The 63,763-nt window shown below is 49.9% G+C and overlaps 5 protein-coding genes and 2 long non-coding RNA genes across 8 annotated transcripts in view; 3 read left to right on the top strand and 4 right to left on the bottom strand.

Moving 5' to 3' along the window:
* Positions 1-4,554: 4,554 nt before the first annotated feature.
* On the top strand, positions 4,555-9,772 carry LOC138839303 (uncharacterized). Its single transcript, XR_011375937.1, has 3 exons — positions 4,555-4,636; positions 8,757-8,844; positions 9,671-9,772. It is a non-coding gene; the product is annotated as an uncharacterized lncRNA (long non-coding RNA).
* Positions 9,773-10,243: 471 nt separating this feature from the next.
* On the top strand, positions 10,244-10,930 carry LOC138839439 (melanoma-associated antigen 10-like; the record flags this gene model as incomplete). The annotated part of the gene is made up of 1 exon (XM_070039006.1): positions 10,244-10,930. A coding segment is annotated over one exon (687 nt), but the record flags the coding sequence as incomplete, so codon positions are not given.
* A 2,746-nt stretch (positions 10,931-13,676) lies between these two features.
* On the top strand, positions 13,677-17,353 carry LOC138839997 (paraneoplastic antigen-like protein 6B). The gene is made up of 3 exons (XM_070039541.1): positions 13,677-14,057; positions 14,395-16,013; positions 16,473-17,353. Exons 2-3 carry the CDS (start codon positions 14,541-14,543, stop codon positions 16,479-16,481), a joined length of 1,482 nt encoding a protein of 493 aa, XP_069895642.1. The 5' UTR covers positions 13,677-14,057; positions 14,395-14,540; the 3' UTR covers positions 16,482-17,353.
* Positions 17,354-21,635: 4,282 nt separating this feature from the next.
* Positions 21,636-24,856, bottom strand: LOC138839996 (paraneoplastic antigen-like protein 6B). 2 transcript variants are annotated; one of them, XM_070039539.1, is made up of 3 exons: positions 24,480-24,856; positions 22,515-24,139; positions 21,636-22,055 (listed from the first exon to the last, which is right to left on the bottom strand). In XM_070039539.1, the coding sequence occupies exons 2-3, from the start codon at positions 23,991-23,993 to the stop codon at positions 22,047-22,049; spliced, it is 1,488 nt and encodes a 495-aa protein (XP_069895640.1). In that variant the 5' UTR covers positions 23,994-24,139; positions 24,480-24,856; the 3' UTR covers positions 21,636-22,046. The 2 variants fall into 2 exon arrangements, with proteins under 2 accessions (XP_069895640.1, XP_069895641.1); XM_070039540.1 differs by having other exon boundaries at positions 21,636-21,836.
* Positions 24,857-27,621: 2,765 nt separating this feature from the next.
* Positions 27,622-28,395, bottom strand: LOC138839419 (melanoma-associated antigen 10-like; the record flags this gene model as incomplete). The annotated part of the gene is made up of 1 exon (XM_070038987.1): positions 27,622-28,395. A coding segment is annotated over one exon (774 nt), but the record flags the coding sequence as incomplete, so codon positions are not given.
* A 308-nt stretch (positions 28,396-28,703) lies between these two features.
* LOC138839302 (uncharacterized) lies at positions 28,704-33,956 on the bottom strand. The gene is made up of 3 exons (XR_011375936.1): positions 33,875-33,956; positions 29,657-29,744; positions 28,704-28,830 (listed from the first exon to the last, which is right to left on the bottom strand). It is a non-coding gene; the product is annotated as an uncharacterized lncRNA (long non-coding RNA).
* Positions 33,957-60,039: 26,083 nt separating this feature from the next.
* LOC138839301 (paraneoplastic antigen Ma6E-like) overlaps positions 60,040-63,763 on the bottom strand; it is a 7,790-nt gene continuing 4,066 nt past the window's right edge. The window contains exons 2-3 of the mRNA XM_070038877.1: positions 61,013-63,573; positions 60,040-60,641 (exon numbers count right to left, since the gene is read on the bottom strand). Of these exons, the coding sequence (XP_069894978.1) occupies positions 60,636-60,641; positions 61,013-63,529 (2,523 nt within the window). The 5' untranslated portion in view covers positions 63,530-63,573 and the 3' untranslated portion in view covers positions 60,040-60,635. The remainder of the gene's footprint in view (positions 60,642-61,012; positions 63,574-63,763) is intronic.

Genomic DNA, 63,763 nt, shown 5'->3' with positions numbered 1-63,763 from the left:
TAAGGAAAATAATAACATTTAAAAACCAAAATACAAAACCAGTACTTTTTTCTATATCTTAATAATAAAAAGGCTAAAGAAATAAAACAGGGGGAAATTCCATTTACAATGGCCTTCAGAAATTTTAATATTTAGAAATAAACCTAATAGACGAGATGAAATACCACTACAATAACAACTATAAAACTTTTAAGGAACAAAGAGAAGATGATGTTAGGAAAAAATGAAAAGACCTCCCATGAGCATAAAAAAGGCAAAAATATTATTGTGAAAGTGGAGAACTGCCAAAAGTGGAGTACTCGCCAAAATTCTAATGTCATTTTTCACAGAAATAAAAACTTCAATCCTAAAATTCATATTTAAGCAAAAAGACCCTGAAGAACCAAACAATCCTGAGCAAAATAGTCAATGGTAACAGTATCACGATACCTGACCAAATTATAATACACCTGCATAGAAAAAAAAAACAACATCATACTGCAGGAAAAACAAACATGTAGGCCAATGGAATAGAAGAGAAAATTCAGAAATATTATTCTACACTGCTACACCCATCTGATTTTGGACAAAGATGCCCCAAACTCTTGACATAGAAAATAAGTAACAAATAGTATTGTGAAAAATGGATCTCCACTTGTAGAAGACTGAAACTAGATCCCTATATTTCACCCTGTACAAAAATTCATGCAATATGGATCAAAACTCTTAATGTAAAACCAGAAACTGAAGTTACTAGTGGAAAATATAGAAAAGAAAAGACATTGAAGATATAGGTTTACATAACGATATTCTGGATAGGAGTCCAATTGCTCAGGACATGAGAACAAGAATTGGACAGTTTTGCCTTTCACTTGCTTATGCTGGCCATGTCTCATACCTCATTTTGACTGACAATGCCTGTGAGGTGGGAAAGGAAGGTGGTCCTGCCCTTTAATAAGTGAAGAGTCCTAATTTAATGTGAACACTTTCAGCTTAGGTGCAGGTGTGCTTAATGCAGGCAGGGCCATTATCACTTGAAGTTTCCTACACCTGCTGCCCCCACTTCAGTACTTCTCAGGATTATGCCTTTCCCCACAAACCTCACCCAGAAGAAGAAGAATGCAAGACTGATGGGCTCTTGATAGTCTATTAAAAACAATGAGCTGGGCTGCCGGGCACTGGTGGCTCACGCCTGTAATCCTTGCTACTCAGAAGACTGAGATTTGAGGATTGCAGTTCAAAGCCAACCTAGGCACAAAAGTCCAGTAGACACTTATCTCCAATAAACCACCAGAACCAGAAGTGGCGCTGTGGCTCAAGTGGTAGAGCACTCACCTTGAGCTGAAGAGCTGAGGGATAGTGCGCTGGCCCACAACCGACAAAAAAAAAAAAAAAAAATGAGCTGGGCTTTCCCATCTTTGTGAAAAGATCCTTCAACTCTTAGAGAGATAATGCATTGTCCCCCTCTTTCCTAGTATATCTGTGCTGGACAAGTTTCTCCCCATGGATTTGACCCCACTATTGTATATCCCACTACAGGTTTTTCTCAACCCACAGTGATGATGCACCACATCTCTGAGACTTGCTCTGTTTCTCAAAATTTAGTATCATAACTGTAATATTAGTTCATCAGGAGACTGAGATCTGAGAACAGTGATTGAAAGCCAGCCCAAGTAGAACAGTCCTAATATTCTTATCTCTGATCAACCAGGAAGAATAAAGCTGGAAGAGGAGGAAGGGAGTAGTGGCTCAGTGTTAAAGGGCCAGCCTCAAGAGAAAAACCAAGCAAAATCTCAAGGCACTAAGTTTAAACACCAGTATCTCTGTCTCTGTCTTTGTCTCTCTCTCTCTCACACGCACACACACGTGCATGACACACCATGTTATGCCAAGTGTTCAATCAAGCACGCCCATCAAGGGACTTAGAGGGTTCTAGGTTAGAGAAAGAAGGACAAGGACAACCTGTGAGTACAAATGGTGAAATGACAAGAAACTGTCATAACAACTTTCATATCAGAAGAAAGAAATTGATATGTGAAACAACAGGTGAAACAAATGTTACATTTAAAGACTGAACAAAGCTTCACAGAACAAACGCTTCTAAAAGACATAACAGTTGGCCCAACTATGTAACTGCAGCAACTCAAGAGGCAGAGATCAGAAGGAGAACTGCTTGAGGACAGCCTGGGAAAAAATGGAGGCCAAACTTCACCTCAACCAAGAAGCCATGAAGCTTGGTGGTGGGCAGCAATGTATGCAGATATAGAACAGAATAGTCTGGGATCAGGGAGGTTCAGGCCAGCCCAAAGAAATAAAAGCTAAATCCAAGATAAATAGTAATCTAATCCAAGAAATGATGGGAGAGTTTGAAGTGACAGAATGCTTATATCAAAAACCAAAGCCATAGATAAAATTGCAGTACAACATTCATGTACAGGGATCTCATCATATGTATCTAAGACTCCCTAATTAAAACACTGTGAACCAGGTGCTGGTGGCTCATGCCTGTACTCCTAGGCACCCAGGAAACTGAGACCAAAAGAGCAGGATTTGAAGATAAAGCAGGCAGGAAAGACCATGAAATACATATTCCAATTAAGTATCAAGAAGCTCAAAGTTGATCCATGGCAAAAATGGTAGAGCATTAGTCTTGAGCAAAAAGAGCTCAGGAACAGTTTCCAGGTTCTGAGACAAAGCCCCAGGACCTGCACACACACACACACACACACACACACACACACACACACACACACACACACACACACACACACACACACACAAAGGCCCACTATGCACCTCTCATGTTAATAGACAGAATGATTAATATAAGGAAACAGAGGATTGTAAGAACATCAAAATTTCTCGCCAGGGAAAATTAATATTGATATTTTGTTGGCCGAGGGACTTGAAGTCAGGGCCTGGACACTGTCCTTGAGCTCTTCAGCACAAGGCCAGTGTTCCACCACTTGAGCAACAGTGAAATTTTCAGTTTTCTGGTAGTTTATTGGAGATAAAAGTCTCATGGACTTTTCTGCACAGGCTGGCTTTGAACCGCAATCCTCAGATCTCAGCATCATGAGTAGCTAGGATTACAGATGTGAGTCACTGGAGCCTGGCTTGATTTATGTTTTAATAAAGCTAATAATAGAAAGATATGCAACTATACTATACAACCACTGAAAATGGGACAACAGAGTTTCCACACTGCAAAAAGAAAAAAGAGGAAATTGGATGGTGACATGATACCCAAACACACCAAAACAGGATTAGGGGTAATCACAAAATACAGAATGAAAAACAAAACCTCACTGCATTTATTAGAAATTAGTGTTCTTTTTCATGATCTCAAAATTAAAAATTATTTAATAAGACCTAGGAAAACATTGCCAAAATATTAATATCACAATGTATGAAACACTATCCCAAGTAAGAAAGATACACACATTCTGGAAAAGACAATACAGTCAGACAAACACCATGAATACTTTGATGTCAACCAAAAAAAAAGAATGGTTAAAAGAGAAAGGAATAAAACAAAAAGATCAAACTTATTGCAAGGAAAATAGACACTGAAGAACTATCACATCCCTTGGAAAATAGCAACTTTATTAAATCTTCGTACACCACCTTCTGGTGAGGCTCTGTCACAAAGGGAGAGGTGACCTGCTGTTAAGGAAGGGGTACAGGGAAAGGTCGGGGCAGTATGAAATATTCTACTACCTTCTGACCGAGAAAGCCCAATTCTTGATACGAGGGACATTAGTCAGAATGAGCACAGTCCACATTATTGGCAAGCAGGAACAAAGCAGGAAAGAACGCACAGGTGCACGCATGGACAGGAAAGAGGGAGAATGAGGGCACTGTGCAGTAGCCTTGGAGGTGATTACACGGGGAGCAATGTGGTCCCCACACGAGTGCAGAGCCTGGTAGGAATCCAAAAGCAGAAGGGGCAGACAGTTCAAGCAACTTGGACCTTGGTCCCGTGGATATGGCAAAACGGACAGGACATGCAGGCAGAATGGGAGGGATCCCGGGGGCAAGGTCAAGCAGGGGCCTTGTCACATGCAAGCCCACTGGATGGTACTGTGGACACAGCAGGGCAGAACAAGGAGAGGACTGAGCCTCCGCAGGGATGGAAGGTAGCAAGAGGAGCTGGCGGGTCCTATCCGTTTGTGTTAACTGCATGGAATGGGGGGACAGAAACAGCACCCTGGGGCCTCTTATATTGGAGGCCCTGGCAGACAGAAGAGCTGAGAGGACTGAGCAACAGAGGATCAGGCGAGCTTCAAACAGCCCAGACCACAGCAGGCGCAGACTGGCAAAGCCAGGGGCTCACTAGCATCTGCTGAGGACCCAGCTTCCCAGGCTGGGGAGCGGTGGGGGGGAGGAAAGGGGCGTGGGGAGGGGGCGGCAGAGCAGGGCGGAGCAGAGGGAAATGCACCGGAAATCATGTACCACGCAGGCGCACAGTGCCTGTCAATCATGGAGACGCTCATGCCTTCTAGGGCAAATACACCAATGCAGTGTGCCCCCACGCGAGGACCCGCCCTAAGCATGCGCAGAAAGCCAGGAAGCCATTAAGGCCACTACCTCTGGCAGAGTGTTCTGCGAGGACACGCGAGCAAGTGCTGCATGCGAGAAGGTCACTGTCCTTAAGGTAACTTGATTGTATCCGCAGGTGTGGGGAGCAGGGTCAGCCTGGATGCCAGGCTCTTGGAGATTGGGGTGCTTGGCAGCCCAAGGTGGGCCGCGGCTGCTCCCTGAGGCCGTGTTCCCAGCATCCCATGGGCCTGGGCCTAGGTCCCACCCAGGCCCCTCAGGTCGGCCAGGATGTGCATCTAGGCATCCGCCTAGTCTCGGGAAAGGTCCGGGAGGGCCAGATGGGAGCTGAGAGTGCAGATTATGTCTGCCTTTTCACCGGTGCAGGCCTAGCCCTGCGATCTCCTCTCAGGCCTCCACGAGGCCCCATCCTACACATGCGCACAAAGAAAGGAAGCCATTTACGCTGAGATCGCTGGCGCAGCAGGCCACGTGGTCAGGCGGGCCGAAAGTTATAAATGTTTTCCCTCTGTAGTTATATGAGGTCCTCTGTGTATTTACGCACGTGTGTATGGTTTAGGCATAGCTTCTCCACGTGACACACAAACAAGACAGCCTTTGTCTTGCAGAACCAGCTGATGTGTCTTAGCAGGGTGATCTCCAATTCCATCCATTTTGCCTACAAGTGACATCTCTTAGGCTTTCTCTTGGTGTTGAGTTCGCCGTTGGTTCCATTATGGTCCAAAGCACACAGGCAGTGATTGCAACTATTACTATATTTGCTAAGGCATACTTGAGGTCCTCCAAGTTGATTCACCTTGCAGAAAGTATTGCGAAGTTGTTGGAGAAACTTCTTTGAAGATGTCTATGCTCACTATTTGGCTTCTAATGACATGGAATTTTCACAAGTTCTTTCTTCAAAAATGCTTTCGTAGGTATAGGTTCGTTCTGTTGGTGAGATTGGCTGCACAATGTGCCACTATGATTGTGTTGGGTGTGGGTGGGGGGGAGAAGAGTCTAGGTATACTTTTAACTTTAGTATTTGTTAACTGAAGTTGGGGGCAAGGACAATAGACACATAAATCTTGAGAATTGTTATGCATACCCAGTCTTTTGCTTTGGGTAACATGTTTGCACAGATAGGAGTACATAACAGATTTCTAAGATAACTTGTGCTTAGGAGATCTCCCTTCCAACCTTCCATACTAACCCAGTGTTGGCTTTTGTCTGTGAGATATAATTTTGGTCTGTACAGGGGTTTGGGATTCCTTTTTCCGTTCTGTTCACTAATCTATTTCTTTTGGCTAGGGCCTGAAGACAGTATTGTTCAGTGTCAATGCTGAACATATGATATGGAGTAATGCCTGCCATTTTTTGTTTCTGTGGTGTTTGCTTTTTTGCTACTTTTTGAACTTCTTTACTATTCACGATAAGCTTTATTTTCTCCCCTTGAGTACACTGTGCAGTGCTGGTTAGATGGTCCTGAAGTTGCTTTAGTTTTTGGCTGCCATGGATGTTTGTTCGTATTTTCCAGTTATGAATGTTATCTTTGCTGGCTGGGTGAAATAATGTGGGTGAGCAGTTGTTCAGGCCTCTAATACAGCAGGCCTCTAATCCTGCCTTGTTTTGAAAGATTCTGTGTAGAGTTTGCTGTTACTCTTGGGGGCCTGCATTATTTACTAACGTGGTTTTTTTTTTTTTTTTTTTTTTCTCTTGGAAGTACTATTTTACTCTGTGTGCTTTGGACTTCCTGTTTAAATAGAGCCGGCTGTGCAGTGGCTCTCATCTGGTCTTGTCTATTTGGAGCGCTAAAGGCAGCTTATACCTGGATGGTTTCCTCTATCTGAAGATTTGGCAAGTTTTCAGCTATTAATGGAAACGTTCCCTATGCTGTTAGCTGACACTTCTCCTTCTTCTATGCCCATCATTCGTACATTAGGTCTTTTAATTCTGTACTGGAGAACTTAGGCATTTCACCATTCTTTTTTATGTCTGCTTTCAAAAAGAATTGTGTACTGTCCCATTCATGTGGAAGTTCTGGTAGTCTGACTTCCACTTCATCTCCTCTGCTGGAGAGGCTTTTAAGCGCATTCTTTCCTCTCCAGGATTTTAGCTATGTCTTGTTTCCTCCAGAACTTCTGAATCTTTCTTGTGTTCCTTTTGCATGACTCCTGTTGACCTTTCTATTCATTTAGGTGTTTATTTGTATTTTCTGAGAGCACTCTTTGTTGCTCTTCTGTATTCTCCTTGAGTTTTGTCAGCTGATTTGTTCAAATTTAACTAAAAATCACCTCTGCTTGGCCCAGTGTGGCGGTTCTTCAGATACAAGGAAACATAAGCAATCAGAAGAAGACAGTAATCCCAGCTATTTAGAATCCTGAGTCTAAGGATCCGCATGTCAAAGGGAACCTCAGGCAGACAAGCGCATAACAATCTTATCTATAATTTACCAGCAAAAAGCCAGAAGCAGAGCTATGGCTCAAGTGGAACAGTACCGGCCTTGACAGCAAAAAGCAAAGTGAAACTGCAGGGCCCTGAGTTCAAGCCCCAGGATCAGCATATAAAAACAACAAAAGAAAAAAACCCAAGGAAAGAAAAAGTTGTGCTATGCTGGGTGCTGTTGCGCCTGCCTGCCATTACCCTAGCCACTCAGGAAGGGGGGATAGCTGAGAAAGAAGGTTCTAAGCCAGCCTGGGCAGACAGATTTCCTATACTTCTACCTCCACGGAACTAGCCGAAAGCCAGAAGGGGAGGAATGACTCTAGTGGTACAGTGATAGCCATGAGAGACCAGGATTTCAGCCCTTGGGAATGACCATGAGGGAAAAAAAATGTGTTTTGAAATCAGTGACTTGCTGTGTTCCTGAGAGTGGGCTCAATGGAGACCAACTGTGAGTACAACTACTTTATTTTAAAATGCCCCCTTCAAAATCAAGATTATGCGATTTGCAGGGCTGTGCGTGCATTTGGAGCTATTGAAGGAAGTAGATGCGGTGTTCTCCTGAAGTGATGTTTTGTGTTTGCAGGGTGGATATTTAGATGAACTTTGCAAAAAGTAAAAAGCTGTCTTGATTCACACCTAAATCATCATGCTTTTCCCCACGACCCTCTACTCTAGCACACCGGAGAATGTAATTTGGTATACATGGAAGTGAAACGGAATGTATAAATTGTCCTCCAAAATATCCCAAGTGGGAAATGAATGCCGTTGCCAAAATAGTTTTGAAGATCTATTAGAATTTTGAATATCGATTACAACTTTCTCTTTCGTGTAAAGGTTAAATATCCACATTAATAGCTGATGCTGTGGGAATTTAGATGTGGGCCTTCTGAGGGGTGCTTCTTGTGTTCCAGCTACAAGGAAGCTCTCTCTGGCTCCTGCTTGATGGGGCATGTCTCCTGAGACCCAGTGCTGGGAAATGCTGATGATACCATTGTGTCCCTTGGAATCGGGGGGAGGAGACCACGCTCTGTGTGGGGACCGGACCCCACACACAATATCACTGAATGCTTTTGTTTTACTGGGACACATCCTCCTAACCTCTAATGTAGGCCCTGACTTGAGTTTTCTCAGAGTCCGGCCATTTTCTTTGCAGTATCAATAGCTCATCACTCTATTTAGAGGAGGCGAACAAGGGAGCTGTGGTTTAAGGCCCTTTGCTTGAAGAGGAGCAGCATGAGAGTCCAAGGAAGAGGTGGAGAGTGGATGACACAGGGCCTGTCTCCTTTGTAATACAACAGAGGGTGCTACTAGTAGTGGCGGTGAGAAAGATTTATCGGCCTCATGATCTGGCTGCCAGCAATAGAAACCAGGGTCCAGGTTTCCCTCGCAATAGTCTGTGAGAGGAGTAGACTGGTGTGTTTGTGGTCTGTGAGATCTCTTCCACTCTGAGCAACTTCTGCAGAGCCTTCTGGAGACCATGGGGATGGGGGAGGAATCAAAAGACCCCTGTTCCAAACATGGGAAAACTGCCCTTCCTGTCAGCCCATGGTAGCTGCAGGCAGGACTGTGGGAATCAGATGCTGTGGCCAGCTTCCTGTACTAGGTGAGGGCAAGAAGCAGGGAGACGATGGCCTGAACATGCAAGCCACGTGCGTGGCTCCCTAGAGGAGAAGGACGGAGGCCTGGAGAGAAGTAAAGGTGGGAACTTTGAGGACACTTTGAGGGTTACTGGTGAAGGTCGGGAAAACCCCTGCTGAGCTTCCGGAGGGTAGTCTGTCTTTTCCTGTGTCTCCCAGGTCTGGAAAGCCAGAGGCCTTGCCGTGAGAGGAGACATCGGGAGAACCGAGGGAGCTGGCCAGCAGCATCTGCCTGCCAGGAGCCAAGGTGAGGAGCGAGGAAACCTTGTGACTGTGGGTGGACCGTCTTCCCCTCAGCAACTCTTCCGCTGTGTGTCTCGTGGTCAAGGGCTTGAGGAAAGCGTGCTCAGGGCATCAGAGGGGACAGGTCTGGCTCTTGCCGTTTTGTCAGGACGAGCAGGGAGACAGGGTCCCCATCCCCATCACGCCCCTACCTGAGTTTGGCCTGGTCTTGCTTTCGATCCCTAGACAGGTGCTGCCCCACGTGAGGCCTCTCCAGGCGATTTGTGTCCGTCTACGGGGGTGGGCCTTGTTCTCGGGGTTGGCCTCAGGCCAGCACAGGGGAGAGGTGGGGCCAGTCACTTCCAGGGGACATTTGGGAACCTAGAGTGAGCCCGGAAGGGGTGCTCAGTCCGGGACAGAGGAGACCGTTGCACAGTAGAGCCCACCCATCCCGTCGAGGGGCTGCGCAGGGGTGGGCTTGCAGACTTGGGCGTGCGGAAGGTGGGGTGGCACGGAAGGTATCTCAGTGCTTCTGCCAGGAGCTTCAGGGGCCAGGCGTTAGAAGAGCTTGCTGGGAGGAGGGGTCCTCTGGCCACAGTGGGGACGACACTCGGGCGGTGTCAGGGCCGAAGGAGACAGCGCAGCGCCAGAGCAACACGCTCAGAGCTGCTGGGACCCCGAGGCACCACCCCCACTTCCTTCCTCAGGCTTCCAGCAGACAGACAGGCGCACTGCCAACGCAGGACCGGCCGCCACCTTGTACTTGGCCTTCTTGTCATTGACCTTGTGGGAGGTGCTGGGGGCGTCCTTGTCGGCTGAGGCCGCTCACCGTCTCCTCCCCTTCTACCCAGGCTTTCCACGCTTCTTCTTGCCTGCTGTGTCCAATGAGGGCCACAATGCCCTACGTTCCCAAGAGCCAGCGCGGGAAGGGTGAGGAAGGCCCCCAGACGCCAAGGGAGGGGCAGGACCTGGTGGCTGGCCTGGTCCCTGTGGTTGCTACGGCGGACGTGCTCCAGGCCCCGTGCAAGGAGGCCCAGCGGGGGGAGCAGGAGGAGGCCAGAGCCACCGCCTCTTTCTCCCTCCCCACTGCAGTGCTGCCCCCCACCCCAAGGGAGGAGCCTGTTGCTTGGGCACCACCGTGCCTTGGTCTTCAGAGCGCTTGCCTTCCCCGCACCGGCTTGGCACCATCCTGCCTTGGTCCCCAGAGCGCTTGCCTTCCCCGCACCGGCTTGGCACCATCCTGCCTTGGTCCTCAGAGCGCTTGTCTTCCCCGCACCGGCTTGGCACCATCCTGCCTTGGTCCTCAGAGCGCTTGTCTTCCCCGCACTGGCTTGGCACCATCCTGCCTTGGTCCTCAGAGCGCTTGTCTTCCCCGCACCGGCTTGGTCTGTGCTCCGTGGAACCAAGTCAATCAGGGCACCAGAAGCTTCGTGGCGATTCCTCGTCTGTTCCCCTGGGCCGACCGGGTAGACCCCAAATCCTTGCTGGAAGATGGCCTGGCCCTGGTGCCCTTCCTGCTCCGCAAGTACCACCTGAAGGAGCCAACCAGCAGAGGGGAGCTTCTGAACCTTGTCAGCAGAGAGCGCCAGGAGTTCTTCCCTATGATCTTCAAGACGGCCTGTGAGTGCATGCTGCTGGTCTTTGGCATTGAGCTGAAGGAAGTGGCGCCCGGCGAAGACGCCTACGTGCTGGCCACGTCCCTGGGGCTCACATATGATGGGCTGCTGAGTGATGTCCAGGGCGTGCCCAAGACTGGCTTCCTGATCATGGTCCTGTGCATTGTCTTCAGGGAGGGCAACCACGTCTCTGACGAGGTGCTCTGGGAGGCGCTGAGTAAGATGGGGGTGTGTCCGGGCAGGGAGCACTACACCTACGGGGACCCCAGGAAGCTTGTGGAAGATTTTGTGCAGGAGCAGTACCTGGAGTACCGGCACGTGCCCAACAGCGATCCCGCTCGCTATGTGTACCAGTGGGGCCCGAGGGCCCTGGCAGAAACCAGCAAGATGAAGGTGCTGGAGCAGTGGGTGAATTTCAGCGGGCGCGATCCCAGCTCCTTCTCATCCCTGTACAAAGAGGCTCTGAGGAAGGAGAGAGAGGCCACCCAGCAATGAATGGTGGCCAGGGCTAGGTGACCTTCCGTGGAGGGGGGGGGTACGGGACCAGTGGGACAGGGGGGTGCCAGGGGTCAGGGCCACAGGCAGTAGTCTGTCCCTGCCTGGTGTCACATGAGGCCCATTGTTTGCTTTTCAGTTTGGACAGAGGAGTCCACCTTGTCTGTTGTGTGGCTCCAGTCTGGGTTTGGGAATTCATGGGGTACACCTATTGGGGTGATGTTCAAGTTGACCTTTTGTTTCAGCTGTCCTTTTCAATGGCAGCGCTATCCAGCTTCCTCCTTGGAGGTCACGGACGGCAGTAGTCTCCTGTTGATTGCTGTGGCTGTACTTTGAGGGCAGAGTGAGTCTTGCTCACTGTTCAGCCCATTGGGAATCTGTGTACTCTCGTGGTGTGGAACAAAAGCAGCACAGTAGCTTATCTCCCTTGCAGATGGAAGGGACCCGGCCGAGAAGAGATCGTGGCATAAAGAAATGGGGGACAGAAGCGTTCGTTCTTGCCTCCCATTATTGTTGTCTTGCTTGCCCATAACATTAAAACATTGCATGTGAGCGTGTAGACCTGGTTTGCCTTGCCTGTGTTCTGGGAATGCGGGTATCATTACATCATAGAACATGAGGGTAGTACTCACACTTTATTCTTCAAACCTCAACGGGCATCCGCTCCTGGGAAGGTTTACATGTGTGGTGGGGATAGTAGGGAGCTGGGGGGTCAGTTGAGCCGACGTCTTCCCCACGGACAGGTCGGCTGGTTCTGGCCACAAGCTGGTGCCTTAAGCCTGTTGGCTGCTCAGGAGGCTGAGACCTGAGGATTGCAGTTCAGTCGACCTGGGCAGGAAAGACTGACTGTGAGACTCTTTTTTTTTTTGGTTGTGGGGCTTGAACTGTGGGCTTGGGAGCTGTGCCTGCTCTCTTCAGCTCAAGGCGAGCGCTCTACCGCTTGAGTCACAGCACCACTTCTATTTTTCTAGTGGTTTATTGGAGATCAGAGTCTCACGGACTTTCCTGCCCGGGTTGGCTGTGAACCGCGATCCTCAGGTCTCAGCCTTCTGAATAGCTAGGATTACAGGCGTGAGCCACTGGTGCCCGGCGACCATGAGACTCTTTCTCTCCAAGGAACCATCAGAAAACCAGAAGTGCGGTTGCCGCCCAAAGTGGTAGAGGACTGTTCTTGAGTGAAAGAGCTCAGCGATGCGCCCAGGCCTGGAATTCAAGCTCCACAGTCGCGAAAAATGAAAACTGAGAATGGCTGGGAGTGGAAGGCGCAAGGAGTTCTACCGGGGCGAGGTTAAGTTGTCCTCTTAAGAAATCAGGGAGAAACAAAAAGAGAGTCAAGGAGGCAGGGCTCCAAGGGAGAGCAGTCCAGTGTGAATCTCCTGAGCCAAGCCAGTATGGGGGCTCAGAGAAGCTGAAATGACTTCTGGAGGAGTTGATTGTTAGGAAGCCGCATGGTGGCTGGGGCCAGGTCCTTGGCAGATGGGAAAGTGCCCAAAGAGCGTGCCGTGCCAGGCGAGGAAGGAGAGGGCTGCAGCAGGCAGGCCACCACACCCAGAGGTGTGAGTGACCTGGCTCCCCTTCTCCCTCACCCCCCCCCAGGCCGGTAGAGGGGCTGCACACATGGCGCAGGCCTACTGGAAGATATCCGAGTCAGGGTAGTGTGACTCGTGGGGACCCAAGGCCCCTTTCAGCCTAGGGGGCACTGGCACTCTGTTGCTGCCGTGCCTACTAGCCCAGGCAGCTAGGCAAAGGCTAGGGACCAGGCTAGGGTGGCTGAGGAGGCCAGACAGATGGAGACTGGTGGGGAGGCTGGACCCCCACACTATCGTCAGGGAGAAGAGGGCAGTGTATGTACCAAGCCTGGTTGAGCTGCAGGGGCCCAAGAGCAGTGGAAATTGAGGCCCTGTGCTTCCTGCAGTTTGCCTCTTGCTCCACACGTGCAGGCAGAGAGAGGTCCCAGAGATCCGACCTGACCCTGTGTGTCACAAAAAGATACAGGCTGCAGGGGGCCAGTGGAAAGTCACTTGGGACCCAGGGTAGAGTTGGGGAGGCCCCTGCAGAGCCCAGCGCTGGGTTGTGATCCTGTCCCTTGGTCCCTGGCCCCAGGGCAGCAAAGCCCTTGGAGCCCAGGTGGGATGGTGGCGCCAGTGCAGGCCCAGACCCGCAAGGAGTCCCGATTTTCCAGCCAGACTGCTAGCACCCACATGGCCGGCTGTGCAGCAGCAGCCCACGGGAGCACAAGTGCAACCCCTTCCAGGGGACACCGCCCCTGTCCCCCATTTTTGGGCGGGGAAGGTAGGCACTGCTCCCCCTAGGTCACGGACTGGAGCAGTGCCTGGGATGGGACCAAGTTGAGGGAGAGCCTGGAAAGCCCCCGAGTCCCTGCTGCCAGCCCTGGGCCATTTTCTGGAGGTCCTGAGTAGAAGTCCCGCGATCCCTGGCCCTGCAGGGACTGCAACAAGTGCACATCCTATGTCCCGAGGGGCGGGGTCGGGCGGCTGATCCCAGATAGGAGGGCCGGGCTGGGGGGAGCCCTGGGGTCCTGGAAATCAGGTTCTTGCTGCCCAGGACGTGGGCGGGCGGGTGGGCGGGGGTCCCCCGGGACTGGGCGGGAGGGGTCGTGGAGCGGTGCGGCTGACGTCACCCGCGGCCCCCAGTGCCTGCGGCGGCAGTGGCGGTGGACACAGCGGCCCGGTCCCGTGACCCGCGAGCGCCAATGGCCCGGCGGTCTCCAGGGCGACGCGGAGGGTCCGGGCTCAGCCGCCGCCGCCGCCAACGCCGCCGCCGCCGCCACCGCACCCCCGCCCCGAGTCCGCACTGCAGAGAGCGGTGGCGAGCAGGCGCGGACGCACCGGCCCACGTGCCGGAACCAGACAGCCACAGGCACAGCCACAGCCAGACGCGCTGAGCGAGCCGGAGAGCGCGCAGCAGCGCACGGGCGCACGCACGCACGCGCCGGGGAACCGGGAACCGGGAACGGGGAGCCCGGCCACCGGGGAACCGGGAACCGGGAACCGGGGCCGCCCACCGCCCACGCCGCCGCGCGCAGCCCGCCGGAGAGCCCCGTGCGTGCGCAGCCCGCCTGCCACGGACCCGGGCCACGGCCACGAAGCCCCGGCCCCACGAGAAGGTACCCGCCAGAGCCGCGCGCGGCGGGCAGGAGGAGGGGAGGGAGGGGTGGAGGCGGCCGTCCCCGCGGAACCCCGGCGCCCTCCCTGCGTCGCGCCCTGACCCACTGCGGCAGCCTGGGGCGCGGGGGCCGGTGCGGGGACGGACGCCCACCCGACCCGACCCGACCCGAGCCACGGGGATCGGCCCACGGGCGGGGGAGGGCGCGGATGGGGTCCCCCCGGACAGGAAACACGGGCGCCTCCGGGGGCGGTGGCACGGGGCTGGGGCGGGCTGGGGGCGGGCCTTCACCTCGCTCTCCCCGCCCCCTCCCGCCCCCCCCCTCCCCGCCTTCGCAGGCACTGGAGACCTGGGCGGCTCTGTCCCAGGCCTAGGCTCCAGCCACAGCTCATTGCCCACCGGGGACCAGGGAGCCCGCCTGGTCTGCTGCAGCGGCGGCTCCCTGCTCCTAGCGTCAGCGCAGCCCGGGCTGGAATCCGGAGCGATGGCGGTGACGATGCTGCAGGACTGGTGCAGGTGGATGGGCGTCAGCGCGCGCAGGGGCCTGCTCATCCTGGGCATCCCTGAGGACTGTGACGAGGGCGAATTCCAAGAGTGCCTGGAGGCCGCCCTGTGGCCCGTGGGCCACTTTACCGTGCTGGGCAAAGTGTTCCGCGAGGAGGATAACGCCACCGCGGCCCTGGTGGAGCTGGACCGTGAAGTCGATGGTGCCTTGGTCCCCAGGGAAATCCCAGGCACCGGGGGCCCCTGGAACGTGGTGTTCGTGCCAGGTTGTCCGGGCGAGGAGGAGTTTCTGGGCCACGTGTTCCACTACCTGGAGCAACAGGAGGAGGCGGTGGAGAGTGCGGCGGGGGCCCTGGGCCTGGAGCTGCCCACGGACTGCTGGCTGCACTCGGTCAGCCAGGCCGTGCAGCCCTGGGTGGAAATGGTGAGGTACCAGCGGCTGGGCGTGTTTTCCGGGCGGGATCAGCCAGACCCCGGGGAGGAGTCCTTTGAGGCCTGGCTAGACCACACCAGCGACATGCTTCGTGCGTGGCAGGGGGTCTCAGAGAGGGAGAGGAGGAGGAGGCTGATGGAAGGCTTGCGGGGGACTGCCCTGCAGCTGGTACATGGGCTCCTGGCCGAGAACCCAGCCAGGACTGCCCAGGAGTGCCTGGCAGCCCTGATCCAGGTGTTTGGAGACAACGGGTCCCAGGCCACCATCCGCGTGAAGTGTCTCTCTGCCCAGCAACAGCCCGGGGAACCTCTGTCGGCCTTCGTGCTGCGCCTGGAAGTGCTGCTGCAGAAGGCCATCAAGAAGGGCGCCCTCGCCAGGGCCTCTGTGGACGATGTCCGCCTGAGGCAGCTGCTCACCAGGGCCAACCTGACCGAGCCTCTGGATGAAGCCCTGAGGAAGCTGCGGATGGTCGGCCGGCCGCCCACGTTCCTGGAGATGCTGGGGCTCATTCGGGAGTCCGAGGCGTGGGAAGCCAATCTCGCCAGAAGCGTGGCAGTTCAGGCAGAGGACGAGGCAGCCGCCCAGCCTGGTGCCCAGGCCTCGGACGCCCTGGCTGCGGCCAGAGCCGCTGCTGAGGCGGAGGATGACAAGCTGCTCGAGGAGGAGGAGGACAGGGAAGAGGAGGAGGAAGAGGAGGAGGAGGAGGAGGGAGAGAGGGCAGAGGAGGAGGAGGAGGAGCAGGAGGTGGGAGAAGAGGAGGAGGAAGAGGGGGAAGGGCAGGGCCATGCCCCACCAGGTCTCAGCCACGCAGGACCCTATGAGGCCCCCGGGGCCCCCACCGCAGCGCAGATGGGCAGTGTTTTGGGGGAGGCCCCAGGAGGGCCTGGCTGGCGGCCAGAGAACTTCACGCGGGCAGGAGAGCAAGAGGCGGAGGCAGCATCCGAGGCGCCCCGCGAAGCGCCCTCCGAGGGACTCAAGGACGCCTTGGAGGAGCCCGAGAATGAGGATGGGCCAGGGGAGGTGAGTCGCCCCGAGTCCTCCCCAGGCAAATAGGCTCAGAAAGCCCAGGACCCTCCTCTCCTCTCCTCTGCTCTCAAGCAGCACAGCCCTAGAGCCAGAGGGAGCCAAGGCCAGGGCTGCCTGCCTCACCCCACCGCGGGAGCAGGGTGTGGGGAAGGGGTCTCCCCTAGACCCAAACAACCCCACGGCCCGCCCCCCCATCTCCCTACACTGCCCTGGACACCACCACCAGCCCTTCAAAGTGAACCACGTGGCCACGTTTGACACCAAATGGGGCAAGGGAGTGGCACCCCTCCTCCTCCCCTCCCCCTCTCAGTCTGGAGCTCAAAGCTCTCTGGGTCAGGTGGCCAACAGGCCACTGGCTGCCCCCTGTCCCAAGAGGGGGACCCCTCCCCAGTTCCTTTCCCCATCCCTGGACAGGCTACACCCTATCCCATAACAGCCCGCTCTTATCCGTAGGGCCCCTAGGAACCCCTGCTGTCAAGCAAGCGCCCACCCCCACGCTAGCCATCCTTCCTATGCAGAGGTGTGAAGTGTGCATCAAACCAGGGCAGGAGTCCTGGCCCACCAGGCCGGCCACGTGCTCGGGCACGTGCCATGAGCTTCCTCCCGCGCCGGCCAAGGCTCCGCTTGCTCCTGTCCAGTGTCATGAGCTCAACCTCTGCTTTCTCGGTGTAGATCTAGGCCGGCTGCCTGCCGCCAGTTCTCGTGGACCTGTGTGCACGCGTGTGGGTTATGTTCTTCTCTGAGCACTTCCTCCCCAGAGGCCCTGAGCCCAGTCCCAGCAGTCATCAGGAGGGATGGACGATGAAGGACTGCTCGCCTCTGGTCTGGAATTCAACCTTGAGCAAGAAGATCCGAACCGGGGGTGGGGCTGGGGCTGGGGCTGGGGCTGGGGGTGGGATCTGTGCCTTCAAGCTCCACTTCTGTTGCTACTTCTGCTTCGTGGCTGTGTTCTCTGCTGTGGTTTTCCACACCCTGGGACTGTCCTGTGCCAACCTCGGGTGACCCCTCGGAAGGATCTCCTGAATGCACTGGGCATTGCCAGAGGCCCTTGTCCTGGATAGAGGCAGACCTGGGGCCCTCAGCAAGGGAGAATACAGCCAGACTGCTGACTGGCACCTGTGTGTGTGTGTGTGTGTGTGTGTGTGTGTGTGTGTGTGTGTGTGTGTGTGTGTAGGGTGTACAAATGTGGCAACTCATCAGGAGCCCCAGGAGGAGCAGGCCTGGGATCTGTGTCCTCCCCTGGCAGTGGAAAATTCCTGTGTGCATTTGTCAACCCCTTCTTTTCCTCAATGGCTTTCAGCAAACGTTTCTCTTCAATAAATTTTGTGGGTGTTCTTGCTGAGTTCTGTCTCTGTTGGGATGAGTGCATAGTGGGGTAATGGCTTCTGGGCTAACACTGGGGGAGGTCCAGGACAAGACTGCCCAGGGGCTGTGGGGGCCACTCAGTGAGCCGAAGTCAGGCAATAGCATGCTGGTGGTTTTCCGAGCCGGTGGCTGCCTGGCTTCTCAGGGCACTCGGGGAACCCCCAGGCACAAGTGGATCAGGTGTTGAAGGGGTGTAGGGAGACAGCAGGCCCCAAGATCCCAAGTCCCATGGGTGCTCAGGGGCGAGGGGAGACAAGGGCCTGCACCCCTTGAAGCCACAGTAACAAAGTGGGAAAATCAGGCCGCCTGTGGGCACAGTAGTGGCATGAAAGGGCAGTCTCATTCCAGAAGAGACTTGGGCACAACTGGCTCTGTCACCAATATTGAGCCTTAACTAAGCGTACCAAGGAGCACCCATTGGCCTCTACGGGGAGGTGGTTTAAGGAATTCTATGCAACCACAGACCCCATGGGCCCTGCAGGAACTGGGGCGGGGGGTGGGGGGGATGAGGGAAGGGAATTTGCCTTTCTGTGAAGCCTAATAAATCCCACATTTCCTACTCGCTCAGCCTCCTCTTCCAGGTGAAAATCGTCAGTTCCCCTTAATCCTCCTTGCATGGTCTCCCTTGGAGTTAGTCTATGTGGCGTGTTCTTCTGACACTCATGGCACATGAACTAAATATCATAATTTGAGGCATGTCAGGTAAAAGAACACACATCCCCAGTCTTTCAAGCTGCCTGAATTTTCATACAGAAGCTTGGGCAGTCAGAGCCTGACCTTCAGTTGGACAGGCATGTTTAAGTTTCCCTTAGCTCTTTTTCTTTGTCTTCCTCCATGGTCAGCAAAAATAAGCATGGTGATTATCACCTAAATTGACTATGGTTTCACCTGTCCTGAGCTAGCATAATGACCCAGACATATGGCATCCTCAGGTGTGAGTATGGTGTAACTCTCCAGAACCTAGAAACAAGCTACAAGTTTGACTTAGCAGTTCCCTGGCCACAGGGCAGTTTGGGAGGTAGTACCAGGGTACCTCGAGCTAGGACTAGGGAGAAGGTTAGCTGAGTAACTAAACCATCACAGTGTGTTTTGGAAAAGGGACAGAGAAACTTCTGATCAGGGAAGATCTCTCCTGACAAGACTCCTGTAGATGGATTTGCCCACCCATGTCCATCAGCACGGTTCTACAAAGATCTAAATGGAGGCTGATCTCTCTTTGCTATGTGGGCTATGGCTCACATAGAGCTGCTGGGGATATAAGGGCCTGTGCTTTGCTTTGGTGAGATGTGTGAGCCCAGGCAGGCTTCTGGGGTCCAGTGCCAGGCAGGCAGATGTTGGCACCCACAGACAAAGTACTCTTGGGACTGACTCTCAAGGGGACACATTTTGCCCAGGTTCCATGATGATGGATGAGGTTCTGAAGGTAGGAGGTGCCCCAACCCCCACCATTGGGAAGGGCTATGCTCCAAATGACCAGAGCTTCTAGTGAGGAAAATCTTATAAGAAAAATATGTACCTGCACATGACCTGGGCAGGGAGAACCTGGGAGGACACATAGCAAGGGCTCCTGCACCAGAGCACCTTGGCACAACTTCTGAGGCCTAGCAAAGTGGCTGGCAGGTGCCTCAGCTTTTTCCTGACCTTGCTACTCTGAGATGAGGGTGTCAGGGTTTTGAGTGCACGTGATTCCCTATCAATGGGCCAAGAGTGAGGGGAGAGATACAAGCCCAGTCTTTCTGCTCAGGAGTGGACTGACACTTGGGAATGGGGTGACCTCTAGGGACCTGTGTCTTCTGGACCAGATCCTAGGCCTGCTGATGGCCAGGGCTGTGGAGGGTCAGGCTGCCTGGGGGAGGTCCTGTCACCCCTTCTGTGCAGGATGAGGACAGAAAGCGACCACGAGGGGCTCAAGAGTGGGCAATCTGAAGAGAGCAGTAGGTGGAGGCCAGGAATACACAAAGTCCACTGTGGAGGCTGCAGCTGGACACAGGAAACTCAGAAGGTCCAGGGCTGACTCCCAAACCAGAAAAAACCCAAACCTGCTGTCCCCCATCAGACCTGGAGGTGGATATTGATGGAAGCTCAGGAGACAGCCTTGCCAGTGCAACCCCTCCTTGTCCCCTTTGAGCTCTGCCTCACACACCAGGAGTGACCCAATCGGGCTCCTCTGCCACCAGCTACAAGAGCCCCCTCTCATGACAGGATGCTCTTGATTGTGAATTAGGCTCTCTTCAGCCTAATTCACAGCCTTCTCATTTTCAGACACACCCACTCCCCCACATTCTCAGTGACCCACACTCTCAACAACACATAGGCATCGACAACCACATACACTCACTCTCATTTAGTTTCACATACTTGGAAATTCACATGAACACATCTGCTCCCGTGAATGTCCACATCATATATACCTTCGCTTACTCCCTCACACCACTCCAGTCACACCTACTTAGCCATCACAGCACAGCATCCACAAGCCCTCTGTCCCTGGGAAAGACAAAGAGCTACCAAGGACTGGTGTTATTCCCTTGCCAGCCCTTACCCTTGTCCTGCCTCTCAAATGTAGAGAGGCTCTTGGCAAGTTGCCATGGAAACTGTGTGGCTCCTGATGGGGATTATGACCAACAACCTGTGCACTCCCTCCTGACATACCTCAATATGGAGGATGGAGTTGGCCACAGGTCCATATGCAAGGTCAGTTCTACTGTTTGTCTAGGCAAGAATATTTAAGTGCTCTGAGCCCCCAAAAGGCTCTGCAGGCAAGGGCATCATAGACTTATTCCCAGGCCATTGTGACACATTGTCTTTTGTTGGTCATGGGGCTTGAACTCTGGGCCTGAGTGCTGTCCCTTAGCTCTTCAGCTCAAGGCTAGTGCTCTACCACTTGAGCTAAAGCACCACTTCTGCTTTTCTGAGTGGTTTCTTGGAGATAAGAGTATCAAGTACTTTCCTGCCCAGGCTGGCGTGGAACCAAGATCCTCAGATCTCAGCCTCCTGAGTAGCAAGGATTACAGGTGTGAGTCACCAACCTGGCTGACACATTTCTTTAACCAGAATTGCCTACATGTGTTTGCATCGGAGGTCTCTCTGTACATGCTGAGCACATACAGGCTAATATTACCAGATATCCAAGAGCTTTAGAACCTGTCTCATGTACACACATCTCATTTAACTTCTGATCCAATTATTCCTTGGCAGCCAGAGTGAATAGGAAATGTGGGATTTATTAGGCTTCACAGAAAGGCAAATTCCCTTCCCTCATCCCCCCCACCCCCCGCCCCAGTTCCTGCAGGGCCCATGGGGTCTGTGGTTGCATAGAATTCCTTAAACCACCTCCCCGTAGAGGCCAATGGGTGCTCCTTGGTACGCTTAGTTAAGGCTCAATATTGGTGACAGAGCCAGTTGTGCCCAAGTCTCTTCTGGAATGAGACTGCCCTTTCATGCCACTACTGTGCCCACAGGCGGCCTGATTTTCCCACTTTGTTACTGTGGCTTCAAGGGGTGCAGGCCCTTGTCTCCCCTCGCCCCTGAGCACCCATGGGACTTGGGATCTTGGGGCCTGCTGTCTCCCTACACCCCTTCAACACCTGATCCACTTGTGCCTGGGGGTTCCCCGAGTGCCCTGAGAAGCCAGGCAGCCACCGGCTCGGAAAACCACCAGCATGCTATTGCCTGACTTCGGCTCACTGAGTGGCCCCCACAGCCCCTGGGCAGTCTTGTCCTGGACCTCCCCCAGTGTTAGCCCAGAAGCCATTACCCCACTATGCACTCATCCCAACAGAGACAGAACTCAGCAAGAACACCCACAAAATTTATTGAAGAGAAACGTTTGCTGAAAGCCATTGAGGAAAAGAAGGGGTTGACAAATGCACACAGGAATTTTCCACTGCCAGGGGAGGACACAGATCCCAGGCCTGCTCCTCCTGGGGCTCCTGATGAGTTGCCACATTTGTACACCCTACACACACACACACACACACACACACACACACACACACACACACACAGGTGCCAGTCAGCAGTCTGGCTGTATTCTCCCTTGCTGAGGGCCCCAGGTCTGCCTCTATCCAGGACAAGGGCCTCTGGCAATGCCCAGTGCATTCAGGAGATCCTTCCGAGGGGTCACCCGAGGTTGGCACAGGACAGTCCCAGGGTGTGGAAAACCACAGCAGAGAACACAGCCACGAAGCAGAAGTAGCAACAGAAGTGGAGCTTGAAGGCACAGATCCCACCCCCAGCCCCAGCCCCAGCCCCAGCCCCACCCCCGGTTCGGATCTTCTTGCTCAAGGTTGAATTCCAGACCAGAGGCGAGCAGTCCTTCATCGTCCATCCCTCCTGATGACTGCTGGGACTGGGCTCAGGGCCTCTGGGGAGGAAGTGCTCAGAGAAGAACATAACCCACACGCGTGCACACAGGTCCACGAGAACTGGCGGCAGGCAGCCGGCCTAGATCTACACCGAGAAAGCAGAGGTTGAGCTCATGACACTGGACAGGAGCAAGCGGAGCCTTGGCCGGCGCGGGAGGAAGCTCATGGCACGTGCCCGAGCACGTGGCCGGCCTGGTGGGCCAGGACTCCTGCCCTGGTTTGATGCACACTTCACACCTCTGCATAGGAAGGATGGCTAGCGTGGGGGTGGGCGCTTGCTTGACAGCAGGGGTTCCTAGGGGCCCTACGGATAAGAGCGGGCTGTTATGGGATAGGGTGTAGCCTGTCCAGGGATGGGGAAAGGAACTGGGGAGGGGTCCCCCTCTTGGGACAGGGGGCAGCCAGTGGCCTGTTGGCCACCTGACCCAGAGAGCTTTGAGCTCCAGACTGAGAGGGGGAGGGGAGGAGGAGGGGTGCCACTCCCTTGCCCCATTTGGTGTCAAACGTGGCCACGTGGTTCACTTTGAAGGGCTGGTGGTGGTGTCCAGGGCAGTGTAGGGAGATGGGGGGGCGGGCCGTGGGGTTGTTTGGGTCTAGGGGAGACCCCTTCCCCACACCCTGCTCCCGCGGTGGGGTGAGGCAGGCAGCCCTGGCCTTGGCTCCCTCTGGCTCTAGGGCTGTGCTGCTTGAGAGCAGAGGAGAGGAGAGGAGGGTCCTGGGCTTTCTGAGCCTATTTGCCTGGGGAGGACTCGGGGCGACTCACCTCCCCTGGCCCATCCTCATTCTCGGGCTCCTCCAAGGCGTCCTTGAGTCCCTCGGAGGGCGCTTCGCGGGGCGCCTCGGATGCTGCCTCCGCCTCTTGCTCTCCTGCCCGCGTGAAGTTCTCTGGCCGCCAGCCAGGCCCTCCTGGGGCCTCCCCCAAAACACTGCCCATCTGCGCTGCGGTGGGGGCCCCGGGGGCCTCATAGGGTCCTGCGTGGCTGAGACCTGGTGGGGCATGGCCCTGCCCTTCCCCCTCTTCCTCCTCCTCTTCTCCCACCTCCTGCTCCTCCTCCTCCTCCTCCTCCTCTGCCCTCTCTCCCTCCTCCTCCTCCTCCTCTTCCTCCTCCTCTTCCCTGTCCTCCTCCTCCTCGAGCAGCTTGTCATCCTCCGCCTCAGCAGCGGCTCTGGCCGCAGCCAGGGCGTCCGAGGCCTGGGCACCAGGCTGGGCGGCTGCCTCGTCCTCTGCCTGAACTGCCACGCTTCTGGCGAGATTGGCTTCCCACGCCTCGGACTCCCGAATGAGCCCCAGCATCTCCAGGAACGTGGGCGGCCGGCCGACCATCCGCAGCTTCCTCAGGGCTTCATCCAGAGGCTCGGTCAGGTTGGCCCTGGTGAGCAGCTGCCTCAGGCGGACATCGTCCACAGAGGCCCTGGCGAGGGCGCCCTTCTTGATGGCCTTCTGCAGCAGCACTTCCAGGCGCAGCACGAAGGCCGACAGAGGTTCCCCGGGCTGTTGCTGGGCAGAGAGACACTTCACGCGGATGGTGGCCTGGGACCCGTTGTCTCCAAACACCTGGATCAGGGCTGCCAGGCACTCCTGGGCAGTCCTGGCTGGGTTCTCGGCCAGGAGCCCATGTACCAGCTGCAGGGCAGTCCCCCGCAAGCCTTCCATCAGCCTCCTCCTCCTCTCCCTCTCTGAGACCCCCTGCCACGCACGAAGCATGTCGCTGGTGTGGTCTAGCCAGGCCTCAAAGGACTCCTCCCCGGGGTCTGGCTGATCCCGCCCGGAAAACACGCCCAGCCGCTGGTACCTCACCATTTCCACCCAGGGCTGCACGGCCTGGCTGACCGAGTGCAGCCAGCAGTCCGTGGGCAGCTCCAGGCCCAGGGCCCCCGCCGCACTCTCCACCGCCTCCTCCTGTTGCTCCAGGTAGTGGAACACGTGGCCCAGAAACTCCTCCTCGCCCGGACAACCTGGCACGAACACCACGTTCCAGGGGCCCCCGGTGCCTGGGATTTCCCTGGGGACCAAGGCACCATCGACTTCACGGTCCAGCTCCACCAGGGCCGCGGTGGCGTTATCCTCCTCGCGGAACACTTTGCCCAGCACGGTAAAGTGGCCCACGGGCCACAGGGCGGCCTCCAGGCACTCTTGGAATTCGCCCTCGTCACAGTCCTCAGGGATGCCCAGGATGAGCAGGCCCCTGCGCGCGCTGACGCCCATCCACCTGCACCAGTCCTGCAGCATCGTCACCGCCATCGCTCCGGATTCCAGCCCGGGCTGCGCTGACGCTAGGAGCAGGGAGCCGCCGCTGCAGCAGACCAGGCGGGCTCCCTGGTCCCCGGTGGGCAATGAGCTGTGGCTGGAGCCTAGGCCTGGGACAGAGCCGCCCAGGTCTCCAGTGCCTGCGAAGGCGGGGAGGGGGGGGGGGCGGGAGGGGGCGGGGAGAGCGAGGTGAAGGCCCGCCCCCCAGCCCGCCCCAGCCCCGTGCCACCGCCCCCGGAGGCGCCCGTGTTTCCTGTCCGGGGGGACCCCATCCGCGCCCTCCCCCGCCCGTGGGCCGATCCCCGTGGCTCGGGTCGGGTCGGGTCGGGTGGGCGTCCGTCCCCGCACCGGCCCCCGCGCCCCAGGCTGCCGCAGTGGGTCAGGGCGCGACGCAGGGAGGGCGCCGGGGTTCCGCGGGGACGGCCGCCTCCACCCCTCCCTCCCCTCCTCCTGCCCGCCGCGCGCGGCTCTGGCGGGTACCTTCTCGTGGGGCCGGGGCTTCGTGGCCGTGGCCCGGGTCCGTGGCAGGCGGGCTGCGCACGCACGGGGCTCTCCGGCGGGCTGCGCGCGGCGGCGTGGGCGGTGGGCGGCCCCGGTTCCCGGTTCCCGGTTCCCCGGTGGCCGGGCTCCCCGTTCCCGGTTCCCGGTTCCCCGGCGCGTGCGTGCGTGCGCCCGTGCGCTGCTGCGCGCTCTCCGGCTCGCTCAGCGCGTCTGGCTGTGGCTGTGCCTGTGGCTGTCTGGTTCCGGCACGTGGGCCGGTGCGTCCGCGCCTGCTCGCCACCGCTCTCTGCAGTGCGGACTCGGGGCGGGGGTGCGGTGGCGGCGGCGGCGGCGTTGGCGGCGGCGGCGGCTGAGCCCGGACCCTCCGCGTCGCCCTGGAGACCGCCGGGCCATTGGCGCTCGCGGGTCACGGGACCGGGCCGCTGTGTCCACCGCCACTGCCGCCGCAGGCACTGGGGGCCGCGGGTGACGTCAGCCGCACCGCTCCACGACCCCTCCCGCCCAGTCCCGGGGGACCCCCGCCCACCCGCCCGCCCACGTCCTGGGCAGCAAGAACCTGATTTCCAGGACCCCAGGGCTCCCCCCAGCCCGGCCCTCCTATCTGGGATCAGCCGCCCGACCCCGCCCCTCGGGACATAGGATGTGCACTTGTTGCAGTCCCTGCAGGGCCAGGGATCGCGGGACTTCTACTCAGGACCTCCAGAAAATGGCCCAGGGCTGGCAGCAGGGACTCGGGGGCTTTCCAGGCTCTCCCTCAACTTGGTCCCATCCCAGGCACTGCTCCAGTCCGTGACCTAGGGGGAGCAGTGCCTACCTTCCCCGCCCAAAAATGGGGGACAGGGGCGGTGTCCCCTGGAAGGGGTTGCACTTGTGCTCCCGTGGGCTGCTGCTGCACAGCCGGCCATGTGGGTGCTAGCAGTCTGGCTGGAAAATCGGGACTCCTTGCGGGTCTGGGCCTGCACTGGCGCCACCATCCCACCTGGGCTCCAAGGGCTTTGCTGCCCTGGGGCCAGGGACCAAGGGACAGGATCACAACCCAGCGCTGGGCTCTGCAGGGGCCTCCCCAACTCTACCCTGGGTCCCAAGTGACTTTCCACTGGCCCCCTGCAGCCTGTATCTTTTTGTGACACACAGGGTCAGGTCGGATCTCTGGGACCTCTCTCTGCCTGCACGTGTGGAGCAAGAGGCAAACTGCAGGAAGCACAGGGCCTCAATTTCCACTGCTCTTGGGCCCCTGCAGCTCAACCAGGCTTGGTACATACACTGCCCTCTTCTCCCTGACGATAGTGTGGGGGTCCAGCCTCCCCACCAGTCTCCATCTGTCTGGCCTCCTCAGCCACCCTAGCCTGGTCCCTAGCCTTTGCCTAGCTGCCTGGGCTAGTAGGCACGGCAGCAACAGAGTGCCAGTGCCCCCTAGGCTGAAAGGGGCCTTGGGTCCCCACGAGTCACACTACCCTGACTCGGATATCTTCCAGTAGGCCTGCGCCATGTGTGCAGCCCCTCTACCGGCCTGGGGGGGGGGTGAGGGAGAAGGGGAGCCAGGTCACTCACACCTCTGGGTGTGGTGGCCTGCCTGCTGCAGCCCTCTCCTTCCTCGCCTGGCACGGCACGCTCTTTGGGCACTTTCCCATCTGCCAAGGACCTGGCCCCAGCCACCATGCGGCTTCCTAACAATCAACTCCTCCAGAAGTCATTTCAGCTTCTCTGAGCCCCCATACTGGCTTGGCTCAGGAGATTCACACTGGACTGCTCTCCCTTGGAGCCCTGCCTCCTTGACTCTCTTTTTGTTTCTCCCTGATTTCTTAAGAGGACAACTTAACCTCGCCCCGGTAGAACTCCTTGCGCCTTCCACTCCCAGCCATTCTCAGTTTTCATTTTTCGCGACTGTGGAGCTTGAATTCCAGGCCTGGGCGCATCGCTGAGCTCTTTCACTCAAGAACAGTCCTCTACCACTTTGGGCGGCAACCGCACTTCTGGTTTTCTGATGGTTCCTTGGAGAGAAAGAGTCTCATGGTCGCCGGGCACCAGTGGCTCACGCCTGTAATCCTAGCTATTCAGAAGGCTGAGACCTGAGGATCGCGGTTCACAGCCAACCCGGGCAGGAAAGTCCGTGAGACTCTGATCTCCAATAAACCACTAGAAAAATAGAAGTGGTGCTGTGACTCAAGCGGTAGAGCGCTCGCCTTGAGCTGAAGAGAGCAGGCACAGCTCCCAAGCCCACAGTTCAAGCCCCACAACCAAAAAAAAAAAAAAAAAAAAAAAAAGAGTCTCACAGTCAGTCTTTCCTGCCCAGGTCGACTGAACTGCAATCCTCAGGTCTCAGCCTCCTGAGCAGCCAACAGGCTTAAGGCACCAGCTTGTGGCCAGAACCAGCCGACCTGTCCGTGGGGAAGACGTCGGCTCAACTGACCCCCCAGCTCCCTACTATCCCCACCACACATGTAAACCTTCCCAGGAGCGGATGCCCGTTGAGGTTTGAAGAATAAAGTGTGAGTACTACCCTCATGTTCTATGATGTAATGATACCCGCATTCCCAGAACACAGGCAAGGCAAACCAGGTCTACACGCTCACATGCAATGTTTTAATGTTATGGGCAAGCAAGACAACAATAATGGGAGGCAAGAACGAACGCTTCTGTCCCCCATTTCTTTATGCCACGATCTCTTCTCGGCCGGGTCCCTTCCATCTGCAAGGGAGATAAGCTACTGTGCTGCTTTTGTTCCACACCACGAGAGTACACAGATTCCCAATGGGCTGAACAGTGAGCAAGACTCACTCTGCCCTCAAAGTACAGCCACAGCAATCAACAGGAGACTACTGCCGTCCGTGACCTCCAAGGAGGAAGCTGGATAGCGCTGCCATTGAAAAGGACAGCTGAAACAAAAGGTCAACTTGAACATCACCCCAATAGGTGTACCCCATGAATTCCCAAACCCAGACTGGAGCCACACAACAGACAAGGTGGACTCCTCTGTCCAAACTGAAAAGCAAACAATGGGCCTCATGTGACACCAGGCAGGGACAGACTACTGCCTGTGGCCCTGACCCCTGGCACCCCCCTGTCCCACTGGTCCCGTACCCCCCCCCTCCACGGAAGGTCACCTAGCCCTGGCCACCATTCATTGCTGGGTGGCCTCTCTCTCCTTCCTCAGAGCCTCTTTGTACAGGGATGAGAAGGAGCTGGGATCGCGCCCGCTGAAATTCACCCACTGCTCCAGCACCTTCATCTTGCTGGTTTCTGCCAGGGCCCTCGGGCCCCACTGGTACACATAGCGAGCGGGATTGCTGTTGGGCACGTGCCGGTACTCCAGGTACTGCTCCTGCACAAAATCTTCCACAAGCTTCCTGGGGTCCCCGTAGGTGTAGTGCTCCCTGCCCGGACACACCCCCATCTTACTCAGCGCCTCCCAGAGCACCTCGTCAGAGACGTGGTTGCCCTCCCTGAAGACAATGCACAGGACCATGATCAGGAAGCCAGTCTTGGGCACGCCCTGGACATCACTCAGCAGCCCATCATATGTGAGCCCCAGGGACGTGGCCAGCACGTAGGCGTCTTCGCCGGGCGCCACTTCCTTCAGCTCAATGCCAAAGACCAGCAGCATGCACTCACAGGCCGTCTTGAAGATCATAGGGAAGAACTCCTGGCGCTCTCTGCTGACAAGGTTCAGAAGCTCCCCTCTGCTGGTTGGCTCCTTCAGGTGGTACTTGCGGAGCAGGAAGGGCACCAGGGCCAGGCCATCTTCCAGCAAGGATTTGGGGTCTACCCGGTCGGCCCAGGGGAACAGACGAGGAATCGCCACGAAGCTTCTGGTGCCCTGATTGACTTGGTTCCACGGAGCACAGACCAAGCCGGTGCGGGGAAGGCAAGCGCTCTGAGGACCAAGGCAGGATGGTGCCAAGCCAGTGCGGGGAAGACAAGCGCTCTGAGGACCAAGGCAGGATGGTGCCAAGCCGGTGCGGGGAAGGCAAGCGCTCTGGGGACCAAGGCAGGATGGTGCCAAGCCGGTGCGGGGAAGGCAAGCGCTCTGAGGACCAAGGCACGGTGGTGCCCAAGCAACAGGCTCCTCCCTTGGGGTGGGGGGCAGCACTGCAGTGGGGAGGGAGAAAGAGGCGGTGGCTCTGGCCTCCTCCTGCTCCCCCCGCTGGGCCTCCTTGCACGGGGCCTGGAGCACGTCCGCCGTAGCAACCACAGGGACCAGGCCAGCCACCAGGTCCTGCCCCTCCCTTGGCGTCTGGGGGCCTTCCTCACCCTTCCCGCGCTGGCTCTTGGGAACGTAGGGCATTGTGGCCCTCATTGGACACAGCAGGCAAGAAGAAGCGTGGAAAGCCTGGGTAGAAGGGGAGGAGACGGTGAGCGGCCTCAGCCGACAAGGACGCCCCCAGCACCTCCCACAAGGTCAATGACAAGAAGGCCAAGTACAAGGTGGCGGCCGGTCCTGCGTTGGCAGTGCGCCTGTCTGTCTGCTGGAAGCCTGAGGAAGGAAGTGGGGGTGGTGCCTCGGGGTCCCAGCAGCTCTGAGCGTGTTGCTCTGGCGCTGCGCTGTCTCCTTCGGCCCTGACACCGCCCGAGTGTCGGCCCCACTGTGGCCAGAGGACCCCTCCTCCCAGCAAGCTCTTCTAACGCCTGGCCCCTGAAGCTCCTGGCAGAAGCACTGAGATACCTTCCGTGCCACCCCACCTTCCGCACGCCCAAGTCTGCAAGCCCACCCCTGCGCAGCCCCTCGACGGGATGGGTGGGCTCTACTGTGCAACGGTCTCCTCTGTCCCGGACTGAGCACCCCTTCCGGGCTCACTCTAGGTTCCCAAATGTCCCCTGGAAGTGACTGGCCCCACCTCTCCCCTGTGCTGGCCTGAGGCCAACCCCGAGAACAAGGCCCACCCCCGTAGACAGACACAAATCGCCTGGAGAGGCCTCACGTGGGGCAGCACCTGTCTAGGGATCGAAAGCAAGACCAGGCCAAACTCAGGTAGGGGCGTGATGGGGATGGGGACCCTGTCTCCCTGCTCGTCCTGACAAAACGGCAAGAGCCAGACCTGTCCCCTCTGATGCCCTGAGCACGCTTTCCTCAAGCCCTTGACCACGAGACACACAGCGGAAGAGTTGCTGAGGGGAAGACGGTCCACCCACAGTCACAAGGTTTCCTCGCTCCTCACCTTGGCTCCTGGCAGGCAGATGCTGCTGGCCAGCTCCCTCGGTTCTCCCGATGTCTCCTCTCACGGCAAGGCCTCTGGCTTTCCAGACCTGGGAGACACAGGAAAAGACAGACTACCCTCCGGAAGCTCAGCAGGGGTTTTCCCGACCTTCACCAGTAACCCTCAAAGTGTCCTCAAAGTTCCCACCTTTACTTCTCTCCAGGCCTCCGTCCTTCTCCTCTAGGGAGCCACGCACGTGGCTTGCATGTTCAGGCCATCGTCTCCCTGCTTCTTGCCCTCACCTAGTACAGGAAGCTGGCCACAGCATCTGATTCCCACAGTCCTGCCTGCAGCTACCATGGGCTGACAGGAAGGGCAGTTTTCCCATGTTTGGAACAGGGGTCTTTTGATTCCTCCCCCATCCCCATGGTCTCCAGAAGGCTCTGCAGAAGTTTCTCAGAGTGGAAGAGATCTCACAGACCACCAACACACCAGTCTACTCCTCTCACAGACTATTGCGAGGGAAACCTGGACCCTGGTTTCTATTGCTGGCAGCCAGATCATGAGGCCGATAAATCTTTCTCACCGCCACTACTAGTAGCACCCTCTGTTGTATTACAAAGGAGACAGGCCCTGTGTCATCCACTCTCCACCTCTTCCTTGGACTCTCATGCTGCTCCTCTTCAAGCAAAGGGCCTTAAACCACAGCTCCCTTGTTCGCCTCCTCTAAATAGAGTGATGAGCTATTGATACTGCAAAGAAAATGGCCGGACTCTGAGAAAACTCAAGTCAGGGCCTACATTAGAGGGAAGGAGGGAAGGAGGATGTGTCCCAGTAAAACAAAAGCATTCAGTGATATTGTGTGGGGGGTCCGGTCCCCACACAGAGCGTGGTCTCCTCCCCCCGATTCCAAGGGACACAATGGTATCATCAGCATTTCCCAGCACTGGGTCTCAGGAGACATGCCCCATCAAACAGGAGCCAGAGAGAGCTTCCTTGTAGCTGGAACACAAGAAGCACCCCTCAGATGGCCCACATCTAAATTCCCACAGCATCAGCTATTAATGTGGATATTTAACCTTTACACAAAAGAGAAAGTTGTAATCGATATTCAAAATTCTAATAGATCTTCAAAACTATTTTGGCAACGGCATTCATTTCCCACTTGGGATATTTTGGAGGACAATTTATACATTCCGTTTCACTTCCATGTATACCAAATTACATTCTCCGGTGTGCTAGAGTAGAGGGTCGTGGGGAAAAGCATGATGATTTAGGTGTGAATCAAGACAGCTTTTTACTTTTTGCAAAGTTCATCTAAATATCCACCCTGCAAACACAAAACATCACTTCAGGAGAACACCACATCTACTTCCTTCAATAGCTCCAAATGCACGCACAGCCCTGCAAATCGCATAATCTTGATTTTGAAGGGGGCATTTTAAAATAAAGTAGTTGTACTCACAGTTGGTCTCCATTGAGCCCACTCTCAGGAACACAGCAAGTCACTGATTTCAAAACACATTTTTTTTCCCTCATGGTCATTCCCAGGGGCTGAAATCCTGGTCTCTCATGGCTATCACTGTACCACTAGAGTCATTCCTCCCCTTCTGGCTTTCGGCTAGTTCCGTGGAGGTAGAAGTATAGGAAATCTGTCTGCCCAGGCTGGCTTAGAACCTTCTTTCTCAGCTATCCCCCCTTCCTGAGTGGCTAGGGTAATGGCAGGCAGGCGCAACAGCACCCAGCATAGCACAACTTTTTCTTTCCTTGGGTTTTTTTCTTTTGTTGTTTTTATATGCTGATCCTGGGGCTTGAACTCAGGGCCCTGCAGTTTCACTTTGCTTTTTGCTGTCAAGGCCGGTACTGTTCCACTTGAGCCATAGCTCTGCTTCTGGCTTTTTGCTGGTAAATTATAGATAAGATTGTTATGCGCTTGTCTGCCTGAGGTTCCCTTTGAAATGCAGATCCTTAGACTCAGGATTCTAAATAGCTGGGATTACTGTCTTCTTCTGATTGCTTATGTTTCCTTGTATCTGAAGAACCGCCACACTGGGCCAAGCAGAGGTGATTTTTAGTTAAATTTGAACAAATCAGCTGACAAAACTCAAGGAGAATACAGAAGAGCAACAAAGAGTGCTCTCAGAAAATACAAATAAACACCTAAATGAATAGAAAGGTCAACAGGAGTCATGCAAAAGGAACACAAGAAAGATTCAGAAGTTCTGGAGGAAACAAGACATAGCTAAAATCCTGGAGAGGAAAGAATGCGCTTAAAAGCCTCTCCAGCAGAGGAGATGAAGTGGAAGTCAGACTACCAGAACTTCCACATGAATGGGACAGTACACAATTCTTTTTGAAAGCAGACATAAAAAAGAATGGTGAAATGCCTAAGTTCTCCAGTACAGAATTAAAAGACCTAATGTACGAATGATGGGCATAGAAGAAGGAGAAGTGTCAGCTAACAGCATAGGGAACGTTTCCATTAATAGCTGAAAACTTGCCAAATCTTCAGATAGAGGAAACCATCCAGGTATAAGCTGCCTTTAGCGCTCCAAATAGACAAGACCAGATGAGAGCCACTGCACAGCCGGCTCTATTTAAACAGGAAGTCCAAAGCACACAGAGTAAAATAGTACTTCCAAGAGAAAAAAAAAAAAAAAAAAAAAAAACCACGTTAGTAAATAATGCAGGCCCCCAAGAGTAACAGCAAACTCTACACAGAATCTTTCAAAACAAGGCAGGATTAGAGGCCTGCTGTATTAGAGGCCTGAACAACTGCTCACCCACATTATTTCACCCAGCCAGCAAAGATAACATTCATAACTGGAAAATACGAACAAACATCCATGGCAGCCAAAAACTAAAGCAACTTCAGGACCATCTAACCAGCACTGCACAGTGTACTCAAGGGGAGAAAATAAAGCTTATCGTGAATAGTAAAGAAGTTCAAAAAGTAGCAAAAAAGCAAACACCACAGAAACAAAAAATGGCAGGCATTACTCCATATCATATGTTCAGCATTGACACTGAACAATACTGTCTTCAGGCCCTAGCCAAAAGAAATAGATTAGTGAACAGAACGGAAAAAGGAATCCCAAACCCCTGTACAGACCAAAATTATATCTCACAGACAAAAGCCAACACTGGGTTAGTATGGAAGGTTGGAAGGGAGATCTCCTAAGCACAAGTTATCTTAGAAATCTGTTATGTACTCCTATCTGTGCAAACATGTTACCCAAAGCAAAAGACTGGGTATGCATAACAATTCTCAAGATTTATGTGTCTATTGTCCTTGCCCCCAACTTCAGTTAACAAATACTAAAGTTAAAAGTATACCTAGACTCTTCTCCCCCCCACCCACACCCAACACAATCATAGTGGCACATTGTGCAGCCAATCTCACCAACAGAACGAACCTATACCTACGAAAGCATTTTTGAAGAAAGAACTTGTGAAAATTCCATGTCATTAGAAGCCAAATAGTGAGCATAGACATCTTCAAAGAAGTTTCTCCAGCAACTTCGCAATACTTTCTGCAAGGTGAATCAACTTGGAGGACCTCAAGTATGCCTTAGCAAATATAGTAATAGTTGCAATCACTGCCTGTGTGCTTTGGACCATAATGGAACCAACGGCGAACTCAACACCAAGAGAAAGCCTAAGAGATGTCACTTGTAGGCAAAATGGATGGAATTGGAGATCACCCTGCTAAGACACATCAGCTGGTTCTGCAAGACAAAGGCTGTCTTGTTTGTGTGTCACGTGGAGAAGCTATGCCTAAACCATACACACGTGCCTAAATACACAGAGGACCTCATATAACTACAGAGGGAAAACATTTATAACTTTCGGCCCGCCTGACCACGTGGCCTGCTGCGCCAGCGATCTCAGCGTAAATGGCTTCCTTTCTTTGTGCGCATGTGTAGGATGGGGCCTCGTGGAGGCCTGAGAGGAGATCGCAGGGCTAGGCCTGCACCGGCGAAAAGGCAGACATAATCTGCACTCTCAGCTCCCATCTGGCCCTCCCGGACCTTTCCCGAGACTAGGCGGATGCCTAGATGCACATCCTGGCCGACCTGAGGGGCCTGGGTGGGACCTAGGCCCAGGCCCATGGGATGCTGGGAACACGGCCTCAGGGAGCAGCCGCGGCCCACCTTGGGCTGCCAAGCACCCCAATCTCCAAGAGCCTGGCATCCAGGCTGACCCTGCTCCCCACACCTGCGGATACAATCAAGTTACCTTAAGGACAGTGACCTTCTCGCATGCAGCACTTGCTCGCGTGTCCTCGCAGAACACTCTGCCAGAGGTAGTGGCCTTAATGGCTTCCTGGCTTTCTGCGCATGCTTAGGGCGGGTCCTCGCGTGGGGGCACACTGCATTGGTGTATTTGCCCTAGAAGGCATGAGCGTCTCCATGATTGACAGGCACTGTGCGCCTGCGTGGTACATGATTTCCGGTGCATTTCCCTCTGCTCTGCCCTGCTCTGCCGCCCCCTCCCCACGCCCCTTTCCCCCCCCCCACCGCTCCCCAGCCTGGGAAGCTGGGTCCTCAGCAGATGCTAGTGAGCCCCTGGCTTTGCCAGTCTGCGCCTGCTGTGGTCTGGGCTGTTTGAAGCTCGCCTGATCCTCTGTTGCTCAGTCCTCTCAGCTCTTCTGTCTGCCAGGGCCTCCAATATAAGAGGCCCCAGGGTGCTGTTTCTGTCCCCCCATTCCATGCAGTTAACACAAACGGATAGGACCCGCCAGCTCCTCTTGCTACCTTCCATCCCTGCGGAGGCTCAGTCCTCTCCTTGTTCTGCCCTGCTGTGTCCACAGTACCATCCAGTGGGCTTGCATGTGACAAGGCCCCTGCTTGACCTTGCCCCCGGGATCCCTCCCATTCTGCCTGTCTGTCCTGTCCGTTTAGCCATATCCACGGGACCAAGGTCCAAGTTGCTTGAACTGTCTGCCCCTTCTGCTTTTGGATTCCTACCAGGCTCTGCACTCGTGTGGGGACCACATTGCTCCCCGTGTAATCACCTCCAAGGCTACTGCACAGTGCCCTCATTCTCCCTCTTTCCTGTCCATGCGTGCACCTGTGCGTTCTTTCCTGCTTTGTTCCTGCTTGCCAATAATGTGGACTGTGCTCATTCTGACTAATGTCCCTCGTATCAAGAATTGGGCTTTCTCGGTCAGAAGGTAGTAGAATATTTCATACTGCCCCGACCTTTCCCTGTACCCCTTCCTTAACAGCAGGTCACCTCTCCCTTTGTGACAGAGCCTCACCAGAAGGTGGTGTACGAAGATTTAATAAAGTTCCTATTTTCTTTTTAAAAAATTTAAATTCTTATTTTAATGGTGATATGCCGATATGTTACAGTTATAAAAACTAGCAATGAGTATATTTCTTTTTTGACATTATCATGCATTATGGTAACTGTCTCCTAGGTTTTCCCTCCCATCCCACCCACAAGTAATATAATTCATTTTGAACTTAGTGTCCAATCAGTATCATAGCTGTATCTCGTCACAATTTGTCCCTCCATTTCTGTGTCTTCCCTCACGTTCCCAATGACATAGAAATGAACATAGAGAACATTAATATATTCTAAGTGATACAGTTTGATACTTCTTCAATGTGTATCTATTTTCCCTTCATCTCAGTCTGAGCTGTTTTGTCTTAATGCTTGCTATTATGATCATTTGTGTTTCTGTTGACATTAAAACATTCATGTTATTTCAGCACTTTTATGTTCTACAATATGTGTTCCTTTTTCATTTAGGAAATTGTTTCATATATTTTGATATTAATCTTTTAGGCCTTATTAAGTTAATGTGTATGATTTTGACTTTATTCAAAAAATCTCCAATTTTCAATAAATGATTCTTACTCTGAACTCTTCATCATCCCATCACCACTCCCCATTAGACAATTTTGAGTTTGATGGTCCTCTTCTTTTTGACAACCTTTCTTTGTCTATTATTTAATAATCCTGATATTCATATATCTACATGGCCTCATTCTTTATTATTTTTCCTACTATTAGAATGTCTCCAAACATCCTTCCCTTAAAATCACTTGGGTCTGTTCACATCCAGTGTGATTCTACCCATTTCCTTCTTATACAGCTTTATCTATTCCTCCTCACCTTGATTTTTTTTCGACTTCACCAATGTCTTGTTTAGTCTAAACTCTTTAAGACCAGACACTAGAAATTCATTGGACAAAAGTGGCGATTGTGGGACATACACTTCAGGGTGAATTAAAGAGGTGATAGGTAGCAGAAATGAGAGGCAACCTCATATATGACTTTCACGTCTCTCTTATTTAAGAAAATATATCAGGAAATGCAGGAAGTGTGTGCCGTTCCTCTCCCCACCCCCACCCCCGTTAGGAGACATTTTTGGAGCTAATTAGCCATAATCCCTGGGATTTCAGGATTGCATGCCAAATAGATCCCACATATGAGAAGCTCAGTACAACTCCATTGAGGTAAGTGATAAAATCATTGTACAGTCCCTTCCCTTCACACCAATCATGGTAGAGAGGAAATTGTAAATATTTGGGTCCAAACTAGACCCAGGGTCCTTTGGGATCTACCAGAGCTTGAGTTTTGCCTTCACTTTTTTCTGCTTTACAAGTTCTTTTCAATCACATGATTTCTCCTCTACAAGTAATTTTTCATTATTTATTCATGCTTTTTAATATATATATTTTGTGTCATTTATTAGTTGCATATGGGGGTTCATTGTGACCCTTTTATCCATGCATATAATGTCCTCTGACCAAGGTCAATCTTTTTATCTCTTTCCTTTGCTTCCTGCATCTTAAAACAGTTTCAACAGACTAATTTGTTCTATGCTTATAGATGCATACACAGTACTTCTACCACATTCACCATCCTTCAACCTGTCTATTGGGCCTTCATCCTCCTGTTAATACTCCATTAATAAAGCCTGCTTTATGTTTGTATCATTCATTTTTGAGTGTACATTAATTGAATCTTGGGCTTTCATTATGTTTGGGGGGGGCATATATTATTATAGATTAATCCAATTATTGCCCTCTAGTGTTCTCTCGTTACTTGTTCCTCCAACCTTCCACTAAACGTATTTTAGTGACATTCCAAATTCAGATATAAAACATTAGATTTCATTATTATCCACCCTATATCATATTCTAAGCTGGGTCTTGCCATGTAGCCCAGGCTGTCCTTAAACTTAAAAGTCCTTCTTGCCTTAGCATTCTGAATACAAGAATTACAGCTGTGCACTTCCATACTCAGCCAGAAGATATGTAGGTTGTTTGTTTGTTTATTTATCAGGATTGAAGTTTATACCCAGGGTCTCACCTTTAATTGGCTTATTTGCTAAGGTGCCACTCTAGTACTTTAGCCATGCCTCCAGCTTTGTGCTGATTAATTGGAAATGACATCTTATGGAATTTTCTTTCCAGGCTAGCTTCAAACTGAGATCCTCTGGGTTTTAGTTTCCTGAGTAGCTAGGATTACATGTGTGAGCCACTGACATCTCTCTCTGAAGGTCATTTTAAAGTGACTAAATTTCCTTGATCCCTTCTTTTCTAATATATCTGACTTCTTGTCTTTTAAGAGACGAAAAGGTCTCCTTCTGCAGACCTGGATCCTGACTTGTCTCTCCAGGGATAATAAAACTATTTACTTTTGACTTTTCTTATCCCTAAATCTATTTTGTGACAAATCCCCATCCATATGCTCATTCCATGCAGAATTTGCAGGCATAGCTCTGATAAACCATTACTTCATTTATTCATTCATTAGATTAGGCCAGGTGTAATTAAGATAGAAAGCAAAGCTCTGCCTCTGCGTGCATTGGCACCTCCTGGTTTCCATAGAAACCTGACATGACGTGGATAATTTTGAGGACCTTCTGGTTTCTATGGCAACAGAGAATGCTTTTTTGGTGCTATTAGGATATTACAGACTGGAGGGAGGGAATAACTGGAAAACTGAAGACTAGTAGGTGTCTACTGTCAGTGTGAGTGTGAGTGCATGTGTGAGCAGGGAGTATATGTTCTTCAATGGATATTAGGAGGTCTCCTCCTCCTGTTTGTTAGAGAGACTGGGGGCCCCAAGCTGAGACTGAGTAATGTTTCATCACACAACTCAGTCTCATTACCCTTAGGCAATACTTGTTGTGTGAGAGCTCTGTCACCCCAGATTTCTTTAAAGCAAAGGTCTCCAGTTTTTTTTTCAATATAAGCCTATGTTTGGAACAGTTTTGTGTACAATTAGTAATGGCTCCTTTCCTCATTTCGCAGCTCCCCATTGTAGAAAGTGATTCCATGTGCATGTGATGTGAGTGAGAATCTCGAAGGCAATGAATGACAAGTGGGTAGATCTGGAATCTCATGTGACATCTATAATACAAACCATGGTACTATACTGATTGTGTACCTGTCACATTAAGAACTATTTTCTCTAAAAGATATCTTAACCTGTTATCATTAATTGTACTTCGGTAAACCTAAGCTGAAATCAGTATTGTGTAAACCCCTTCATTGCAGGGTCTGAGTTTTGTTGGCACTTTGTGAGAGTAAGGGCCATGGTATGAATTTTTTCTGTGCTCATCTAGATGTTGATGAAAAGCTTAGATTTCACAGGATAGGACGATCTCTCTCAGGATCTCTGCACTAGATTGAGCAGATTCTAGGATAGGACATCAAATTCTCACTCTACTCCTATGTGATATTCCCATTCTAAGACTGGAAACTGCTAGCCCCACTTGTATCTCAACCAACCAACCAACCAACCAACCAACCAACCAACCAACCAACCAATCAATCCTTATATCTCTCAATTGGTCCTCCTCCTCCTCTTCTTCCTCTTCTCTCTCCATATATTTTCTTCTGCCTGCCCACCTATTTGTCCATCCATCTATCCCTGCATGCATCTATCTATCCATCTACTCACCTACATGCTTATGTGCCTACCTTTTTAGAGGGAGATTAAATAGCTGTTTCTCCATATTAGAAAAGATGATATGGATATGGGCGATGGGCCACAGCGTGCTAGAAGAACATTTTTAACTATGTGATCCCGGGCATTTCCTCTGTCTTTGTCTCTCTAGAAAGCATTGCTGCTGTTTGCAGAAAAATAACTACCAAAGACATTTTTGATTGCCTTTGGAAAGCGATATATTACAGTGTTTCATATAAAAATGCAGACAAGTGGGAATACTGATTCATATTTAAATAGGATGGAAAAAGTTTAAGTACTTTTGAAATACCTTATGAAAATATACATGCAGAAATAGGATAAAAATTCTGTACCCTGTGGACTTGTACTTGTAGAGAACATTCTATGCGATTGAAATATGGATGCTCAGTGCTTATTGTTTAGTAATTTTAAACATCACATTAGTTCTTTGTACGTATGTTTTCAAAACCAGGTGAAAATAAGATGCATGCTAGAAGCAGAAACATGTACAGGGATGTGAAGAGGGAGTGATCATGTATTGTACACATTCTCTCCAGATGTTTTACTTTTCTACCATCAATGTGCATGGTAAGTGTATGTATGTGTGTGTACCTATGCCTGCACTTTGAAGGAGTGGTTAAGTTTGCAGGTGCTCAAGCATGTGGGGTAGGGTGGCTGAGGGAGGATGAAGTGGCTGTGTCACATGTTATTCTTTCTCTCTTTCTCTGGGTCCTCAGGTGACAGCTGAGCTTAGCAGAGTACTCTAGTTCTATTTTATCAGAGAACTCCAAGCCTTTTTGGCCACTCACTCTCATCTGAGGAAGATTTTTGTGCAGCTTACCCCCGCCTCCCAAGCAGGTCTATTTCCTGCTCATTAGATAGTTCATATTGCATTTGACCAGCATATAGAGGTACTGAAAAGATGTATGCATGGAATTGCATAGCAAATCCAGAGACTTCACTGGGAGTCATTCCTGCACTAAAATATAGCAATGAATTATAATGCACCTGTGTACAGTGAAGGAATCGAAAAAAAGTAGAAACCATCCAGGCAAGTGCTTGGAGTAAGAAGTGTGGGTAGAGAAGGACTGACGGAATGATGCCAAGCTCTGCCTTGCACATTTCCATCGCACTACAAATTTCAGTAGGTAAAACTTTTGTAATTTTAGGGGAAAACTAGTATCAAAGACACAACACAAGGAGATACACCCCCAAATGCTTTTGCACTAGGAACTCAGCCCTCATGTCCCTGCATGAGACGCACAGGGAGTGTATGGGAAGCAATATATCCTCAAATTAAGAGGGACCCACTGTGGCACGCAGACCACTGTAGTTCTCTTTGTGTGCATTCCATATTCTCTGAAAGCCTCAATGAGGTTATGTGGGAATCTCCAAATAATTTTGTTTCCCGATAGCACACTGAATGCTATCAAAAATATTCTGAGTCCAAGGTACATGCTCTCCCAAGAAGAGAAGGTTTCCTGATCTGAGACAGAAGAGACTTCCATAATGCAGCAGAAGTTGGAATTACTGTGATATGGAAACGGTGGATGAAATTATGCAGGATATATATGCTATTGGTGAGATTAGCAAGTGACTTCTGTATCAAAAGAAATGTGCTTTGAAGGGTGAGGAAAAGAAAAATAATTACCCAGTTCTCACACAATTTGCTTGATTTTCCTTATCTGCTTTGAGACTTCCAGCTTAACATTAGAGAGCCTAAGTTATAGACATCTTCATCAGGTACCTTGGGATCTCCAGAATATTCATGCAAATCATTGGCTCAAGATAGGGTAGAGGGTCTTCAGACAAGCAGTTGGAGCTCAAAAATCAGATCAGCCACTCTCCCTATAGCCTAGGTAATACCTGAGCCACTGGTGCTTGGCTGAAAAAGTAAATTCTTGATTCCTGATCTAGAGCCTGCTAAATCAGACCTCCCAAGCTTTAACGAGCCCTTTCTCTGGTTCTGATGCAGCCTCAAGTTTGAAAACTGAGTCACAAAGTCATCTCAGCCAATTCCAGGACTTTAAATATCATCTGTTTTATTCAGAGCTACACTTGACTGCCATCATCAGCAAAGCCAACAAGAAAGTATCTTTGAAAACTCTGCCTAAAGAACTCAATTAATTCAACACTTAAACACATTATCTTCTATTCTTGTCAGAGCATCTATCCTCATTGAAGTCAGAGAAAGTGTGAATTCCCTTACTTGTTTATTGGTGGTCTGTTCTGTGGCAGAACAGGGACCCTGTACATCTGGGTCTTCATCCTGGGCACATGCAAGGGGCTCAGTCCATAAATGTTGCTTGGTGGAATGCAGAGTTAATGATGTGTGCAGAACGTACATCCCCATTGTCTTCAGAAGCCTCAAATAGCCTTTAAGTGAAGATGACAGAAGCAGGCTGCTGGGCTTTCTCATCACTATGGCAAATTTGAGCCCTTCTTGGCATTCATCTCATGGACAATGCCTCTAAACGTTGGCTACCTTATATAGCAATCACATGCTTTTGAAAGAACTCATGCTGCACAGAATTTAAAATGCAGGAAATGAGCTTGACCAGGCCATGGAATTTATAACTAAAAAACTTTCTTAGTTTATAATGAGTAATAAGGCCATTTGCTTTTATACACTGAATAACAAATGAGAAAGGAAGTCTAAAAAGGAAATAACTCATGTTTCCTCTTCTCTGTATAAAAATTATACTCTCTTCACTTCATAGTCTAGTTACAGGGCTAAGGGAGAAAATGCACACAAAATTCTTAGCCCCATAACGGGTCTGGGTCCACCATGGAAATACAAAATACCTCCTTAATATGACGCAGGTTGATTGGCTCCAGGCTGAGGAAAGCAAACATGTGGCCTGAGAGGTTTTGTACATCCTAGTTAGAGAGAAGAGTTATTCTCTGATCTAATGAAGTAAATATTACAGAATGGGTGCTCAAAAGTACAAGGGATACTCTGACCAACTGGCAGTTTCCAATCAGTTTCTAAAGCTGAGTCTATACAGCAGAGAGGTGCAGGACCCGATGTGAAGGGGGAGATGTCTGCACCTTTTCACATGGAGGGTGACTGGAGGCTGCAAAACTGACACACAGATAAAGAAGAAGAAGAAAACGAAGAAGTTTAAGGAATTGGTCCCTGAGAACCACTAATCTGCTTCCTAATCAGATGAGACTACAAAACTCAAGCTTGAATGAACCAATTTTTCCGAGTAAGACTGGGAGCCCACAGAGTGAAAAGCCCACACTTGCACAATAACAAGAACTCCTGCAGAATCTCCAGAGGCCTCAAGGAATGGGCACACACAAAGGAAACAGCTAATCTTCCATACTCCAAGAGCTATATGGGCTTGCTATCATGCTGATGATCAAAAGGGGCTTCACAGTTTTGGTCCAATGAACTCTCAAGACTTCCTTCCATGGTAAAGATTTTCATTGACAAGAAAGAATGGAGTTAAATCAAGAGAGGGAATATAAAAGCAAAGCAAAGATCTAGATAACTGGGAGGAAAACAAATTGAGAACACAGAAAGTAAACTGAGGACTTTCCATGGTTCTGAAAATTTCCAGAAGAGGGCGCTCCTCATATATGAAACTAGAAAAATTTAACCTATACTTTATTTTTCATCTATCAGGACAGAAAAAAATAATTTCACATAGAAATAAGTTAACAGAAGAGAATCAAAAATATCATGCAAAGTCACTAAAAGGGGGAGATATTAATAAGAAGAGTAATATCCTGGAAGGTAATAAAAGCTGAAAGATCTGCCCAAATAAGCTAATTAATTTTAAAGGATGATAGAGGCATAAAGGAAATGGTCCAAGATGTGAAAGAACAACATAAATTACAGATATAAAGTCTCATTAATGAGGCAATACATTCACAAACTAATTATAAATAAAAGATAAAAGATTGAAGTGATGGCTCACACCTATGATCTCAACTTTTCAGGAGGCAGAAATCAGGAGGATTGTGGTTTGAAGCAAGCCTTGGCAACAAGCTATTGAGACCACAGCTCAATCAATAAAATGAGCATGATGGTAAACATCTGTAATCCCAGTCACTCAGACCATAGGCTGGAGGATTGAAATCTGAGGGTGGCTCCAGGGAAAGTGGGGAGACCTGAGAATAACTAAAAAAAAAAAAAAAAAAAAAAAAAAAAAAACCAAAGCTGAGGTATGGCTCAAAAAGTAGAGTACCTGCCTAGAAAGCATGAATCCCTGAGTTCAAAATTCCAGTAACCTTTAAAATAGTTAAAGATGTAAAAGGTTTTTTAAATTTTCAGATAGGACTACATAAAAAAACAAAAACCCAAGACAGACACCAGTGGCTCATGCCTATAATCCTAGCTACTCAGGAGGCTGGGTTCTGAAGATTGTGTTTTGAAGCCAGCCTAGGCAGGAAAGTCAATCATACTCTTCTCTCCATTTAACCACCAAAAAATCTACAATTGGAGCTGTGGTTCAAGTAGTAGAGCATTAGTCTTTTTTTGAGGGGGGGGGTCCAGTTGTGGGGCCTGAACTCTGGGCCTGGGCGCTGTCCCTCAGCATTTCAGCTCAAGGCTAGTGCTCTACCACTTGAGCCACAGGGCTACTTCCAGCTTTTTTCTGTTTGCTTATGTGATGCTGAGGAATTGAACCCAGGGCCTCATGCATGCAAGGCAAGCGCTCTACCACTGAGCCACCTTCCCAGCCCCGAGCATTAGTCTTGAGCACAAAAGATTGAGAAAAGTGCCCAGGCCCTGAAGACCCCAAGAATGATTAAATGCAGCATCTACTATTATCACCAAGGAAATGGATGAAGAAAATAAAGGTGTATTTTAAAATAAGTAAGAGAAATTGAGAGATGAAGAGGTTTTAAAAGAAAATAGAATTTTTAGAAGACAACAAATAAGAAAATCTCATATACATGCACTATGAATCCCCCAAAACAAAAAGCAAAGGAAACAAAATGGGTAAAACCTTCTGTGGGCATGAAAATCCAAAACCACAGACTGAAAGAGCATGCCAAGTACCTGGGGACACCAACCCAGAACCAGTGAAACCAAGATGTATTTGAGTAAAATGGTTCAACGTTAAAAAAAGTAAGTCTTAGGCTGTCCAGTCAAAGAGATTAAGTATATAATAGAAACTGATTAAATTGTCCTTAAAATATTCAACAGTGATCCTCTCTGACAGAAGAAAATGTGGGAAATAGGCGGAAAGATGTCTGAGCAGAAGAATTTAGAATTCAGTCCATCCCACTTTTGAAGTGTAAATGCAGCAAACTCTCACCAGTGTGAAAAATCTTGCAGAAAGGTGTTTCCATGAATTCTTTCTTAGGAATCTACTCAAGAATAAGCTTCAGGAAATCCACATGACTGGAAGGACATTGGAAAGTCTGGTGTTTCCATGAGGAACCAAGAATTAATGAGGGCCCTTCTGCAATATAGAGCTCATAATAGCTCCATAAAATGTCTCATAGAATGAATGAGGGTGGTGGAAAGACCAGGTGTATAAATGTTTTTCAGACTCTTCTCTTTAGATCACATTGGTAGAAGGCTGCTTTTATTATTCTGAGTGTTTTATGTATAGTGTGGGATTTAACCTATGGAAAAGGACTCTATTTTAATTCATATGTATGTATGAATGTATGTACGTATTATATATTTTGTGATCTTGAATATAAACTGGATTAACTCTAAATATGAGCTATTTCATCTTTAAAGCTGTGTATAATTAATAGCACTGATCATAAATCAATGATCAACATGGCAGTAATGGATTTCCACAGCACCTAGATTGTTCTTGAAATTGCACTCCCAACTTCAACCTCCTAGCTACTTAGGAGACTGAGATCTGAGGAACAGGGTTCAAACTCAGCTTATATAGGAAAGGCCATGAGATTCTGATCTCCAGTTAACACAAGAAAGCCAGAAATAGAAGTGTGACTCAAGTGGTAAGGTGCCAGCCTTGAGTGCTAAAGTGAAGGAACAGCACCCTGGCTCTGAGTCCAAGCTCCAGTTCCAGCATACAAAAAATGATCATTAAAAATCTCTTGAGCTGGGGGCTGGGAAAGTGGCTCAGTGGTAGAGCGCTTGCCTTGCATGCCTGAGGCCCTGGGTTCGATTCCTCAGCACCACATAAGAAAAAAGAAAAAAAGCCGGAAGTGGTGATGTGGCTCAAGTGGTAGAGCGCTAGCCTTGAGCTGAAGAGCTGAGGGACAGCACCCAGGACCAGAGTTCAGGCCCCAAACCGGACCCCCCCCCCAAAAAAAGAAAAGACAAATCTTTAAGGAAATACATGTTTAACCTTGTTTAAATGTTGTGCAATGTAGATGTGCACTGAATATCATGCAGTACTCCATTAATATATACAACATTCATATGTTTATGTATTAGTTAAAATTAATTTAAATTTTAAAAATTACCTTTCTTGTTTTTAGATGGAAAAACTAATTGTGTTTGTGTGCTGATGTTGAGAGGAAAAGGAAGAAATCTATAAGAATCTGTCTGTGTAGGTAATAAGGAATGGGACCCAGCATCTAGGAGGCAGCACTAACTTCCAAGATGAGTGTGATCATTTGTGTCAGTGGCTGAAGAGGCAGAATGCATAGCAGGTGTGAATCGATGAGTGAGAAGCAAAATTAATGATGGATAGAAACTATGAAAGTAGGCAGTCATAAATGGGACATGACGAGAGAAGAAATAATAAAAAGATGGTGAGGTCAGTGTATTGTGGTGGTAGGTTCACAGGATTGCTTCAGCTTGGAAAGCGCTATAGTAATGTGTAGTGAAGTGACTGACTGAGACGAGGGAAAGAGGGTGATCATAACACATAGTCACTGTGTATGGTAAATAAAGAGAATCAAAATAGGAGTGGCACAGAGAAAGCAAGAGTGAGCAGCAGCTAAAACCATGAAGAAATGTTTGTTAGCTACATAAAACATTTCTCTGTGCTTTGTCTTCAGAGAGAAGAGAGATTCAATGAGGAGAATAGATGGGATCTACCCTACCTATCTTCAGGACTTTTTCAGAATAAGTTACATGGAAAGTTTTCACTTGGTCTATACATTCAACATGATAGCAAATTTGAAACTATTTTGCTAAGTTTCACAAAGCATCAGTTGACAGTCACCTTTTCTTTCAGTGTGGTCATGAACTCAGCACTGTTCTTTCAATGTGTCCTTGTCTTGCCCAGCCTTAGGTTAGAAAGTTGGACACTTTCTTAGTGTCTTTATCTGGTTTTATTCCTATCCAGCTTGCAGAGACTTTGAACTTTACCTTACAAAGCTAGAGAGTCATGTTTGGTACAAGATCAGAGCAGTTTTCCCTTGCCAACATTACTGAGGTTTTATTTCACTTAAATTGAGAAACCATAACTTTTACCCAAAAGTTGTCCACAATAATGAACATGCATTGGCTCACACCTGTGATTCTAACTACTTGGGAGGATTACAGTTTGAGGCCTTCCCAGGCAAAAAACAAGAATCTATCTCAACCAGTAGACCAAGCATTGTGGTGCATGCCTGGGTCCCATTTATGTAGGAGGTATACATAAGGGGATTGTGGGGTCCAAGACTGGTCTGAACAAAAAATGTGAAATCCTATCTGAAAAGAGAAAACATAAACTGATGGGTATGGGTCAATTGGGAGAAGGCCAGGCTAGAAGATGTGGCATATGCGCACGTACACACACATGCACACACACACACACACAACACACAAAGGGATTTTACTCATCCATTAGAAAGAATGATAATGTACCATTTGTAAAGAAATGGAAATACTTGGAAAAATATGTTAAGTGAAACAAGTCAGGTCCAGAGAGAAAAAGGATGCATGTTTTCCCTCATATGTGAAAGCTAGATTTAGCTTACAAACTCATAAGTAAATACATTGGGTGGCATGCAAGTATATACAAATGTATTAACTGAAATAAGGTAGATTCAAGGGCGATCTCAAAATAAAAAAGTTCATCAAAATAAAACACCAGAAAGTGGGCACTCAAAAAGGATGGGGTGGGGTCAAATGAAAGAAGAGGAAAAGAGGGAAGAAAATGCAGTCAAGAATCCAATATATATGTTATAATATTAAGAAGAATGAAGGAAGGCATTGGAAGGGGAGGGATGGGTGAGAATGTTGGAAGGGGTGACATTGATCAAATATATTGTATTCATAAACTTTTGTTAAATGGCAACTACTCTGTACAACTACTTTCAATAATAATAATAATAATAATAATAATAATAATAATAATAATAATAATAATAATAATAATAGATGCCTTCCTAGAAAATGTGAGACCCTAAATTCATTCCCAAGTATGGAGGAGGGGGAGGAGCTATCCTTGGTGCTGCTGTCTAAATCTTCACCCTTCTGGTTTGTTACAGGAAGTGTTTTGGGAATGTGTGATACCTAGAACAATGTTCTCCATCTTGCCTTCAAAGATATCTATCTCCCAAATCTTGAAACTTGTCAGCATGTCACCATATGTGGCAGAAAGGGTGTTGTATGTGTACTTAAGGGTTTTGATATGGGAGATTACCTTGTAGCATATAGGTAGTCCTATGTCATCACACAGACCCTTAAATGGGGAAAGAAAGGCAGAAAAATCAGAGCAGGAGATGTGATTTTGGCTTATAAGCCAAAAAAAGGCAGCAGGACTGTAGAAGCTGGAAGAGGCAAGGAAAATGTTGTACACTATAGGGCATCAGAAAGAACTCAGACCTACCTGTACCCTCACTTTAACCCAGTGGCATGATTTTGGCTCTGAGCTCAAGAACTAGAATATTATTCATTTGTGCCATGTTAATACATGGTGTTTATTCTTTTTTGGGGGGGGAGGGTCCAGTCATGGGGCCTGAACTCTGGGCCTGGGCACTGTCCCTCAGCTCTTCAGCTCAAGGCTAGCACTCTACCACTTGAGTCACAGCGCCACTTCCAGCTTTTTTCTTTTTGCTTATGTGGTGCTGAGGAATCGAACCCAGGGCCTCATACATGCAAGGCAAGCACTCTACCACGGACCCACCTTCCCAGCCCCCTGTTTATTCTTATTTATTGCATAGCAACAAGAAACTAACATGAGGTGTGTTCAGAGAAGTGATTATTGGTCTTCTATTTATGTTAAGATGCCCTTGATAAGTGCCTGAGAGCAGAATTAAATTGATCATCTTTATTTTCTTGGCTCCTGGTTCATGTAAGGCACTTACATGTTCCAAACATTTAACTGAGTTCTGAGGATATTCTCATTAAAGTATATGGCGATTACATGGGAAAAAGTAACCATTTTCTATCAGTGAGAAATATTTCTGTTTTCACTAAAATTCACTTTAATTATTACTGTTATACTTTGCTCTGTAAATTATTGTGTTGTATTCCCATTTAAAGTTGACAAAACAATTCAATTTTCTTTGTGTTCATCTTACATCCCAGATTCATTTCTTCTTGGGGTTAGAATTCCCATCCCTTTCCAACATCATATAGGTGGTGCTGCAAACATTGCACAGTCTGCCCTATCAAAGTATCACAGACTCAGAGTTCAACAGAAGTAATCTGAGATTTATGTATAAGTTGGTGTCTTCTGAGGCTGGGGAAAAGGATGTGCATATAGCTAACTTTTGGGACGCAGGCTAAACCTGAAGCCTCTGACTGCCTTTCCAGAGGTTTCTCTATACGTACTTGTTTACTGGGGAATCCCATCTTTGGTTTCTGTACACTACCCACCCACCCAAAGGGCACAGCCTCTTCCTCTTCCTTTCTGTTCTGGTCCTACCCATGTGTTAGAACCACAGCTGTTTGTCTTGAGCTGAATATTTCAATAAGCTTCTTATATTCCAATCTGTCAGTAACTTTGGATGTCCAATCATACTGTTTGAAAATGGAAAACTTTATTTGTTTACCTGCCATCCATGTCCTGAGTTCCTGCACAATGAAAAGAAGATGTAAACCTTTTTTGTTTTCATCATGGGCCAAATCCTGGAGAAAGGAAATGTAATGGTTCGGAATTGGCCTTTGATTTTCAATATGGGAGGAAGTAACTGTATCACTACACTACTCGTAGTAATTATAGTTGTGTGTGTTTGAAACTGTTGTAGATAGAACTGTGTTCCCCTCAGAAACATTATGTTGGAGTCCTAGTCACCCAGCACCTCTGGATGTGGCCTTATGTGGGAATAGGGCCTTTATGAAATGATCATGAAGATGAAGTCATGGGGGTAGACTGGTGTCCTTACAAAAAGGGGAAATTTGGACCCAGAGACACATAGACAGAGACACACCCAGGGGGAAGACAGCGACCCCCCCCCCCCCACACACACATGCCAAGGAAGGGGCCTGGCTGGGCTCAGGAGGGTGATCTGAGCAAGCAGGTGAGCCGGGTGGAGTGTCAGGAAGGTTGAGCAAGCAGGTGAGCGGGGAGCGGGGTGGAGTGTCAGGATGGTTGGCGGAAGAGGCGTCTCCGTTGCAGTCATCCACTGTGCCTGCCTGTGGAACTAGAAGGTTTCTCCGGACACAGGGCGGCTGAGCACCAGGACGACACTCTCTAGCTTGCCCACAGTGAAGTGTGTAACCATGTGACTGGCCCATGGTAGATGACTGTGTGTCACCCATGTGGCAGTCTATGCAATCATCCCTGGAAGACACAGGCAAGCACATTTTGCCTCTTCCTCCTACTCAGAAGGCTGAGATCTGAGAATCATTATTCAAAGCAGCTTAGGAAGAAAATCCATGAGACTCTTATTTCCAATTAAACCACCAAAAAAGTGGCAGAGCATTAATCTTGAACAAAAACTCCGACAGAGCAAGAGGCTCTGAGTTCAAGTCCCAGTACTTGAACAAAAAATGTTCATGAGAGCAAATTCTATGACATGTCTATAAGCACAATATAAGTTTTGAAAAGGAAAAGAAGAGTCTTTAATTCCTATTTCCAGCATGGAGAACAGGAAACATTTCTCTCTTTTTCTCTTTCTTCCTACTTTTACTCTGTTATACTAAAATAAATCCTTGCTAAGTTAAAAAAGATAAAAGAAAATGAGACACTTACTAAACATTTTAATTTTGGCACACTGACATTCCACATCACACATAATGGTAAGAGATTTCAACCACAAAGATTTGAGAAACTGAGATTTCTGACACCACTTAGTTTCAGATATGCAGCCCATAGAAGAGGCAAGGCTCTTGGCCTCCAGTGCTACCTCAGTGCTCCTACTGCCTGCCTTCAAAATCCAGGGTGAGAATAACCAGAAAACAGAAAGATCCTCTCAGGGACTGTGATTTCATAACCAAGACCATTACTGGCCTGATGGAAGTTACAAACAGATTCCTTAGGAATTACTGAAAGGAAAGCATTTCCTTCCAGCATACCCAGAATTCTTAGCTGAGCAATCTGACCTGATCTGGCTGGGTCCAAGGCTCATTATGGGAATGTGGGGCCTGCAGACCAACTGGCTTCCCAGACAGCCTGCTTTGTCCTTTCAGCTTGGCTGGCCACTGTGAGTAGCTGCCTGGATTCCTCTCTGCTCTTCAGTGAGCCAGAGCAGAAATAGTTTCATCGTCTAAACAGTGCTCTGGGCTGAGTAGAAATATATACACACATGTGGGGTGGGAAAACAGTCTGGTCCTTCGGATTGACTCATTCTAGATTGGAAAAAGAAAGAGGGAGCGTTGCTATTTCTCTCCTCATCTATGGAGAAGCAGGAATGTAAATTGAGTTATTCCAGTCAGCCACAAAGTCAAGTTCGGGTGTTTATCTAACTGAAAGCCTATTTAGCTTGAACACAGAGGCACATTCATTCATTCATTCATTCAACAAACACATGGGGAACACCATGCCCTCTGCCAATAACTAGGCTAAAGGCTGAGCTTCTGAAAGGCGTGCCTACTGGAGATATTGAAGCAAGCAATCAGGAACAAGTGGGATATATGCTAAGATCCAGGGGACTGCAGCATGCCACAGTGAGAGTTCCTCAGTGGATAAAAAAGTGAGATCTGTGTGAGAAAGACAAAATGAGTACGAGTTACCTCCATTTCCAAAGGCAAAACAGTGGGTAAGAAATACCAGCAGGATCAGCACTTACAAACAGAAGGAACACAAAGGCAGGGATGGCAAACTTTTCTTCCAAAAGGCCAGAAGATAAATATTTTTAGTTTTGCAGCCTTAACTCTACCATGGAAGCACTAAGGCAGCGTCAGACTACACGTAACTAAAATGGATATGGCTATATACCATCACACCTTAATTTAGGGACACTGGAATTTGAATTTCATACCATTTTTTTACATAATGAGATATTATTCTTGCTTTGATTTTTTAAACCATTTAAAAATGTTCTTAGCTCATAGGCTGTAGAGAATCAAATAGTGTGCTACATTTGGGTCACCTTTGATCTAAGAAGCTAAAGTTGTTCAGGAAGTCTAGGATATCCTGGCAGGGGAGTTCAGAGCATGTAACTGCAGTTCCTGGGAGGGGTAGAGGCAAGTCAAATGCTGAGCTTGGAGCCAGTGGCTGTGAAGACAGGGCATGGACTGTTGGGTAAAAGCTTTGGTTCGAAGAGGGGCAGGAGAGATGGGGTGATACTAGATGGAGATGGGGAAAAGAAGAAAAACTTCATGGTATTTGTTCATTATTTATTTTTACTGTATCGGAAGCTTTGGGCAGGGGAAGGGCATTTTAATCTATGGAGAGCTAGTGTCAGGAGGCCATAGGCTTTAACTTCATAAATTCGAGTTGAATAATTTCTCCTCCAAAAGACTGAATTTGAATGTCTGAAGAAGGGCTGGCAAAGAGATGGTGATGGTCACCTGTCTGTGGGCATGGATGCTTTCACTTTCACATTTGTCTTTCTTGGGACATAAAGGACATTCATTTCTAAGGACATTCATTCATTTCGAATTGTATCTCTCAGTTGTAACTCATCAGACTTCCAAGGATGCAGTAGGCCATCGGCCTTGGAGCTAGAAGGTTTCATAAACAGGATGGAGGCTGAGACCCTGATATTTTTCTCCTTCTATTATCAGTGTTCAAAATGCAAGGGTTTTCATTGCCAATATCCTCGGGCAGTACGTTGTGAGTAGTTACATGGAGGTTACTGTGCTGATACAGTGCCACAGGCCTCCCCAGCTCTTGATTCTGTTCATCCTGTCTCATTGCATCATCAAAATGCATTGAGCTCCTTTGACCTGTCTGGCACCAAAGGTCTAGTAATGAACAAAATGGAAGAAGACCCTGAAGGAGACAAATACTAATCTCAAATAAAGGCATTGGATGGGAATAGTGCTAGGAGGTGGCAACAAAGCAGAGGGAGCACAGGGAGGGAGTGCTATTTTGTTTCATAAAGAGTGACCTTGGAAAGGCCCTGAAAATGTGGCATTTGAACAAAGAGCCGAAGAAGATGGGGGAAGCTGTGAAGATATTGGGAGAAGCATGGTCTAGCCAAGAGAGATAGCACATGGGAAGGCCCTGTGACAGGAGCTGAGTCAGTTGAATCCTCAACTAATGTATTTGATTCTCGTCTCTTAGTAGCAGTGTACAGTTCAGATATGTGTATGTATACATATGTGCTGATCCTAGGGCTTGAATTCAGGGCCTGAGTACTGTCCCTGAGCTATTTTTCTCAAGGTTAGTGCTCTACTGAGCCATAGCTCTACTTCTGGTTTTTGATAGTTAATTGGGAGTTAAGAGTCTGATGACTTTCCTGCCTGGGCTGGCTTTGCATCTTGAGATCCTCAGCCCTCAGCCCTCTGAGGATCACAGGCTAGGATTTCAGGCATGAGCAACTGGCACTTGGCAACTCTGATGGTTTTAACCCTAATCTCTATCTTGAATCCATGGGAACAGATGAACCTGGATTCAATTCCCATTTTGTCCATTTGCACTCACACTGCCAACTGGGTTGCCCACTGGGAGAAGCTCAGACAGATAAGAAGGATATAGATTCTTGAGCAAGGGTCCTGGGATGAAGACACCTTTTTAGAACAATGATTGAGAAATCAGAGACTACCTTTTCCAGTTGTTGATACAACTGTCATCTTAGCACACTTCTGGAATCTGCTCTACAGAGAATCCAAAGTTAACCTATGTTCTTGAATACATGGCAGGCTAACATAGAATCCAAGGAGACAAAAAAATAATCTCTTCTAAATATGACAATTTCCTCAAGCTGGAGAGATCATGAAGGAGCTGATTAAGATACCTCACTTCTGAACACAACGAAACAGAAAATGTGTTATTTGGCCAGCATGTGTGATCTCAGAGTTGGTTCTTGTCCTGACAGGTAACCCATCCCTCTTCTTCACACACCTTTCATCAATGTTCATTCACACAAATGTTGCCTGGGTTGGTTAATCTTACTTATCAACCTTGACTGGATTGAAAAATCCCTAGGAGATAGGTAAAGCACACCTGTCTGTGAGGGCATTTCTAATTACCATATATCCTAAGGACTCTGATCAGTGGATTAATCCTTGATGAGTTTATAATATGGCCATATCAGTGGGAGGAGATGGAAAGTAGGAGGTATGGCCTGACTGGAGGAAGTAGATCTTTGGGGGTTATACTTTGTCCTGGTCCTTTTATGTTACCACCTCTTTGCTTCTGGCTGCCATAAGGTCTGCCATTATGGTCTAATACCTTTGAACCGATAAGTCAAAATAATTCTTCCAAATGGAAGCCCTAGCACCTAAATTGTCCTATTTTTCCTTAAGGACCTAGTTGCACTTCTACCCACATGGAGTCCAGGTCTGAGGTTCATCAGTTTCCATGACCAGAAGGTACAGGGAGCTCGTCAGCCTTCAAACACGCTGCCTATCACTGCTCAACATCTCCAGATCCTACTTTCTGGCCTATGTTCACACTGTCCTTTGGATCCTTGGTATCTCTACTGACTATACTCTGATGATGTCCCACAGTCTCAGCAGGTGAAACCAGCCACCTGCTTCTCTCCACAGTTGCAGTGAAAAAAATGTAGATATAATACTGAGGATGGGTGGGAATGGTGCCCTGTGTTCAGGGGCAGCCCTGCGGGGTGATGCTGAGAACACACAGAAGGACCATCCTAGCAGTTAAGAAGAGGAAGGAGGGAAAGATGGTCACCCATTATTTATAATCATCCTATAATCTTGCTTCATTTTTGCTCCTTACTTGGAGCATATTTTATAATCCCATCCCACAGATGAGGAAAGAGGTTCTGAAAAGGGAGGGCAATGGCATATGAACAGAAATGCACACAACCAAGAAGCAAGGGGGATACTTGAGTCCCCCAGTTCCATGTCAAGGGCAGACATGGAAGAAAGACAGTGCTCACAGAAGTAGCCAGCCAGTACCTCTAAGGGTAGAGTATGAGATGAGCTTCTGTATTTTATGCGCACTGTAATATACTAACAGTCCTGACATTCCTAGAAGATATCATTATAGTCATTCTACAGTTGAGGAAATGGGGGTCCACAAAAGTTTAAAGAGCATATACAATTTCAACAGGTTAATATATGTATATATATGCATTAATTATGTATACATATTCACTGTCCTTCAACCTATTTGGCTTTCACCCTTCTGCTGATACCCTTCCCCCAACAGAGCTTGCTTTACTTTCCTGTCACTCAATTTTTAGTGTATATAGGGTCACACGTCTTAGAATCCAGGTAATCACATCAAGCTTTGCACTCTTTCTGGACTTCAGCAATTCTAACGCTTTCCTCCCCCAAAGCACAACACAGAGAGAGACTGTATTTCTGAATATTGAAAGGAGAGGCTGGCACAGTTGTGCCCAGGTCTGTCTTCTCTACCATCCCAACTTGGCCCAGTGGGGTCCCAATCCTGGGGACCTTCCCTGCATGCATGCTTTGGAAGATGGAACGTCTTCCAGATGTTCCCACAAGAGATGCCTTTCTCTGTGGCCTATCATCCTCAGCAATAATCCACTCTGACAGTCTGTTACTACTCCTGCACCAATGATCCCGTTTCTTGTGTATATCTTCTTTTATCTTTATCTGCCTCTGTTCTGAGTGCTTATTGTATAAGGAAAGTGACCTTGCCTTGTCTAGCTTTGAATTCCCAGTAGCAAAGAGTCTTAAAATGTTTGTTCATGAATATGAGACCCCATGCCCAGTCTTCAGGTTTCTCTATAGCACTGGTCTAACTACTATTTTTGTCTGAGTTTTCAGAATTACTATAGTTCTCCATGAAGAAATAGTATCAGACAGGATAGCTAAACAGCAAGCATCCACAAACACAAAATACACTATTAATGTGAAGAGTCACTGGGGTCAGTACAATATGCATGTCCACAGAACCCAGAAAGCATGGTGTAGCACTACAGTTCTCCAGGGGTTCTAAAGGATCCCAAGAATATGTAGACCCTTTGAGACCAGGTCCACAAGATCAAAGTTTTTTGTTCCCTCCTTCATTCCTAAGTGTACAGGTGAATTTCCTGGAGGTTACGTGTCCAACTATCTTCTTAGACATCAAAAACAAGTTGTAAAAATATATAAGGTCATGTCTATACATTATAAGATTTATGGGCACCATTTGAAAATTATGCTGCATGAGGAATGAGCTTCTGTAACAGAATACCACAGCTGAGTGAATTAAAGAGCCATTGATTGTCTCCTAATTCTAGAGGTTAGACGTCTAAGAGGCAGATATTGGCAGGCTCTGATCCCTTTGAAGGCTCTTATAGAAATATCTGTTCTAGACTTCTTTCCTAGACTTCAGTGGTTTTGTGGCTTGTGACAATATTATTCCAATCTTTTGACTTTGTGTGTGCAGACTTTCCCCACGCTCCAAACGAGCAATGGTGTGCTGAGTCTGTCTTAGCAAAGAATCTTTCTGATTCCCCTTCTGCCCCGGCAAGGAGAAAGTTCTGCCTATAAAGGTACATGTGAGTAACCAATACCCTAGCAGAGAACCAAGATAATATCTACAACTAGTTTGAAAGACAACTGAATAATTAATACAACCTTAATTAGGTCGGAAAAGTCACCTTTGCCACAAAACGTTACCAAGTTGTGGCTGTGACCGCAGGAGATAGCCCATGTTTCTAATATGGCTATATTTGGAAACCATACTCTATTAAGCAGAGGATTCTTCTCAGCTCTCACGGATTCTCAGTCCTTCTACTATGCTTTCTAGCCACTCTTGATGATGGTTCCCTTAGTAACAGCTGGAGCTGGTGACCTCTTTCTTGATACAGACCACTCATGTACTTTTCCACAGCATATTTAAAGATAATCCTCTCTACCTGTTGTGTTAAAATCCTTCACTCCTAGTTTGACATGTGCATTTCTATCTAGCCTCATGCCTCATTACTACCTTCCTTGTTTCTGGTACTCAAGGACCCCCTACTTTCTGCCACTGGGGATCCTTTCATCCTGGGCTCTCCACCAACTATGGCTCACCTGGCCCTTTAAGACCAAGATCAGAACTGTTGTTTCTGCCCATAGATTCCCTTAGACTGAGTTCTATAGCTTCCAAGTTGCTTCCAGTCCAGTCTAGTGCTCCCTTACCCATCACAGGCAGATACATACAGCCCAAGTGTCTTGTGCCTGACTCACCAAAGGGCACAGGCCTCTGTCAACAAAGCGAGCGCAGATTTATGCAAAGGCCTAAGGAAGTCCCTTGGAAGAAGATAGTGCTCCACAAGGGTCAATTTTGCACATCACCTCTACCTATAAAAGAATGAGAGAAATCCCTGTATGGCCTCTTTTCTGGAAGACTTCAGTCTCCTGCAGTGTACAACATCAAATGATTTTTCTCTGTGCTGCCACAGAATCTGGCCCTCAGTAGCCACCCTGAGAAGTGGCTGGCCTTCTATAGGAAGAATATTTCAAACCTGAGAACTCTCTTTGGTAACAAAAGAGCTCATCCTCACCAGGAGCCAGTGGCTCATGCTTATAATCCTAGCTATTCAGGAGGCTGAGATCTGAGGATCACAATTCAAAGCAACCCCGGGCAGGAAAGTCCGTGAGACTCTGATCTCCAATAAACCACCAGAAAACCAGAAGTAGCGCTGTGGCTCAAGTGGTAAAGCGCTCGCCTTGAGCTGAAGAGCGCAAGAACAGTGCCCAAGCCCAGAGTTCAAGCCCCATGACTGACAAAAAAAAATCTCATCCTTAAGGCTGTCTGATCCCTCCTGGGAGCAGGTTTATCCAGTAGGCTAAAGGCATTTCCTTACTAGCCTCGTCAGGACCCTGAGCCATGTGGACCTATGGCAGGTAAGTTTGGATGGTACTAAACTCTCATTCCCTCTCCCTCTCTCCCTCTTTCTCCCCAGGATGTTGGCCTTCGTACCCTCTGAACATGCCTCTTTTCTTTCGTAGTAACAAATAAGCAGCAATAAGGCTGTCCTCATATCCAGGGCCTGGGCCTCAAGGTCTACAAGACTTACTTCTGTCCCATATCTCCAGGGATTCTTGTCTATGACCAGGTCGAGCCTTCTTGGCACTTCCATCTATCCATTCCCAATCTTTCAAAAGCCACTTAAGCCATTATACCCATTAGAAGGCCTCTTGTATTTCAGGTTGGATGAGGTATTTTTTAGACAGGATAGATAGCAACAAGGGTATGGGAAAAGAAAGAAGAGAGGGGTACAACCACTCTACTTCTCTTAGAGATCCTTTCCCACAAAGCTAAACTAATTTTGCATTCTTGTCCCCAAGGCCCTGCCTCCCAGTTTAGTTTATTAATCAGGCTGCCTGATACCTTTTTCCTTATGGCTGCCCTGCTTGTGTGCTTAGGACACCCAGCCACTGCCATCTCCTTTGGACAGCTGGGTTGGATCATCCATTAGGGTCTTGTGGCTAAACAAGATAGCATGTAGTCCCCCATTTACCATAGAACTGGATCACTCTGAGTGCTCTCCAAACAAGTCATAACAAAGAATGCTTTAACACAAAGGAATAAACTGGTACAGCCACCCAACACTGCCAGGGCAAGAGTCAGTCACAGTAGAGAATGAGTGGCCTGGCCTCCTCACAGTAAGGAGATAGACTCTAAAGTGGAGAGGTATGTACTTCTAAAATGCACACAGACAGTGGTCCAGGACATGAGGGAATTTCCACAATGTCAGCCATGCTAGGGACTAGAACACACATCTCCAGACTTTCAGACTACTTGGATTTGCAGATAGGGGTTGGGGCAATAGTCAGGCTTTGAGCTAGACAGGTATGCTCAAGTTCTGCCTTAGTCCTTCCCATCTCGCTTCACCTCCATGTTCAGCCAAAAAAATAATGCCCATCCTGAGTGTCACCTGAATTGACTATTAATCCTGAAAGACAGTCTTGCCTGAGAGCTGTCCAGAAGACAGCGGACACCCTCAAGAGGGAGTGAAGTGGGAATACTTAGAATCAAGAGACATGGCATAAGCTTAGGCTGGTAGAGCATTGGCCAGGCCCTGGTGGGAGCCTGTACCAGGGCACCTGGAGCTAGGGCTAAAGGAGAAAGTCAACAGGGTCTAGTCTAAACTATTATAGTGTGTCCTGGAACAGGGACACAGGAACCACTGGGGTGGATCTGTCACGCCCTCTCAGCCCTGATGCAGAGGAATCTGGCCACCATCACCCATAGGCAGATCATGGCTGATCTCCTTACTTTGCTATGTAGGCTATGGCTCACATAGAGCTGCTGGGGATATAAGGGCCTGTGCTTTGCTTTGGTGAGATGTGTGAGCCCAGGCAGGCTTCTGGGGTCCAGTGCCAGGCAGGCAGATGTTGGCACCCACAGACAAAGTACTCTTGGGACTGACTCTCAAGGGGACACATTTTGCCCAGGTTCCATGATGATGGATGAGGTTCTGAAGGTAGGAGGTGCCCCAACCCCCACCATTGGGAAGGGCTATGCTCCAAATGACCAGAGCTTCTAGTGAGGAAAATCTTATAAGAAAAATATGTACCTGCACATGACCTGGGCAGGGAGAACCTGGGAGGACACATAGCAAGGGCTCCTGCACCAGGGCACCTTGGCACAACTTCTGAGGCCTAGCAAAGTGGCTGGCAGGTGCCTCAGCTTTTTCCTGACCTTGCTACTCTGAGATGAGGGTGTCAGGGTTTTGAGTGCACGTGATTCCCTATCAATGGGCCAAGAGTGAGGGGAGAGATACAAGCCCAGTCATTCTGCTCAGGAATGGACTGACGCTTGGGAATGGGGTGACCTCTAGGGACCTGTGTCTTCTGGACCAGATCCTAGGCCTGCTGATGGCCAGGGCTGTGGAGGGTCAGGCTGCCTGGGGGAGGTCCTGTCACCCCTTCTGTGCAGGATGAGGACAGAAAGCGACCACGAGGGGCTCAAGAGTGGGCAATCTGAAGAGAGCAGTAGGTGGAGGCCAGGAATACACAAAGTCCACTGTGGAGGCTGCAGCTGGACACAGGAAACTCAGAAGGTCCAGGGCTGACTCCCAAACCAGAAAAAACCCAAACCTGCTGTCCCCCATCAGACCTGGAGGTGGATATTGATGGAAGCTCAGGAGACAGCCTTGCCAGTGCAACCCCTCCTTGTCCCCTTTGAGCTCTGCCTCACACACCAGGAGTGACCCAATCGGGCTCCTCTGCCACCAGCTACAAGAGCCCCCTCTCATGACAGGATGCTCTTGATTGTGAATTAGGCTCTCTTCAGCCTAATTCACAGCCTTCTCATTTTCAGACACACCCACTCCCCCACATTCTCAGTGACCCACACTCTCAACAACACATAGGCATCGACAACCACATACACTCACTCTCATTTAGTTTCACATACTTGGAAATTCACATGAACACATCTGCTCCCGTGAATGTCCACATCATATATACCTTCGCTTACTCCCTCACACCACTCCAGTCACATCTACTTAGCCATCACAGCACAGCATCCACAAGCCCTCTGTCCCTGGGAAAGACAAAGAGCTACCAATGACTGGTGTTATTCCCTTGCCAGCCCTTACCCTTATCCTGCCATGGAAACTGTGTGGCTCCTGATGGGGATTATGACCAACAACCTGTGCACTCCCTCCTTAGACACTTCAATGGGGAGGATGCAATTAGAATTAGCCATGTCTTCTGGGAGGGTCAGCTGTGTGAGGGGATGGGTAAGCCACACCTCTCTCCAGAATTCCCAAAAGTAGCTGAAGAGGCAGAATTCCAGGACCCAAGCCAGTTTGAGGCCTTCCTCTAACCTACTTTGCCAGCTTGGAATTGCACACATGACTTATCTGGAGGCCCTAAGCACCCCTTAACCCAATACTGCTATAGATCATGAGGCCCTGTGACCTGCCTGCTATCTCCTGAGCCCCCTCAATATCTGATTCCCTTATTCCTGGGGTCTCTCTAAGTGCCCTGGGAAGCCAGGCAGCCACCTACCCTGAAAACCATCAGTCTGCTGTTGCCTGGCTTTTGCTCACGCAGGTGCTCTCACAGCCCCTCACAGATCTTTTCCTGGACATCCCCAATTTTAGCCAAGAAGCCCTTACTTCCATACCCACTCATATCCAAACAGAGATGAAACTTAGTAGTAACACACATAAACACTTTATTGACGAAAAACATTCCCTGAAAACCACTGAGATGACAAGGCAGATAGGAACTGCCCGTGGTCTCTAGTGGCCACAGGCCTTCACTTCCTCTCCTCCAGGGCTACTGAGGCCAACTCCCAGAGCTGGGGATCTCCCACTACAATTTTCTTTCTGAGAGCCCCAAGATCAGCCTCTTGTCAGGACGGCCTTCTGCAATGCCCATCCATCCTCTTCAAGAGACCCTCTGTGGAGATAAACCACTGGGTGGTGGCCCTGCCCCAGAGCAGCCAGACACAGGGCAGTGCCTGGCACGGTGAAGCCAAGAGGAAAACATCTTATCTAGACCAGTAATGGCAACTAAATAAACAGAACAAAGAGAAGCAGAACACCAAAACACCATATTCACAACACCACCCCACCAACCACCCCTAGTCCAGTTCTTCCTGTCCGATGTTGAAATCCTGGGTCACGGGGTGAGCATCAACCACTCGCTTGCCGTCCACTCTTTTTGCTGGCACCTGGATTTGGGTTGTAGGCCTCTGAAGAAACAGCTGAGAGCACGCACGCACACACACACATCCAGGAGATCCAGCGGCAGGCAACAGGGCTAAATCTACACCAAGAAAGCAGAGGTTGAGCTCACAACAGTGCACAGGAGCAAACAGAGCTCTGAATGGGATGGCAAGCAGCACATGCCCATGTGGGCCAGGACCTGCCCTAGGCTGGACACTGGTGACATCTTTACCCTAACATCTCCCAGTCTAGTCTTCAGGCACCCCCATCACTGTCAGAACTCGTCCCTCACTGGGAGCTTCCAGGGTGCCTGGAAGGGCAAGTTATGGAGGCCTGGGGGTTGCTTTGGGGCTTTTCAAGCCAATTTCTGGCCTCACCTCCATGAGTCTAGGATGCCGCTGCCTGATACAAGAGGAAAACCCTGTGTCTTCTAACCCCATGTACCCAGGGAGGAGACTCATGGTGACTTACCTGCCCTTTCTTATCCTCGTTTTCAGACGCCTTTCCGATGTCCTTGAGCTTCTCTGGCTGGGACTCCTCGGCTTCCTGCTCTCGTGCCTGGGTGAGGCTCTTTGGCCCACAGCTAGGCCCTCGTGGGCCCTCTCCAGAAGCAACACCCATCTGGGCTGGGTTGTCACCCCCTAGTGCCTCAGTGGCTTCTGCCTGGCTTTGGCCTGCAGGAATAGAAGCACTTTCTCCTTCCTGAGTGGCAGAGAGGACTTTAGCCTCAGTGCCAGTGGCAGCACCTGCCTTTGTGGCATCTTTCATATCAGGAATGACGTTAGCACCATGGACAGGGTCAGGAGCTGCCTTGTGGGCACCTTTCTTGTCTGTGGAGCCCTTTTTAATGGCACAGGCAGGCTCAGCAGTAGCTCTGTATTCACGCACAGACTGGACAGCAGCCTGGGCAGCAGCCTGATCAGCTCTCTGCCTTCTGGCTCCTCCTTCTAGGCGGGGCCACTCATTACTAGCCTGAGCTAGACGGAATGTCTCAGTCTCCTGAATGAGCCTCAGCAGAGGCACTAAACCCGGTGGCTTCCTCTCCTCCCACATCTTCCTCAGGCTGCCGTGCAAGAACTGGTTTAGACGGCCCCGCATCAGCACCTGCCGGGCTCGCACCTGGTCAATGAGACCTGGATGGATCGCTCCCTTCTCTAAGGCCATCTGCAGCAGGCCTTCTAGGCGCATCACATAGGAAAAGAGAGTCTCCTGAGGCCACTGGGAGCAATTCAGGATTTTCAACCTCAAAGACATCTTTACATCTTTGTTCCCAAACACCTGCCTAAGAGCAACCAGACACTCCTGCACAGGGGTGTCTGGATGTTCCTCCAAAATTCCAGACAACAGATCCAGGGCAGGACCACTCAAACTATGAATCAGCCTCCTCCTCCTCTCCCCCTCTGATACCTGATACCATAGGCTTAGAATTTCATTGACATGATCCATCCAGCTTTCAAAGGATTCTTCCTCATTGTTTGGGTCTTCCAACCCAGAAAAATGTCTCAGCTCCTGGTAGGTGGTGTCTTCCAATGGAGGAGGAAGGGACCACGCTCCTGCCCCATTTGTCCCTACTAGTTTTCCTTCCTCACTGGAAGCTGCTGATCCTGCTACACGCACAGCCCCAATAGCACCTGTATATCTCATGTCACCTGTAGCTCCTTCTTCAACTCCAACTCCTTTCTTACCTCCAACTCCCCTTTCCCCTTCCCCTCCAGCTCCTTCCTCAATTGCAGCTCTTTTATCACCTCCAGTTTGTTTCTTGCCTGCATCTCCTTTCTCACCCCCAGATCCTTCCTCACTTCCAGATCCTTCCTCACCCCCAGATCCTTCCTCACTTCCAGATTCTTCCTCACTCCCAGATCCTTCCTCACTCCCAGATCCTTCCTCATCACCAGATACTTCCTCACTCCCAGTTTCTTCCTCATCACCAGATACTTCCTCACTCCCAGTTCCTTCCTCAATAGTTCCTTCCTCACTCCCAGATCCTTCCTCATCAATAGTTCCTTCCTCACTCCCAGATCCTTCCTCGTCGGTTCCTTCTTCACTCCCAGATCCTTCCTCATCGTCAGTTCCTTCCTCACTCCCAGATTCTTCTTCATCAGCAGTTCCTTCCTCACTCCCAAATCCTTCCTCATCAACAATTTCTTCCTCACTCCCAAATCCTTCCTCAACAGCTCCTTCCTCACTCCCAGAACCTTTCTCATCCCTGGCTCCTTTCACACCCCCAGAACCTTTCTCATCCCTGGCTCCTTTCACACCCCCAGAACCTTTCTCATCTCCAGCTCCTTTCTCACCCCCAGAACCTCTCTCATCCCCAGCTCCTTTCTCACCCCCAGTTCCTTTCTCGTCCCCAGATCCTTTCTCATCTCCTGTAACTTCTTCACTCCCAGCATCTATACCAACGGCATTTCCCTTCACACTTGTAGAGGTATGCTCAACTGTAGCCACTGCCTCAACAGACTCTCCTTCCTCAACACTCAAAACTCCCTCCACAGAATCACCTTCTACACATGCTAGTCCTTTCACAGCTAAGGGTGCCTGACCTATGTCTCCTGCCTCTTCTGCAGCTCTTGCCTCACTTGCAGCTCCTTCATCATCTCCAGCTCCAGATACTGCTTGCCCCTTAAGCTGTGCAGGGAAATTGGGGCTGTACTGTAACTCATCCTCAGGACACTGGGGCAGGAAAATCACAGTCCATGGACCCCCTGCGCTTGGTATTTGTTTGGGGATCAGACTGTGGTTTAAATACTCAGCAAACTCCACTAAAGCGACAATGGAGCTGACCTCTTTTTTGAAGGTCTTACAGAGCACTCGGTACCTGCCCAGAGGTTGCAGGGCAGCTTGCACAGCTACCTGGAATTCATTTTCCTGGCAATCATCAGGGATGCCCAGGATGAGCAGTGAGCGCTGGGCATTAGCACCCATCAACTGGCACCACTCCTTCAGCATCTCCAACACCTTAGCAGCGTACATGGGGGAGGGAAGCATCGTGGGAGGGGTTGTGAGATGACTGTTGCAGTCTCTCTGGTGCCCTGTGAATGTAAAGGAGACAAAAAAGAGAGAAAGGAATATTAGTACAAGACAGATCAGCAACAGCTCCTGCCACTCTCTATACACCTGCGTACAGTGTGGAAGCAAGCACTACTTCCTCCTCCTATTTTAAGTTTCTTTTTGCCCCTAAGCATTGTCAGTTTCTAAGTTTCCAAAAATTTGGTGTAACTT

Source organism: Dipodomys merriami, unplaced genomic scaffold (genome assembly GCF_024711535.1).
Source record: "Dipodomys merriami isolate MVZ:Mamm:240054 unplaced genomic scaffold, mDipMer1.0.p SCAF_3, whole genome shotgun sequence".
In the NCBI taxonomy this organism is placed as follows: domain Eukaryota; kingdom Metazoa; phylum Chordata; class Mammalia; order Rodentia; family Heteromyidae; genus Dipodomys; species Dipodomys merriami.
The sequence above is the reverse complement of the archived record's forward strand: the minus strand, read 5'-3'. Positions and strand labels throughout refer to the sequence as shown.

Bases quoted from the DNA above. Each gene is read 5' to 3' on its own strand.
- LOC138839997 (XM_070039541.1), top strand. From the start codon at position 14,541: ATGGCGGTGACGATGCTGCAGGACTGGTGCAGGTGGATGGGCGTCAGC.
- LOC138839996 (XM_070039539.1), bottom strand. From the start codon at position 23,993: ATGGCGGTGACGATGCTGCAGGACTGGTGCAGGTGGATGGGCGTCAGC.